Raw genomic sequence first — 72,089 nt, forward strand, 5'->3', positions numbered from 1 at the left:
ATGCTTACTTATGGTTGTTAATTTTTTCTTATCATATCTCCTAAGTGACTCAAGGATGTCTTACGACTAGAGAAGCAAGGAAGGAATGTGATGTTTTATTTGTCTTCTATCTGTGAGTGAAGTCTTTTACCATGCAAATTTGTCCTACGAAGCAATCAAGTGGCATATCGTTGAGGACATTTCGGATTTGTATGAGACAAAGGTTAACTCTTGTCTATTTATGCAAGCAACACTCAGGTCATCTTGGTTCAATTATACCTCGATGCTTATGTCATTTTGCAATATCAAAATCCATGTAAGCTATACTCAGGTCATTGTGGTTCAATTATACCATGATGTTTGTATCAACTTTCAACAAATCAAGGCTCGATGATGAAAACAAAGGAAGCACTGGCACTTTGATCACAATAGATGGCAACATTGAGAATGAAAATACAAATTAAGCTTTGCATTAGCTGCACATCATTATCATCTTAAACTTGCATTAAGTTGCATATCATTTTAATCTTTCATTTATTTTCACATCATTATCATTATCATACATCTCATTTTCAAGATACATCTCACATCTCATAAATCAAAGCAATGCATCATCACATTTTTCTTATCATCAATCATACATTCACAACATAATCAAAATCAAGAGCATTATTATCTAAACATCAAATCATCCTCATAAAATCTCAAATCAAAACATAATCCATATCATTCATCATTCATCATTCATCATTGCATCCCCCACATGCATATCTATCGCACCATCATGGAATCTTTCTTCACTTTCATATCTTCTATCATTCTTCTGAACTATCTTTTATCATTCTTCTAAACTATCTTCATCATTCTTCCAAACTATCTTCTATCATGTCTTATACAGGATATATCATTCCTGAAACCAGATGTTTTGATTAGCTCTTATACAGGATATATCGTTCTTGAAACCAGATGTTTTGATCAGCTCTTATACAGGATATATCGTTCCTGAAACTAGATGTTTTGATCAGCTCTTATACAGGATATATCATTCTTGAAACCAGATGTTTTGATCAGCTCTTATACAGGATATATCATTCCTGAAACCAGGTGTTTTGATCGGTCTTATATAGGATATATCGTTTCTGAAACCAAACACTCGATCATTCATGTCTTATATAGGCGGTATCATTCCTGAAACCAGACGCTCAATCATCCATATCTTATACAAGCGGTATCATTCCTGAAACCAGATGCTCGATCATCCATATCTTATACAGGTGATATCATTCCTAAAACCAGACGCTCGATCATTCATGTCTTATACAGGAGGTGTCATACCTGAAACCAGACTTGATCTTAATCTGATCAATCTTAATCTCAATCCAATCAATCTAATCAATCTTATCAAACCCATGCATGCCATCACTATCCACTCTTTTATCTTACAAACAACATTCTTCTTCTTTCGAGAGATCATTCATGCCTTGTGTGCACGAACGATCTCCCGAGGGGGCATTATCATATCAAATCTCAACATCAATTTCATATCAGTTTCATATCAAATCAATTCTTCATATCTAGAGCATCATCAATATCATTCATCAAATCTGGGGCATCATATCGACTTTTCATATCAAATCAATATTTTCATAACCACAACATCATATCGATCAAATTTTGACATCATATCCAATAGATTTTCTTTGAATCAACATGTGATCACACGTTAACTCAAAGAGGGGCAAAATGTAGACACCTAAAAGTTGCACAATAAATTAAGTGAATTTTATTCATTTAATTATTCTTAATTCTTCCTATTAATTAAATTAAGATTTAATTAATATACCCTTTTTCTATCTAAGCCATTTAACTAAATACCCTCCCTCTAGCCATTTTAATTAAATTTACATTTAATTAAAGATATCAATTTATCCCCTTTCCCATTTTAATTAAACCTACATTTAATTGAAATCTCATTTGCATTTAAATAAATCTAAATTTATTTATAAATCCCCCCACTTGCAAAATCCTACAAATGCAAGTTGCAACCAAATTAAATAAAACAATTTATTTTAATTAATTCTATTTTCCCTCACCCACTTGCATTTTCCTACATCTCCCACTTGCATCCTAAATCCTATTCCTAATTTCTTCTAGACCCTTCTAATCACTTCTAAATTAACCTAACCCATCTTCTAAACTTTGTCACATCCCTAAACAAAGGGAAGTCACTTCTCAAACCCTTAAAGTCTTTGATAACCATTAAAGGCTTCAAGTCTTCAACCACTTAATTTTCCAAAGTCTCCCAAACCATTAATGGTTAATTCAACCCTCTTACATGGTTAGAGACTTTTTTCCTAACTTAACCTTCATCCAACCCAAGGGTCTCATCAATCCTTTAATGCTTTGACCATGATTACCTCTTAATCATTTGCACAAGAGTTTATCCTTGGATTAACTCTTAATCCAATGGGTAATCTTAACTTAAGCTTGACCCTTACCCTCTAGATAACCATGAGGTCTTCTCAGGCATTTAATGTCTCCAACCCCTTTTCTCAACCAATCTTATGTTGACATTTGTCACTATTTCATTGGTGCCAAATGCAAACATGGATTCCCAACTTTCAATCTTGGCCCTTGTTAATATTATCCAATCTTGACCATCCATTGCCCTATTTTCCCTATAAATAGAGCCCATTCCTTCTTCAAAAGAATCAAGTCTTTGTGCATCAAACTTATAGTCTCATAATATTAAGCATATTATCTCTCTTTGATAGAATAGCATGTTAGTTCATTTTGATAGCATTCCAATCTTAGATATATCATGTTAGCTTCATCTTAGTATCATTTTCATAGTAGTTCAAGCTTCATATCAATATCTTGCATCCTATCATCATCTAGTTTCATATCTAAATCATCACTAGGATCTTGGTTGCATTCCATTTAGATCTTAGAATCATTTTAATCTCGTTCTTTAGGTTGTCATCTTAAAGAATCAAGTGCTCTTCCAAGCTGAGAGCCACCTTGAATCTTGAAGATCCTTGGAGATAGAGGAGCATGGAACGATATTAAAGAGTTTAGATTCTTTTAAACTTGCTTTGTTTGGATTTCTAACCTCTAATGCAATGTTTCATGTGTGTGTTTGAATTGTTTTCTCCTCTTGCAGGTTGATACCACATTTTTGACATACACTAACCAACTAAAATCACTTGAAGAGGCAACTCATGCCTCAACAACAAAAGATTATAGGAAGAAGAGGGGAGAGTAATTAATTTCAAAAATTGCTAAAGGCAAGATTGTTTTATCAGTAAATAAAGATCTATTGAGAACTGGTATTGAAACTAGAGGTAAACTTTTGGCTAATATATCTAAAGTTTCATTTTTCTATTCTGCTTTGAAGAAAAAGCAAGAAGATACAGAAAAGGAACTGGAGAGGATAAGTGATGCTTATATACCAATACATGATTGCGCTTTAGATTTTGGCAAATCGGTTGATGCTTTGTAACATATATTGGAAGTTTATGATTTTGAACAGGTTAAGCGAGTCAGATCCTTGAAATAAATGAAGAACTAGTTGATTCCAAAACTTGAAATTCTAGAGAAAGCATACAAGGATTCTGAAGCGGTTTTAGCAACCCCGAAAATGAGAACAGTGGATGCAATGGAAGAATTTGCTAGACAAATTTTGTAAAATGTTGAGATCACTGAAACATTGTTAGAAACATGGGATAATGATCTTGAACAGTTGAAGATTCATTTTAGTGACATTTTCTTAAGAATTGCATTGTACACACCTTAAAAACTCTTTCATATATATATATATATATATATATATATATATATATACATGCAGTTTTTTATGACAAATTTTAATGTAATATATATGTATTTTACTTTTCAATTTGGCATTGTTGTCAAAGGGGGAGTAGAAATATGTATGTGATTGTGAAAATTTTGTATGTACTATTAAGGGGGAGTCTGTACATTTTTGTAAGCACAATTAGTTCCCAAAGATACTGAGAGGGGGGGTGAATCAGTATCTGACCGGTATATGAATTTTCTTGAATTATAACATGAAAAGCATTTCAAAACTGTGTACCGGTAAATCAAAAATAATGCAGTAAATGAGAACAACAACCACAACATGAAAGACACACCATAACACAATATTTGTTAACAAGGAAACCCAGTGTAGGAAAAACCTCGGTGGCATTTGTGACCCACAATATTCGCTTACTGGCCAATAAAAGAATATTACTGATATAATAGGGGCTTGCACATGCAGGAAGGCCAAGTGCCTAGAGCTCACTGCTTAGTTACAACAGAAGTCACACTGACTTACAAAAATGGATTATACAAATCCAATATCATGTATTGCTTCATATCAGAATTTGCTATGTGAAGTTCAGTACCAGTTTAAGCTCTGCAATAATCATAAACCCTTATCCAAAATCTGCCTTACAATTCACACATTAGGTCTGCAATAATCCTTCCATACTTACTTCTCTAAATGATCTACAAGATCTCATACTTATATGAGTCTTATTACAATTCACTATGTCAGCTTACAAAAGGATTTTTCAATTAAATATAAAATATAATTAAACAAAATTCTTGTCGGCCATGGTGCCGATAATCTTTCTTTTCGGTGTCGGTGAACTGTATCTTGATGTAGAGTCTGTCGATGTCGGTGCCTGCCGGTACCATATGATTGTAAGGTTTCCATAAATGGCAATACCTTCAATCCCTACAATTTCTCATTAGAGTGTGCATTTGCCAACAATCTCCCCCTTTGGCATTGATGGCAACACTCATGAGAAAAATCCAAAAAGTGTTCAAAAAGAATTTGCCAAAAATTGTCTTACCAAAATTGTGTTATCAAAATGTGTGCTCCCCCTGAGCTGATGATGTATTTCTTCTGATCATTTTTCTCATCTCCACTACTCCCCCTTTGGCATCAATGACAAAGGTTGTCATTCACTGTCAGTGGAGTGTGGTTTCTGCCTAGATCCTTGTAACCGATGGGTTACAATCTAATAGATGTCTGCCAATGCAAAATTTTGAGTGTCGTTGAACCTCTTGCTGTCCTTTAATGCCGCTTCTGTTCTCTGAATTGTAGTGGTGAGTATGTGCATTTTCTCTTCCGATGTTTTAAGACCTGGAACCAGAGCCTCAGAAATTTCTTTTCTCCAAGAAATGAGGTAATCTAGTTTAGGGCCTAGTTTGCATTTTAAATCCTTTGCCTTATGCTTTATCTTTTTCTAACTTCTCAATTTTCTCCTCAAGGACTACAATGTTCTTTTCAATTTCCAAAAATGAATCTGATGTTCCTATTAAATTGTCAGCAATATTGTTGATTTCCTTTTGTGCTTTACTGATCTCTGAATCTATGTCCTCTATCAAAATATCAGTTTTGTAGGTATCTTTGTATAGTTTCTTGAAATCCAAAATTGTTTCTCCTAGTGCTAGTAATAAGGTGTCTATTTGTTCCTTATTCTTCTTCACTATTTCCTCAAAGAATTTTTCTTTCTCCTTATTCATTTTCTCTTTGAATATGTCTTCATTTATTTGGTCCAGTGTAATTAGATTGTCGGTTATATATTTAGACAATGTGTCTAATTGGCTTAAAGAATATTTATTATCTATGTTACACTTTGGAGCTATCATTTTCAAAATTGGTAATGTGTCATCTATAGCCTTGTAAGCTTGTGCATTACACTCTGTTATTTTCTTTATTAAGTCCAAGAGTACCTCTGTCATATTTGTTGGCCAGAATTCAGTCATAGATGTGCCAGATGACTATCCAACTGTCCACACAATTTGTAGTCCACCGGTTGTAGTGATAGCTTTGCTTTCCTCTTTCTCAAGAGGATCTGTTTGAGTTTGCATTTCCACTACCAAAGGTTTGGGCTTTTAGATGAAGGTGGCACTGTCTCTGTTTGAACTTGTGACTCTAACTGTTTCTCTACTTTTATCTTTGTATGTTTCATTGTGCTCTCATCTGCCAGTTTTTTTGATTGTTTCTCAATGTTATCTACCGGTGTTTCTGAGCTTTACCAATGGTATCCACTATTGGTTTCTCTTTGTTCACCTCTATGTTGTCTACTGCCAGTGACTCAGTTGGTTTTTCAGTTTATGTAGTTGTCGATGACTTAGTAGATGCAACAATATGCACATCTGTGGTCTCTGCCTTTCCAGTGTCAAGGGGATCATTCGATTCTTCAGTTTGTTGTTGTTCCCCAATTCCAATGTTATCAATTCCAACATTTTCTGTCGGTGGCTCTGTTGCAACATCTGTCTTCTTATCTTCAGTGGTCTCTTTATCAACAATAATATTTACCTCTTGGGTGTTTATGTTCATAGTGTACAAAATTTTAGACTCAGGATTTGTATCCTCATGAGGAGTCTCCACATTCTCTGTTGTTGGTTTTGTGTCAACAGTTTCTACTGGTGGAGTATCAAAAAGAGGTGGGGGCAAGTTATCAGTTATCTTTAGGCTTGGAGGTCCACCTACCTTACCTTTCCCCTTATCCTTGTCATTTTGGTAGACTCTGATAGTCTTGGGTCTTTTAATTTCTTCTCGTTTCTCCTTTTCAACAAAGAATATATCTCATTGATCTGCAGTTTCTTCAGTGTTTTCATTCACTCTGCCTACCATTAGTGCTACATGTTGGTGACTGGTTGAAAATACTATCCAGTTGGCCTCACTGTTTAATTCATCTATCTCTTTAGTGGAGTTCACTAGGTGAACTGCAAGTAATTTTTCTATCTTTATCTTTTTATCTAACTCAACAATAGCTACCCTTCTAGCTTCTAGTCTTCTATATTAATCATTGGGCATATCATCAACAATTTCCATCAAAAATTTCTTGTAAATGTCTAAGTGTAAAATTACGTTATTCTCTATGCTCTCTTTATCATCATTAGAAAGTGTGTTATACAACTTGCTAATATTTTTCAATTTTCCATCCTTAATTATTTCATTTAGAAGTTTGTCCAATGGAGAAATAGCCTGTTTTACCTTCTTTTTCTTTGGAGTTAACTTCTTAGCTGGAGGCCTAACTACTTGTTGCTTTTGTCTTGTTCTTCTGGATGTAGGTGAGGGTGTCGATGAGGGTTTTCTTTTCCTTACCACCCTTTTGAACTCAGTCAATATATCACTTTTAGAAGAAGTTGCAACCGGTGAAAGATGAGCTTCCAGTTGAAGTCCTTCCAATTTCCTTGATACCAGTTTTGTTAAGTACATCTTCTTTAATTGCTTTAGCTTGTCTTGTACCTTTCCTCACTATTTGTTCAGTTTTCTTGACTCTTTTCTAAGATTGGATGCCACTCTCAATTGTTTTTGCATTGCCGAAAACTTTCTCAGATGGTTCTTTTAGTGCTTCAAGGAGGGTTTTTGCATAGGTCTCAATTATGTTATCATCAGTCTCATATCCCATCTCGATTACCCAAAGAGTTCTAGGGACAACTGCCTCCATCCAAATTTCATCTTTCTTAATTACAAAGCATATCTCATTTTGATATTTGTCAACAATTGCTTGAGATAGCCTTATTCTTGTCTTCATTTGGGTCTTCAGTGCTTGAAATTGTTAGGATTCCCATGTTGTTCAATATGTCCAACAGTTGCTTTCCTACCAGTATATCAAAACCAAAGTCTCTCTTAGCAATACCGGATACTTCCTTAGTAATGTATAGCATTAAACATACAAGCAGATTTCCAAATCTGAAAGTTTCCTTCTTATCACCTTTGATTTTCTTCAGGTTGTCTATCAATTCATCTTTAAGCTATTCACACACATCTATTCTTTTATTGTTGTTCACCATGTCATATGCACTTTTAATACATAGGTTGGATACTGAGTTTAACCTATTTGCATGTGTAGCCTTATAGCCAAGAATCATACCTTGACAAATTTGACATTGATGTCCTTCACATCATTGACTCTTAGGGATCTTTTGTCAAATGTTGTGTTGGTTAAGGTTGTCACAGTGTCATTTGAAACTTTCTTAGTTCTGTCAGGTCTACTACCAGTGGAAGGTAAGCCTATTACTGCCCTAACTGCTTCTTTAGTGATCTTATGGATGGAATCCAACCAAAATAATTTGCCATGGACTTTGCTTAGGACTATTCTTATCACATCTTCAGGAAAATTAGGGATGCTAAGAATATCCACAAAACCTAGGGTTTCCACTACCTTGTATTCCAGTTTGACATTACCATTTTCATCACAGATTACAGTCCTATACATGTTCTTGATTTCATCATCTCCTAATTCCTCAATATGACAATGTATATACATTCTAGGATCCTCTGCATAAACTCCTCCCTTAGGTATTTTTGAAAATGCTCCTAGGGTATCATCCTTCTTCGCAATTTCGGGAATTAGTTTGAATATGGGTCTAGGATGCTTGATAACCTCAATCACAGTAGGGTTTGCAATAAATTCAGGTGTAGATGAAGAAGCCATAGTTATAAATACCTCAATCTGCCTTTAGGATGAGTGCTTGAATGAACTGCTTCACTTTTCGCTAAGGATGCCTTCGCTCGGAAATTTTCGCGCTCTCAAAGATTTGAATGCTCGGTGAATGGAAAAAGGAGCCAAAACACTTACTTTAAAATGTTATTTTCTTCAACTACCACATTTAATGCCTATCGATTAAGTCAAACTTAACTCATCTACTGGTAAAGAAGTAATTTTAACTTCTCACCATCAACCGAGGGTATATTAGCATGTTTTTCAATTAGTTGCCAAACCCCCAAAGGATTTTCCTTCAGTTGGATGAAGAGTCTCCCATCGGTGGAGTGATACTCTGATCTGTTGATGGAGGAGTATTCCCATCAACATTCTAATCTGACTTTCTGATCCATTGCTTTGAGAATTCTTGCTTTACCTCTTCAACCTTTTCCTTACCTTTCAAATTGGGTCCTTTGTTGTTTGTCGGTGATGTCTTACTTCTACAAAATTTTGCAATATGTCCAATTTTGTTACAAGCATAACATGTCACATTGTTTTTATAAATAGATTTCCCATATCCTATGTCGGTGTGTGTTCGGTATTGATTAGATAAGTGTCCAAATCTTCCACAAACATAACATCTTACATTCATTCTGCACTTTTCTAAATTGTGACCAAGTTTGTTGCATTTAGAACATTGACCGATGGGTGCATTAGTGTTATGATAATTTCTAGACCTACACTGATTTTCTCTATGACCATACTTGTTACAGTTAAAGCATTTCCCATTAAATTTGTAAGCATTAGGTTGTCTTACCAGTTTGTTGTGATCATGATTGTTTGCAGTACCAGAGCTTTCACCAACTTCAAAGCCAAGGCCATTTGTATCACCACTAGGTTTCTGATTCTTCAGCATGTCATCAAGTTCCTCTGAACTTTTCCTGAATTTCTCCTTTTGTTGTTTTGTAGTAGCCAACTCATTTTCCAAGAAATCTTTCTATCTCATGAGTTCAGTTTTGTCATGTTCTAAGTGAATTAGATCTGTCTTTAGCATATCATTCTCATGACCAAGTCTTAGATTTTCATTTGCAGCATCATTGATTCTTCTAGCCAAGTCATCTTCATTCTTCTTCTAATTTTCAGTTTGTTTGCAAAATCTCATAGTCATATCTTGCATCTCATTCTTCATTGTACTGTTTTCTTGTTTCGGTTTGTTCACCGGGTCATTAAGTGTTTCTTTTTCATCTTCATCATTCTGCATCTTTTTCACAAATTTCTCTTCTCTTATTCCTTGCAATAGTGAGATTTTTTTTAAGTCCTCGAATGATATCCTGTGCAGCCTTCAGATCATCATCAAGTTTGATATTCTTCACCTTTTCTGCATCAAAGTCGAAAAGAGCTATTCCAATTGCTTTCTCAAGTTTTCCATCTCTACCGGTGTTAGAATCTTCCTCAAGTTGTTAGGCTTTTGAAAATAGAGGACCAAGCTCTGATACCAATTGTTAGGATTCCCAAAGATACTGAGAGGGGGGGGGGGCGAATCAGTATCTGACCGGTATATGAATTTTATTGAATTATAACATGAAAAGAATTTCAAAACTATGTACCGGTAAACCAAAAATAATGCAGTAAATGAGAACAACAACCATAACATGAAAGACACGCCATAATACAATATTTTTTAACAAGGAAACCCGGTGTGGGAAAAACCTCGGTGGGATTTGTGACCCATAATATTCGCTTACTGGCCAATAAGAGAATATTACTGATACAATAGAGGCCTACACATGTAGGAAGGCCAAGTGCCTAAAGCTCACTACTCAATTACAAAAGAAGTCACACTAACTTACAAAAATGAATTATACAAATCCAATATCATGCACTGTTTCAGATCAGCATCTACTATGCTAGGTTCAGTATTGGTTTAAGCTCTACAATAATCATAACCCTTATTGCTCCTAACATAGCACTTTGTAGACCTTGACCGATGAGTTACCTATTTCTACAGATAGTTAACTTGCGAGTCCCATCTCACTGTGGTTTTTCCTAGTTGGGTTTTCCACGTATAAACACTTATGTTATGGTGAATGTTTAACTTGTTTTGAATACTTTTATAACACTTTGGATTGCATGAAAAGTCTGTAATAAACTAGATAATTGTTTTTACCGATTTGGGTTTAAAGTGTTATTGTTTTTGCTATCATTGATTCACGCCCCCCCCCCCCCTTAGTGCTTTATAAGTCTATCAATAGAGCAACAACAAGTTGGTCTGGATACCTACTCGATGGTGTAGGCAGGCCTGTAGTATAAAGTGGTGCAATATAGTGTGAAGGTGGGGATCATTGAGTGTCCTATTGGTGGGTAGCCTAAGGACAAAGATATCCCTTCAATGGTGAATGGTTTTGGGGGTCATTTGGACCTCAAGAAGTCAGTGAATATGGTGCAGCAATGGTCAATATATGACTGTCCAAAACAAGGAAACCGTGATTTATTTTTTAAATCTAATCATTTGACTGAGTTTGGTGCAGGTTCTAGGTGGAGGCCTCACTCATTTCATGAGTTGTTATTGTAACATATGCCCCATACAGAGATAAATTGTAGAAAGCCTTCCAACAAGATGCATGGTGTGAAGTCAAGACCTCTCTTCTCTTGGGACAAGCGATTTTTCATAGGGGGGGAGTATGGTGTAGGGGCACCCAATGAAGCATGGAGGTGCAAGAAGACATTGTGGCTTGATCAATGTGATCTAGGATCTCAAGGACCTAATTATGATGTATTAAATCCTATTATGACATTTGGATGTAATGAAAAGCATAAAATGAATATAAGTCCTAATGAGCCTGGTAAGGACCATACAACCAATCTATGTAATAGGGGTTTGGGTAGGACACCAAGGATTAGAATGGGTGTTTTTAATCATAAATGATGTAATAAGGCCAAATTAAGAGCCTTTGAGTTAGTTTTGGAGTCCTAGAATTCCATTTGTTAAAGGAAACAAATTTGAATTTAAAATCCTAATGGTTAGTTAGGAATAGACGGGTAAATGGTAGTTTGATGAGTTTGATGAGTTTTGTACCGGTTTTTGTCTTGGGAACAGTTTATTCACGCTTATTGAAGGCAAAGGAAATCAAGAGGAATGGGGGTTGAATGTATTGCTCCAGTTTTAATAAAGAATTTTCAAATTTCCTGCAAATTTGATACAATTTTTATGCTTTCTTGTTCATAAAACTTCAAATCCACATTCACATGAATTGGGGACTGTTCTATATTATTTGGGAAAGCTTTCTATTCATGTTTAAATCCATTTGAAGTCTTAAAACAATCCCGGTCAGAACCTTTTATTGACTGTCCTGTTGACAACATTAGGAAATACATAGTTTTGAGAATCTTTATGGCATAAAGGCCCATTCTACTCTATGTATTATTACTGTTCCTTGTTGAATGGGTCATATCTGATGTATTTTAGCTTCTACTAACATGAAATGATGCAGGAGAGAGAAGCTTGATGTTGGTGATCACCATTGAAGTGAGTTTATTTTGGAAAGGGACATGATATGAGAGGTGTATGTATTAGATTGGAAGATCTGATCTCATGAGGGCATATTTTTATGGTTTTTAATGATTTTTCACATTTAATACATGGTTAATCAACTTGGTTTGGGTTCCGGAAGTGTTGGGAGAGCGTAGCTTGAGAAAGCCCTAGTTTTTAGGACATAAGAGGGAGGGTTTTATAGAAGTCCTATCAAATGAGCATGGCTCTACAAAAAAATGTTAAAATCCTTAGATTTGAGACCTAAGCTAATAATTTTTCAAGTTTTTGGATTTAAGGGAGTTGATATGTTAGGGGTTGCTTTGGAATAGTGGGCTAATTGGGCCTAGTTGGAAAGTGGCAGGGTAATGATCCAGGGTGTTGATCCAAAAGAGTCATATCTAGTTTTGACATATGTTGAACAACTTCCAAAAGGGTATCTATAAGTTTAAATTATTTTGCAAGTGGTTTGGTAAAGTTATGAGTAAAATCCAAATTTCTCGTTGGGAAGGGTTACTAGGAATAGGCCTAGTTAGTTACTCGGTAAAGGTTTGTGAGTGAAACGACCAAAAGGGTGAGTGAATTCTATTTAGAAAAGTTGAATAGGGTATTTTGGGATCCTATAAGGTTTTAAGATAGGTGAATGGAGTTGGGAGTCAAGTTTGGGCTTTTTGGTGAAATTGAGTGAAGGAGAAAGACCAAGTTGGCCTAGGACATTGGAGACATAGTTGACTAGTTTCACTGGGTAATTGTGTTGGATCAGTTTTCTCTTGATAACTATACCTTAGGTATGAAACCCTCTCGTGAATTTTCAGATAAAGGTGATTATGCAATGCACTTTAGACAAGTTCTCCAAGTGTTTGTGCAATAACATGATCATAAAAAATAAATCATGAGCATGAAATCATACATGAATGTATAGTGTTGTATCTTGTTGCAAAATGTGCTAAGATCTTATATTGATGATGTAGAATACTCTTGGAATAGATTAGAAACTTTTAATATCTTCAATCTTATGAATGATAAAAGATTGCTTTATATAGGGTTCACAAGGTGTTTTTGAGTTCAGGCCAACATAAAATGGTTAAGTACAAAAATTGAGACCCAAATTCAAATTGTGAAGACCAACACTAGCAATGGTTGCAATTTCAAGGAATTGGACATGGATGGAGGGTGCCTTGGTCCCACCAAAATAGGACCTTCGAAGGGAATCAAGTGTGTCAAATTTTGTGATGCTAAATCAGGTCCTAATTTGAGTATTTGACAACAGTTAAATTGCAGGATTAATAATTAAATTATAGGGTTGAATAAGACCCAAATACGTTAAAATGATCTAGAAAAAGGCACAATGAAGTAGGGACCCATATAGAGTGTGAAATTGTAAAGGGATAGAATTTACTGCACTACACTTTTAAACATTTTGTTAAATTTACTCTTAACATTATATTGCCTAGTTTAACTTGTTTTGACTCTTAGATAAATGGGAATGTTTTATTTTATGCATCGAAACAATAAAAATTTAATGAGAGAAAGATATCACAAGTCCTTTCAGGCTCTAAAAATACTACTTCCATATAGTTGATACTCTATGTAATTATGGAAAGAATATGTTAATACTCGACAAATTAAAAAATTCTATAATATTTGGTATTAACAGTGTCTTTGGCTCATGTTTAGGGGTCAAGTCATCATGATTAACCTAGTGCATCTAATGCCTAACATAAATGCAATAATGATGTATGTGATGAATAATGATGACCAGTTAGTACCAAACCGGTACTGAGAGGGGGGGGCTGAATCAGTATAAACAAAACAAACTTTCCCTGAACCGGTTTGACTGCAAAGACTGCACTCAACTGGTAAATAGTAACACCGGCCTAAAACAAAGCACTACCAGTAAAACACAGTGAGAATGTGAAAGACATAAACCCGTAACTCTTAGCTCACTGCACAGTCTAATGTCTCATTTCCACTTCACCCTTAAGCTCAGGCAAGCAATACATTAGAAACACTTAAAATCATAGAATCAACTTGCATTACCACTTTGACATAAAACACTAAATCATCACATGAAAGGCATCACACATGACACAATAATTTTTCACATGGAAACCCAACTGGGAAGAACCACGATGGGGATGAATACCCACAAGATGTTTTTCGAACTCTTCTGAAGTCCACTCTGTTAGGAGCCTAGTCCGGTTAAAGACTTTTACAATAGGTTCTGCTAGGAATCGATCCTGCTAGGGATCACCCAATTAGGGGATGACTAAATACCCAGTTAAAGGTTAAAACCCTGTTAGAGGTTACCTTGCAAGAGGATTTTAAGAACTCGTTGAATTGAGTCACCCTGTTAAAGGATTTACACAAAAGCCTATTAAAGCTACCTAGTTAAGGGATTTTCCAACTACTGAAATGGTTAGAAGTCTACAGGTAATACACTGATCTAATAACAGCACACAATGCCAAGGCAGATCCACTTTAGCTCCTTTGCTTCTGCAATCACACTCTGTAGGTATCAACACACTTTTCTGGTCTGGCAAGAATCAAGTATCTCTTCACTTGGATACACACATAACATTTGCCAACAACTTCAAAATGAAAAAACATCAACGACCTTATAGGAAATAGATAGGTCGGTAGCATAAACCCTAAACATTTAGGTTTAACAATTCAATCGGTTCAATCCTAACCGTTAATCACACTGCATTGAATACAATAGTCTTGAACAAATCTCAAGACGTTTTCCAATGCTCATTCTTTGTCGCTTCAGGAAGCTGATAACCCATCACGTGCTCTCCACCGTTTACAGAGACTTCGCACATTCCTGAGGTAGATAGGATTTATATACTTCATGCAAGATCCTCAAGGAAATCCTTCATGCGCACAATGCTAACATGGCAACATGATTTGGTCTTCATTACAATACTAACTCATCACAAGATGTCATCAGTTGAATCACATAGGCAGTGCATCAACCGAAAACCCTGAAGCTGAGACTACCAACTAGTAGTCATGCCAAATGAAACCCCGAAACAAAACTTCCATATACCGGTTCTCAATCCAACATACTGGTCCACCTTGAACAAACATACCGCTTGACTTTTTCACATATATTGGTTTACATCATCATACCGGTTCTCTTGCCAGTTAGCTTACTACAATATACCCGTTCATACTTCAGCATATTGACATCAATGACAACATACAATATCATCATGTCATCGTGCTCTGCACATATGCCAACAATCTCCCTCTTTGGCATTGATCGCAATATACAAAGATATCTATCTACTTCACATCTTCTTCTCCCCAATACTGCATATATCTTCTCTACTTCACATCTTCTCCCCCTTTGACAACAATGCCAAAGTGGAGGCACAAACATCTATGTTCCATTATGTTGCTCCCCCTAAGGAGTAGCATCATTCAACACACCAATCCTGAAAAAGATTTATCAATGCAGAACCTGACTGATGTGGAGCACACACCTTTAGTTCACCTCTTGAAGGGGCAGCACCCCTAATTCACCTCTCAAATAGGTAAAGGTAGCCTTCGATAGAGGCTTGGTGAATATGTTTGCTAACTGCTCCTTACTGGAAACATGTTCCAATACAACCTCTTTGTTCTAAACCTTTTCCCTCAAGAAATGATACTTGAGCTTGAAGTGCTTCGTTCTAGCATGCAAAACCGGATTCTTGGAAATATTAATTACACTTGTGTTGTCATAGAATATACTCACCAGTTTAGATACAGGAACCTTGAAACCACTTAATACATGTGTCATCCAAATTGTCTGGGTGCAGTTCATAAATGTTGCAACATATTCCATTGTTGTTGCAGACTGAGAGATACAACTCTTCTTCTTACTCATCCATGAGACTAGTCTAACACCAAGAAAAAATGCACCACCCATTGTGCTCTTTTGGTCATCCAAATTACCAGCCCAATCAACATCTGTAAACACTATGAGGTTGAAATCATTACTGTATGGATACCACAATCCATAGTCAATAGTTCCCTTCAGATATCTAAGAATCCACTTGAGTGCTACCAAGTGGGATTCTCTTGGACTTTTCTGGAACCATGCAGTAATGCCTACTGCATGTGCAATGCCTGGTCTACTATGTACTACATAGTGCAACTTACCAATCATTGATCGGTATTCCTTCTCATTCACCAATGTTGAGTCATCCTCTTTTGATAATTTACAACCAGTCACCATCAGTGTACCAACCAGTTTGTTGTCTTCCATGCCAAAGGTCTTCAACACCTCTTTGACATACTTGGACTAAGTGATTAAAATTCCATCTTTCATTTGTTGAATCTATAGTCCAATAAAGAACTTAATCTCCCCTACAAGTGACATCTCAAATTCCTTCTTCATCTCATTTGCAAAATCATGACTCATCTTGTCATCTCCACCAAAAATTATGTCATCAACAAATACTTCACAGATCATAATCCGATCTCCTTCTGACTTCAGATACATATTGTTATCTTCACTTGTTCTTTCAAATCTAATCTTCACAAGATGGGAGTGTAAGCGTTCATACCATGCTCTAGGTGCTTGCTTCAATCCATACAAGGCTTTATGTAGCCTACACACCATGTCATTGTCTTTTGATAGGGTAAAGCCATCTGGTTGCTCTATATACACCTCCTCTTTGAGTATTCCATTCAGAAATGCAGATTTTACATCCATTTGATATACTTTGAATCCCTTGAAGGCTGCATATGCAAGAAGCATACAAACTCCTTCCAATCTAGCTACTAGAGAAAAGGTTTCTCCATAGTCTTCTCCTTCTTCTTGGGCATATCCTTTACACACCATTCTGGCTTTGTTTCTTACCATTGTACCATCTTCATTCAGCTCATTTCTGAAAACCCATTTGGTGCCTATGACATTTTTATGCTCAGGTCTGGGTACCAAAGACCATGTACCATTCTTTTCTATCTGGTCAAGTTCCTCTTCCATTGCCTTGATCCAGTCTTCATCTTTATGTGCCTCTTTAAATGTTTTAGGCTCAAATCTAGAGAATATGCAAAAAAATTCTCTGACCTTTCTTCTTGTAAGAATTATTGCATCCTTGTCTCTTATGATCTTCTTTGGATCATGATTCAACTTTACATACCTAGGAATGATCTTAGTTGTTTCCTCTTGCTTTTCTTCTCCATCCTCATCTTCATCAACATCAGCATCTTCCGGTGTAGAAGCATTGTTATTGGTACTAGGCTATTTTGCAATCGGTTCCTAGAAGGTTACTACCGGTTCATCTCCTACTTGCTCGTTGTCGATTTCCTCAGGTTTCTCAAAGGTTTCATCAACTCTAACATTGATACTTTCAACAATTCTCTGAGTCCTATTGTTGAAACATTTGATAGCTTTTCTCTTTGTGGAATACCCTAGAAATATTCCCTCATCACATTTTGCATCAAACTTTCTTTGATGTTCACTCCTCTTGATATAACATTTGCTACCAAACACTCTAAAGTAGCTTACCACTGGTGTCTTACTGGTCCAATACTCATAAGGAGTTTTATCCTTACCTTTCTTGATGAGTACCCGGTTCATTGTGTAGATTGCAGTGCTCATTGCTTCTGTCCAAAAGGTGTGAGCAACCTTCCCTTGGATCAACATAGTTCTAGCTACTTCAACTACAGTCTGGTTGTTCCTCTCTGCTAGGCCATTATATTGTGGATTCCGGGGGGCAAACAGTTGTCTCTTGATGTCGTTCTCTTCACAGTACTTGTTGAATTCATCAAAAGTGAATTCTCCTCCTTGATCAGTTCTAAGGCATTTGATTCTCTTACCACTTTCTTTTTCTACCAGTTCTCTGAAGGCTTTGAACTTTCCAAAAGCTTCAAACTTATCTTTCAAGAATGTAACCCAAATCATTCTTGAGTAGTCATCAGTGAGAATCATAAAGTACCTATCTCCCTGCACACTCCTAGTTTTCATAGGACCACACAAATCAATATGCACAAGATCAAGTAAATTGTCTGCAGTGAAAGATTTACCTTTGAAGGTTGAGGAAGACATTTTCCCCAGTTGACACTCTCTACACAAAGGATTCGCCGGTTTTCTCAGTACAGGCAATCCTCTAACTACCTTGAGCTTACTGGCCTTCACAATATTATCAAATTTTACATGGCAAAGTCTCCTATGCCATATCCAGCTATCATCAAACTTAGCCATTAGACATGTATTGATATTTGCATTCAGCTGAAATAAGTTACCTCTGGTCTGCATACGGTGGCCATCAGTTCACCACTCTTTCCTTTTATTTTGCACACTCCATCTCTGAATTCCAGAGTGAGTCCATTATCATTTAGCTAGGAAACACTCAAAAGGTTGTGTTTGAGACCTTCTACCCAATACACATTATCAACACTGTTTTTTCCATTCAAAGAGATGGACCCTTTGCCTTTTACCATACATGGTGCATCATTACCAAATCGGACCACACCACCATCATACTCTTCCAGAGACAGAAACTTACTCCGGTCACCAGTCATGTGGTGAGAACAACCACTGTCAATAATCCACTCATTGGAATTATCAAAGCGGGAGACAAGAGCCTTCTTGTCTGACACATCTTCCTTAACTGCTACAAACACAATGTCTTCACTTTCTTCATCTTCTGATTCCTCATCAGTGACACCTTCATGAATTGTTACAAAATAGTTTCTCCTATTTTCTCCTTTGAACTTCACTGGTTTGTCCTTATTATCACCATTAGGACAGTTTACAACAATGTGTCATATCCTATTGCAAGAGAATCATTTCAAATGAAGCTTACCTCTGTATTTACCAGTTCTCTTAGGAAGTCTCTTGGCAAGAAGAGCTTCAAATTCCATCAAGATCTCCTCATCATCCATTTCTCTGCTTTGTCTTGGTTCACAACTGGTACTTGCTTCTTTTCCCTTTCTAGATGGTGCAGCAGATGCTCTAAAGGTTGATTCAGTCTTCAGAATACTGTCATCATAATTATTTAGCTCATATGTGGTCAACTTTGCAATGATGGAGTCTAGGGATACCTTTGTCTTGTCTATAGACCTCAACTCCTGAATAGTAGCAACCCTTATTGCATAGACTGGTAACAAGGATCTCAAGACTTTGCTAACAATAGTGGAATCATCAATTTTAACTCCTGCACTCTTGATGTCTCCAACAACAGTTTTGATTCTTATTCCATATTGTTGAATGGTCTCTCCTTCAACCATCTGCATGTCTTCAAACTTTCCTCTAAGGCTCTCTCCCTTAGCTTGTTTCACATGCTCATCACCGCCATAGATATTCTCCAGAGCATCCCATACTTCTTTGGGATTGTCTTTATCCAAAACATCAATAAATTCAATGTCAGATAAACTGTTGATTAGGGCTTCCATGACTTGCCTATTCTCCCGAATCTCTCTTCTTTGATCATCGGTGAGAGTACCGGTAGGAATAACATAAGCATTCTCAACATAGCTCCAATGTTGAGCTCCCATGCTTCTAATGTAGATATTCATTTTGTCCTTCCATATCTTAAAGTTATCTCTGTTGAACTTTGGACCTTCCCTCTTCATCATTAGAATAGGATCTTTTCCTCAAGCGGTTAAGCTTACAACACAGAGGACCTGGAGGACGCTCTGATACCAATTGATGAATAATGATGACCAGTTAGTACCGAACTGGTACTGAGAGGAGGGGGTGAATTAGTACAGACAAAACAAACTTTCTCTGAACCGATTTGACTGCAAAGACTGCACTCAACTGGTAAATGGTAACACTGGCCTAAAACAAAGCCTTACGAGTAAAACACAGTGAGAATGTAAAAGACATAAACCAGTAACTCTTAGCTCACTACACAGTCTAATATCTCATTTCCACTTCACCCTTAAGCTCAGGCAAGCAATACATCATAAATACTTAAAATCATTGAATCAACTTGCATTACCACTTTGACATAAAACACTAAATCGTCACATGAAAGGCATCACACATGACACATTGATTTTTCATGTGGAAACCCAACTGGGAAAAACCACGGTGGGGATGAATACCCACAAGCTGTTTTCTGAACTCTTCTGAAGTCCACTCTGTTAGGAGCCTAGTCCGGTTAAAGACTTTTACAATAGGTTCTGCTAGGAACCGATCCTGCTAGAGCTCACCCGGTAAGGGGATGGCTAAATACCCGATTAAAGGTTAAAACTCTGTTAGAGGTTACCTCACAAGAGGATTTTAAGAACTCATTGAATTGAGTCACCTGTTAAAGGATTTACACAAAAGCCTATTAAAGCTACCCAGTTAAGGGATTTTCCAACTGTTGAAATGGTTAGAAGTCAACAGGTAATACACTGTTCTGATAACAACACATAATGCCAAGGCAAATCCACTTTAGCTCCTTTGCTTCTGCAATCACACTCTACAGGTATCAACACACTTTTCCGATCTGGCAAGAATCAAGTATCTCTTCACTTGGATACACACATAACATTTGCCAACAACTTCAAAATGAAAAACATCAACGACCTTATAGGAAACAAATAGGTCGGTAGCATAAACCCTAAACCCTAAACATTTAGGTTTAACAATTCAATCGGTTCAATCCTAATCGTTAATCACACTGCATTGAATACAACAGTCTTGAACAGATCTCAAGACGTTCTCCAACGTTCATTCTTTGCCGCTTCAAGAAGCTGATAACCCATCACCCACTCTCCACTGTTTACAGAGACTTCGCACATTCCCGAGGTAGATAGGATCTATCTTCTTCATGCAAGATCCTTAAGGAAATCCTTCACGCGCACAAGGTTGACATGGCAACATGATCTGGTCTTCATTACAATGCTAAATCATCACAAGATGTCATCGATTGAATCACACAGCCAATGCATCAACTGAAAACCTTGAAGTTGAGACTACCAAGTGGTAGTCATGCCAAATGAAACCCCGATACAAAACTTCCATATACCAGTTCTCATTCCAACATACCAGTTCACCTTGAACAAACATACTGCTTCACTTTTTCACATATACCGGTTTACATCATCATACTAGTTCTCTTGCCATTTAGCTTACTACAATATATCGGTTCATACTTTAGCATATTGACATCAATGACAACATACAATATCATCATGTCATTATGCTATGCACATATGCCAATAGTATGTAGCTTTGTCCCTATAAATCATTGGAGAGTAATAAAGAGACAATTATCTTAATTAAATATGAGTGAACAAAAAACCTACCTCTTTGACTAAAATTAACAATTTTTAGGAATCAAATGAATCATCACCATAAATTTCTAAGAAATTTTTTATTTTACTTTGTTAGGACCAAATGCTTAAGAGAGACAATTAACACAATTTTACATTGAAAACAATACTATGTTTTTTTGGTAACCAAGAGGAATCATTAGGTTAGTCTAGTGACTTGGAGGTTAGTTCTTTGATAGAGTGATCCCCCTATAACCTCTTTGGGTGGAGGATCGAGACTGAATTGGCCAACCACTAGGCCAATCCGAGTAGAGAGATTCGATCTTGAGACCAACATGGGACAAACCCAAAGCCTTTAACCAATTGCACCATTGGTTTGGGCTAAAAAAACAATAATACATTACTCCAATGCTTCTTTTAGTGGGTGGTAGTCAAGAAGAAGTGTTTGGGAAAAGGGGCCCTAGAAATGACTACATAACCATTTTTATAGTTCACATCAAAACTAAATATGTTATATTTTGATCTTATAAATACAAATATGTAGATAATTTGGATAAATATAATAGGTTTTCAATACTCAAATTTTCATGAGCAATATTGATAGTTTCCCTTAAATTAGATAGACCAACTTGTGATACCTTATATAAAGTAATTAAGAACCGAAAAGATAAACTTAAAATTTATTAATACTTAAAAAGAGTTTTGATTAAACATTTCACGCCTCAAAGATTTAATCCAAATTCTGAGGCAAGGTGCAAATATGATCTTATAAGTCTTGATAGACAATAACCTTGATGCTTTTCCAATAGGAAAAAGTAGTCTATCAAGAAGACTTAGGACATGAATTGTCTTGATAAGTCAAGTATTTGACCAAATAAAAAATTATTTCTTATCTCATAAGGACAAATAAATTGTTTGATCATCAACCCCTAAGCACATAGATGAAAAGAAAATGTAACAATTAGAAAAAACAAGTCGAACAAATTAAGAGTAAACCTATTAGGTTCCTATACCTAGTGATTCAAAAACTTCTAAAGGTATTTTTATATATTACGAGTCCAAATAACATAGAAAAATGTATCAAATTAAAACCATATCACATTTGATCCACAATCATGAAAATGTTCCATAAACACAAACTCAACCAAGATACAAATCCTACATAGAATCCAATGCAAAGAACTAGTAGAAAAGTGTCATTTTCAAAATCAAAATAGACATTCTAGAATCGTGAACAATTTTCATCCTCAAACCATGAAGAAAGTGCCATGGACTTTCTTTACTTTTACTCTTGTGTGACTCTCAGGGTGACCTTGTGTCCCCCTATTTTTTTTTAGAGATGTGTAATATATTTCTAATTCAATAGAAACTGACGCACATATTTATCTAAAACTATCTATACCAAAATTGTAATACAAATCGAATACTAAAATTTATAAATATCAGGGTAATAGCACTTCTAGAATCTCATAGAAAACTAAAATTCTGACCTATGCCATTGACAAAATATTCTTATAAATCAACGGACATAAGTGGTTCTCCACTGACATAAAACACCTCTAAAAATTATACAAGAAATTTGATATTTTGAGAGGATTTTAAAACTTATAGACAAGATATCTATTTCTTGACAGGACGTTTAAGAAACCGAAGCCCCGTGAAATGTACTCTAGACATAATTTACACTACCTGGGATATTCCTGATTTATATTTCATAAGTATAATCGGCCGGAGCCTGCACGCGATAAATTTTTTGACCAAGAACAAGAATTTGGCGATTTGGGTTGTCTGTTTCTGTCAATTGGGTTTTCGGGAATCGCAAATTTAGGTACATACAATGATATTAATATATATGTCCATGGGTCCCGATGCCTTGTCCTACGGACCACTGTCTGGTTTGTATTGTATGGCATTCAGAAGGTTTTGATCATATTTTAAATTCACTCAGTTATTGGCTGATAATTTTTACAATAGCTTGTTTTTTGGTTTGTTTTTTGCTTTTTAAGAATATCTAGCAATTGGTTATCCCAATGGAGCAATTTGTCTTGAGGTATTGGGAGTTCTATAAGTAGTTGTGCTCTTAGCCAGCAAAACAATGTTTCCCTTTTTCCAGCAAATCGGAGGGAATTTTCCTTATTTCTCAGCAATTTGCATGTAATTTTCCATATCTGGATGAATAAGTGGGCAGTAAATTAGGCAATAGTGGCCTTAAGTACCCGTCAGAAAGTTGTTTGTTTAGATATTCAATTTTAAACGACTTGTTTACAGGTATTCAATTTTGAAGTTAATTCTTTTTATTGGTAACAATTGTGAACTTACTTCTTATGAGGGGCATTCAAATTTAAATGAATTCTTGTAAGCCTGAAATAATTTTTTTTAGTTTGTTTCGATTCTCGTCTGCGAACGCATGTGTAATTATACCCACTGGATTATTCAAAAGAAAAGGCAGATTCACCTTCTATTTAATTTAAATTATATTCCTTACAAATTATGTGTTCTCTGTGTGTTTATGTGTGATTCCGCTTACACGTTTCATGTTTGGGTATGGAGTTTATGTGAATTGGTCACTAATCATTACTTTTCGTTTTTATGCTGGTGGTTTGTAATGAAAGTGCAGGGACTGTGAAATTAATACAGTGTCCTTTGTTTCAAGAACCTAATCATAGATTCTGAAAATTAATGAAGTGCAGAAATCGTTCTTTCTTTCTGTTTATTTGTTTACAAAGGCTGACACAATTTCATATTGGTTTCTTTTCTTATTGTCTGAGCAGATTTTGGGAATGTCTTAACCAGAGCAGAAATCTTCATTGTTTTGAAATTGGTTCTTTTAAAAATTTTGAGCAATTTTATAGATGGGTACACAGGCTCAATCCAATTCTGGCAATATGAATAATCGGCAAGGCAAAGATAGAATGGATTTCACAAGTTCGGATGATTTAACGACAATTCCGGATGTCACAAGTTCGGATGATTTAACGACAATTCCGGATGTGGGATATGATGGTGAAGATGTTGTTTCACCAGGGCGGACCAAGAGGCTGTGGAAGAAGGTCAAGTACCAGCTTGTAGATTATCATGCCTTGCCTGAATATTTGCGTGATAATGAATACATTCTACGATATTACAGGTCAGAGTGGCCTCTCAAGCAGATTCTCTTGAGCATCTTTTCTATCCACAACGAGACGCTCAATGTCTGGACGTAAGTAAATGGCCATTAGTTCTCTAATTTTGCAGTAATTTGGTATCATAAAATATGATTTTGTATAACTATATAAAAAAAGTATCGTAGAATGTTGATTTGAGCACGAAAGTCAGTCAATAAATCTGGACACTTGGATATAGTTTTCTGTCAGATCGGAAATCTTTTTCTAGGTCTCTAAAGCGTTTTCTCCTTTCCAAAAATCTTGTCCTTTCTATAAGTTTCTAGTCAATTCCTTGTTTTCTGCCTTTTGTTTAAGAAGCCTACTCCAAAGTTAGTGCCATTTTAAAATTGTTCCCCTGTTTCAGAAGAACTGTACACTGCAATTCGTTTTTATTGTTCTGCCGATTTGGCTTTTCCTGTCATTTCCTTCAGAAGACAACTCCAAAATTTCAGCTGTTTCCAATGTTTTTTCTCCACATTACCCGATTCCTGTTGTTTTAGCTTGTGTATTCCAAATTTTATGGCATTGCTGGCTAGGATCAAGAATTAGAGTTCTATAGATATCATATTTACAAGTTTCTATGTAGTGCATGCATATGCTACACATTACAATAGTATATTAGTTCAAGTTGGTTAGAAGTATATTTTTTTTCTTCTTGTTACAGATATTAAAGTTCCTTTGCTAAGCTTAAAATGTTCATTAATCCATGCTTGACTGGAATAAATTTGTGTTTTAGGCACTTGGTGGGTTTCTTTATTTTTCTCTGCTTGACAGTGTACACTGCAGTAAAGATTCCTGAAGTTGTTGATCTTTCATCTCTGCATACCTTGCCTCATATACCTAATAGAGATAATTTCCACAAATTCCAGTTGGAGCTTATGTCATGCTTTCCATCATTGCCCAATAAGGCAGACTTCCAAAGACTACAGGAAGAAGTAAAGTCAGCTTTGCCTTCCATAACATCACTTTCATCCATATCTCATTGGCACCTGCCAGAGGTGCTTGCAAATTGCTTACCAGAGAGCTTATCGCATGCTAATCGCACTGAGCAATGTGTTCTGGTATGTGAATCATCACTAGCAACTTCATTTTCCTTGTATAACAGTAGTTATGTTCTATTTCTTTTCCTGATTTCTTTTTGGTTACGCAAGGCTATAGCTCAATAATTGAACCATACCTTCCAAATGCGACTGCACTGCAGTTTTTACTTTTTGCCTATTTGATTTCTTAAGTTCAAAATTTTAGGCTGGGTTATTCTCTGTGTATATTGGGGAAACATTATTTGTCTTTAGAATGCATGTAATAATATTATAAGTATTCTAGAGGCGTTTCTTACCTTAATCTCATTGGGTGGATTGATTGAGGCTTTTTGGGCTTGGCAAGGACCCAAAGATGAGTTAGCCTTGGCGACTTTGTTGCCAAGATTTCAGAGTTGATTGAGTTTGACTGCCAAGACTTGCAGTGAGTCATGAATGTCAAATTCTCCAAGTCTTCCTAAAAAACCAGAAAATCAATTCAAACTTTCAAAAGGGCTATTCAAAACACAAACACACGCACACATGCATATGCACGCACAGGCACAGACACAGACATACACACACGGAAAAGAAGTGATGGTTTTGCTGTTGATGTAATGTCCCCACTTTGCAATAGAATTTAATAATAAATAGTAATAATAAAATTTAAATTAAAATATAAAAGAATATAATTAAATATAATTAATTAAAATTTAATTAAGTTAATAAATGGAAGGAAAAGTTGTGACTCCCTCAACAATGAGATATAAAAGGGAGAAGAGAACCTCATTTGAGAGGGGGATAATTTGGAAATCAGAAGTGCACATCTGATTTAAATAAGAAGTGCAGATCTGATTATGAAAGGTTATGTCCCTTTCAAAGGGCAGAAATAATGAAGAGTTGCACTCTTTCAAAAGGTGCTAATGGTGAAAGTGTGTGTCTCTTCCAAAGGGCATGCATGATGAAGAGGTGTGACCTCTCCCTCACTTTGAGAGATATAAAGGAAAGGAATCAAAGCATCCAGCAACATCACCATGGATTGGATCAGATCAGAACTGTTATTAAGTTACAGGCAGTAGCATCTTTGTTCTTGGTGGTATGTATGGGGATGTGTTGAATATGTATGCTTAATATATGAAGCCTGATAATGTTGTTATACAGAATTTAGTAGTAATATTAATATAGACTGCAATATATATGACAGTCATACTTAATTTCATATATATTCATAATACATGAGAAGTTAGTATACTTATAGTCTTAATCATGTTATTACTGTTAGTATTTAAGAAGATGGGATTGAGTTGTTTCCAAGAGGGGCAGTCTAAATCCAGCCAATAAGATGACTCCCACAATAGGGTAGGGATCAGCGTCCCGTAAACCTTGAGGGCATAGTCCCAGGATAGGGTAAGGGTTTGGATCTGTAAACTTTGAGGGAGCCTATTGAGTTTGGTATCTAAGTGCTTGGCAACATAGTCATCTCCTCCTTCCTTAAAACTGGAGTTGTAACAAGGATTGAACTTTGCATTAAGAATTATGGATGATACAATTAATTATCTAATAATAGAATTAATTGCCTAGTATGGTGGATTGACAATTTATTCATGAATAATTGATAAATTAATCTAAAGCTATGGAATATCACAGATTTGGTTTATGTCAAGGAAAGAGCTAAAAATAGGGTTGTCTCCTAATCAATTTAGTTTAAGTCATAAGTATTATTGAAATAAATTAATTACTGTTATAACAGACCTAAACTTAGTAGGGGACACTATAATTGATGCCATAGGTACAAGTGGTGGTCTGGCAGTTTTATGGAATAAATTTTCCTTCATTCAATTATTACAAGCCTCTTCTAAAGTGAATTCGTCTAATGTAAATCACTTTAAAATATATATACCTTTACACACATATATAAATGTATGTTATATGTATAATTTATGTTGGATTGTATTTATGCTTTATAGTGCTTAAGGCCTATAGGTTAACCAATAATTTAATAGTGGTTTAATGCCTATATTTAGGATGTGGATTTATCCTTTCATAGATCACTGTTTAGTGATAAAGAGGTTAGCTTTATCATGATCACTCCAAAAGCTACGCTACTGTGTAATTTGTTATTCAGACGGTGAGTATCTTTGGTTGTAACTACATAGTAAACTTTGCACTTCCATTTGATTGCTCAACTATAGGATCAACCTTGATCACATTGAAAATCATATTTTGACTATACGAGACTTTCATGGTCGTAAGATCCCAAACCTTGTACCTTTTCACAACATCATCATAGCTGATTAAGATACATTTCATAGCCTTATAATCCAATTTTGATAACTTTTTCTTCGGCATGTGAACATAGGGCCTCACACCCACAAACTCAAAGATGTTGAAGTGAGGACTTCTTGCCCATCCAAGTCTCCACAAGGGTTTTATCAATAAGCATTAATGTAGGAGACCTATTACTTAGGTAGCGCACATTGCTAACTATCTCTATCGAGATTTTTTCTTCCAGTTTGTCCCCAATAAGCAAACTCCTAGCCCTATCCATCAAGGTCCTGTTTATCCTTTTTAAAACTTTGTTTTGCTAAGGGGTGTATGGAGTTGTGTTATGTCATGCAATATCGTTCTCTCTATAGAATCTTTCAAACTTTTATGAACAAAATGCTCCACCTTTATCATTCTCAACATCTTGATCTTTCTGCTTGCTTGGTTCTCCACAAAACCAATTAAAGACCACACATCTGTGCGTACGAAAGTGGACCCAAGTCTTCCCTAGAGAAATCATCAATAAAAGTAACATAATATAGATATCTGGACAATGAAAGAACATCTAATTGACCAAAAATATCACTATGAATCCAAACAAAACTGCCAAGCAAGCATCAAAACACCGAAAAAAGGTTAACAGCTAAGCATGCAGAAACCCAGTAAACTCAAGCCAAACCAAGTGATTGGATTAACCTCAGATACAAGAAACATAAATTTAAAAACTTGCCGCAATACAGATTTTAAGCCATGATAGATCTAAAATACATGCATATCCAAAATTTCATAACCATAGAATGTCGCACTAAACACACCCACAAGGTTCAAATCATGCCTATCTCATGCAAAGATCTACACAAACTTCACACTCACATGTATACTCAAAATCTGGTACCTTAGGAAAAACACTTCACATGGTAAATTCCCAACAAAACAACCAAGGTGGGTACAACCCTAATAAACCAAATCAAGGGATAGAAGAACCTTTTCAAGGTCAATGATTATACCTACCAAGAATGAGCATGCATAAATTTGATGGTAGAAATGTGATTTGTAAGCCTCATAGAACAACAATTTAAACTTCACAATATACTAAATAATTCCATGGTTGAGATAGTCTTACCATATATAGAATTAGGACCTTACCAAAGGTAGCGATGGAATATGAGTGACACACAAGGACAATTGTTCAGTTGGCAAGAGTTTAGTAAATAATTAGCAACCATGCATTGGAAGCTATTTTTCCCAACTAAAAAATTTAAAGCAATTAAGGTTTGTAACTAAATATAATGCTGAGCATTTGATATTGGCAGTTCAAGCTCGTGATATGACACCTTACCAAAGGGTACAATTGTGCATCAATGGACTTAAGGACCAAATTCAACATGATGTTTTTTTGTTGGAACCTCACATAGTTAGGAAAACCATGCAACAAGCATTGCATATTGAAAAACGAAACACCACCAAAAGTGAAACCATGAGAGTAACTAGCGAAAATGTGACTAATCTACTAGCTAAAACATGGACAAATTCTTCAACCTAAGAGAAATTAGTAAGCTTTCTCCTCAAGAAGAGAGAGAAAGGAGAAAAAGGCCTATGTTGGAATTGTGAGAGTGAAGGATCAAGGAGTCATAAGTGTTCTATTAGTGAGAAAACAAATGAAGTTGAAGAAGAGGGAGAACTACTTTTGAAAGAACCAAATATAAAACTTAAGAATGAGGATTCCAAGGAAAAAGAAAGCATTACCATCTCCCTACATACATTGAATGGAACAAATGCACCACAAACAGTCAAAGTAATTGGTAATATAAAAAATAAAAAATGTGTGAGTGATAGTTGATACTGGTAGCACACATAACTTTATTGATAGCTAAGAGCTCAATTGTTTTGTTATCCAATCTCCAATTTTCAAGTCATGATAGCTGATGGGAAACAACTACCTTGTGGTAGTAAATGCCATCATATAAAACTCTCAATGGGAAATTATCAACTTGATTGAGATTTGTTTGCTATCCCTATTAGGGGAGTGGATGTAGTTTTGGGTATGCAAAGGCTTAAACAATTAGGAATGATATCTTTTAACTTTCAAGACTTATCCATGGCTTCTAGGACACATGGGAAAAAGTATTAACTTTGAGGGAAAAAATCATCACCAGGTGAAATCATTAGCTTCCATAGAAAGGAAAAATTACTCAAGAAAGGCTCTTATAATATAGGGGCATAATCACATTTAATAGAAGCACAAGATATGATAACACAAGATGAACCAAAAGTTCAAGAGATTATTCAACACTAGCAACAAGTATTTCAAGAATCCAAAGTTGTGCCTATAATTGGAGACCATAGTCATGACATTGAATTAATACCAAAAAGCATTGTTAATCCGAACAAAAGTTCCTATTTATCCCCTATGCTTATGCTTTACAAAAGGGATGTTCCATGAAGAATGTGCTCAAAGAAGCTAAACAAGTTCACTCATAAACACAAGTTTCATATTCTTATTGTTAATGCATTGGAAGATAATAAAATCTATGCAAAACAATCCACGTGTCTTTAGGGTGAAAGAAGTAGAATACTCAAGACATCTAGTGTCACTTAAAGGTGTTAAGATGGATCCTAAATAGAGAGGATTTTTGGTTCTAACAAGACACTATGGAAGTTTTGTGTATACTTTTATGTTACCCCAAGTTTTTGGAACAAGGACGATAGAGGATGGGGGGACACATTTTGTAGATGGAGGATGGGGGGACACATTTTGTAGATGAGATGGGACGGAGCCATTTTTTAGGGATGGAAAGGGGTCAGCTATTAGAAATGAGGAAAATTTCAAAAATTCGTATGACAGCATTGATAAGGCAATCTCCGTATACATTATAGAGTTCTTAAAACATAATACTAGAGTTCAATTGAGATTTTCATTTCGTTACTGGAAGACCAAAATTGTTGTGATGGATTTAGGCAATGGAGTAATGCAGTTGCCTTCAGCTGACCCAGCCATGGTCATGCTTGAAATTAAGTCAAAGTAAATTTGAAATTTTATTGAGGAAATTTTTTTATCAGACACTGAGAAGTGATTATAGAGGAGGGTGAAAGATCCCAAATGGATCCTTTTGCTGTTGCTGCTGTAAATTCTTAATTAAACATACTATATTTTGATAATTTTTCGGTGATCTTATAGAATAGAAAGAAGTTGCAGAAAGGTATTGTTTCTTTTTGGGTTTTGATGTTATAAGTAAAGTAATTGATAAATAGCAACAACTGTGAAATAAAACAGTAAACAATGTTCATATGTAAGAACTCTTAAGCAATCTGAAAATACTGCAAATCATACCAGGCAAATAACCTAGTTTTGTATTCAGCAAGAATCCATACATTTATTTGGAGTTGTTCTCAATCTAGATTGATGCCAGATGGAGGAATATTACTGGCAACGAACAAGGAAGACCAAATAAGCTAAATACAACCCTTCAAGCCAACATACAAACAAGGCGTGGTTGCAAAGGAGGCGTGGAAGCTGCTGCAAATCACATGCCAGCTGAAATAGACCAGCCGCCCAGTTGAAACCCCCAATATGCACGCTGAATCTTCAGGACAAGAAGATGTATCTTCTACCTCTGACAATCTTTGTGCAATCCTGGATAAATCCACTGTCAACTCCTGCTGAGGGCTACGTCCCAGCAAGCTCAGACCTGGGGTTTGCATCCCAGACCAAAATCACTCTTCCAGAGCAATTCCCAAATTTTCAAGTTTCAAAATGATCAAAGATGCTATCAATTAGGTTTTCATTTCCTTATAACTCCTTTCCCTTTGCAAGTCGAACCCTAAAGAATAATAAAGCTTGCGCTTTATAATTAAAGTGACACTTTCCCAATTATGGCGTCAAACTATAGAAAAATATCACTTTATTGCAAATAAATAGCTTCAAGCATCCAAAAAGACTCCGGGAGGTGAGAATCATGTAGCAAAGTTCAAGACCTTTCCAACGAGCTATAACACATAGGCATATCAAACTAGATGAAGCCAAAAACCCCTTATTACTCCGAAATGTCTATATACATAGCCTTATTTTAATTTATTTAATCGCTAACTTAGGAAATATTTAAATATATTAAAATATTTCCATAGATCCAATAATAGCCCAAAATAACCAACCAAACATGAATCTGACTTTGCCACCTGTCTGTGACTGATGCCGGACAAGATTGGCCAACTGGCAATCCCATCCCTAAAATCTAGGGATGCTCCTAGAAACTAGTAAACACACCCAATCTTCCTGAAACTGAAACCATGGTATGGTCCCGTGGAACTTCCAATATGGAAACTACCACAACCTCCTAAAAAGTGGGGAATCACCCTAAAAAGTAGGAACCTCTCTCCAAATACCTGTAACTGCTCAAAAGGATCTTGCTCTACTCCTTGGCCCCCCAAGTGGTCATTCAGTCAACTGTCAGTTCTCCCTAAAAAATAGGAGACCTCCCTAAAATGTAGGAATTGTCGTCTGAAAGTCCAAAACGGCTCACAGAGCCCCTACAAAGCTCCATGACCCTTGGAATGAGTCCCCTAACCATGTCATTGACCTACGGGAACTCGAATGGTAGGTCAACCCCTACTCATCTCTTGTCACCTAGAAAAGGGGACATTACAGAGGGAAACCTTACTCTATTGGACCTAGTGCCCACCCTATTTTTAAGAAGATTCCACTCAAAATGCCAATTGATGTAAGAGGTGGCAACCATGGAGGAAGAAGCAGAGGACCACAAAGATATTCCTAGGAAAGATAAGACCTTTGTGAGTTAATTTGCTGCTACTACTACCTAACCTTGATTTTGATCTCACTAAATTTTATATAAGGCCTGTCATGTTTGAGGAATCACTTACAGATCTTTACCTCCTATTTGATGGAAAGGTCAAGAAGATTGTTGAGATTTTCAATATTAGAAAGATTTTTCCAGATTTTTGTAGCTTTTTGAATTGAGCTAGCAATCAAATGGAAATGGTTCCTTGACATTTCTTTGAATGTTAATTGGCAGATTTCTTACCGATTCCAAATGGTTTATAATTCAGGGATGGAGGTACTGCTGACAACTTTTGTTTCACCAACAAAAATATATGAAGTTATGAACACACTTTACCTAATTTAGCAATGTTAGCATATGGAACAAACATGTTGACACCCTTAAATTTGGATGCTTGTGAACATTATATAAATCCTAAATACATAATTTTCAAACTTTTGTGTTTTTTTTTCAAAAATGAAACATATTGTTGGTAGGCCATAGGGGACGGCTACTTGTCCCTTGGCGTTTCCTGTGTTTCCTCAGACATCTCCAAGATGTTTCAATTTTTTGCAAATTTTTGGGGATGGTGGTGAGAAATTTCCAAGCAAGGATGGCCACAATTTGGTTGGGGATACGTCCCCTAGTTACATCGGTTCGTACCTATCATCTTATAATGAAACATTTCTTTTGGGAAATGTCCAAAATTAATGGTGGAATGTTTGACATGCAAACAAAATAAAAGTGAAATAATAAAGGCTCCAGGCCTCTTAAAAATATTACGCATTTCAATACAACAATTGAGTAGAAATATTAATGGACTTCATTATGGGGTTGCCAAAGTCAAATAATCTTCATCTAATCTTGCTTGTTGTGGATAGACTCATTAAGAATGCATATTTTTGTGGACTCTCTCATCTATTTCCTACTAATACTATGGAAAAAAGTATTCATACTAAAAATACAAAATCTTCATGGAATTTCCAAAATTAGATTACAAAATAGAGCCACCTTAAAATTCCTAATCAAGTGGAAGAATTTTCTAATTGAATATGCAACAGGGAATGACAAATGATTCATACGAAAGATTTTAGAGTTGCTAAGCATTGAAGGCAATGCTTTTTTGAAGGGGGAGGGAATGTTATGATCCTAATAATCTAATACACTAATCCCTCATGATTAGGATGAAGGGGTATGTCTACATAGTTAAGCCTATGAATAAGGAAGGCAACTCTCTTTCATATCATCATATCATCTATTATTGAATTCATATATTATTAGCTGATTATTGGAGGCTACCCCCTCGAAGTGGTCCGCTATATTTCTAATTTTTACATTTATTTTCAAGATATATCATAACATTTTGAGGTTGATAACTTCATGCCATTTGCACATTTTGTGCTCTATTGGGAGTTGCAGCTTTGTTTCAGTCATGATGGTGCACAAGAGTCTAAGTGGGAAGTCTACATAATATATAAGCTGAAATCTCATCATTATTAACATTTTATAGGCACTTGGATGAAATAATGTGTTTAACAAGCACAATGGAGTATGGGAAATATAAAAAGTTTATTTAGAATCATATATCCAAGAAAGGCCAAGCTTCGTGAAATTTCCATTTTTACATCATACACGAACAATATAAATGCAAGTCTAATTCTTTTAGAACACTTCTGCAGTATAGTATTCGGTCTTCATTAGTTTTAGTCGGCATATTAATTTTGAACTTAACTTTATACTAATGCAGATTACGACCAATGATATTCATCTTGTTGAATTGGTTGAAGGGACCGGAATACTGAGAGGGGGTGTGAATCAATATTCCAATAGATTCTAAAATTTTCTCACAAATTTTAAACCTTTTACTGATATACCAATTTCATTAATTAAGCTCATCAACATGAAATACCAAAATGCAGAATAATCAAAAAACACAACCACAAACGGAACACCAGATTTTATACATGGAAAACCCAAATGGGAAAAACCACAGATAGTGTTAGCTCTCAAGATGATATAACTAAGTATACGGTGTTACAAAAGGGGTGGCTCACTACCGGATGGCTCATTGCCAGATTACAAAAGCGACTCACTTCCGAAATGCTCACTGCAATAGAAAATAGTGAACTGAGGAAAATAGCATCTCCAAATGCATGGAATCAGTTCCAAGATAAGTTCAGTTCACTACTCACAAAAGACTCACAGCCAATCCGGTAAGGGATCACTGTACCACTGCTTGCAGCGAATCTGGTAAAGGATTACTGCACCATTGACCACAACTTTCCACACTCCTTACTCTGTCACACAACACATACTCCGCTGATTCACACTCTGCACTTCTTTTATCTCGCTTCCACACTCTCACTCTGCTTACATACATCTTCTATATATATATATATATATACCCAAAAGCTTATACACCAAGATAATATGTTGACTAAGCACAAATAATGTGTTGTTCGGATCAACATGTTATTCAATAAAGCCTTAACCAAAAACATGAGTACAAAGTCGACCTCCACATGATCTTCGACACACTTCTTTTACTCATTTCATTTACCAATGCATACTCCTTATTTACCGAGACAAAACAGGGGTCAATCATACCCATAGATACAAACCCATAAGCACAAAACTCCAAGCACAGCAACTCCTAACTCCAAGATACAAATGCCACAAATTTCCATGAATGTACAACAACACAACAGATAAAACTAACCGATACCACGAATACCGGAACACACACAACTGAAATCGAGACTGGATACAAACCAAAATAAGAACAACTCAAGATTCCTAAGATGAGGATCTTCTGAAAATAACTCCAGTAGATCAATTATGCCTCATATCACATACATACTTATCTTCCACTAATACTCAACCAACAATACCAAAACTATCTTCCAACAGCATACACGATCCGGTCCAAACCGGATAACCAGATTTGACATCAATGACAACAATGACAAGTCTAACAATCTACCCCTTTGTCATTGATGGCAAAACATCTCAAAAAAAAAAATGCATTAAACTCAAAACTCCTCCTTACTCATATGACTGATATCTCCGACACTCTACCTATCTCTACATTTTCATTTCTTTCCATTCTTGTTTCTTTCCCCCTTTGACAACAATGACAAAGGGTGCCTTCAATTCTAGACGATAAAAAAGGAAAATGTCAAAGTTGTATACCAACTAAAAACAATTCTCAGTTGCTCTTCTTCTGAAATATTTGCTTGTACTTTTCCTTTAGTTCTGGAAGAAGAACCTCCCAAGAATGAACAACTAGTTTGATTCTAACTGATAAACTTCTACATTCCACCAACAAATCAACAACATGAGGAAAGTTGTCTGGAGCAAACAGATTCTGCTCATATTCAACTGCACTACTAAGCAATACTGAGAAATGTTCCAATTTCGCTTCAATGTCCTTAACCTTCCAAAAAACACTCACATAATCTTCTCTCTGTCTTTGCAACAATAACAATTCTGCTTGAAGAGAATTCACCTTTTTCCTCTGCTCTCCATCCTTTTCACTCAGAAAATCAAATGATTTGCCCAAGGAACACAATTCTTCTTCAACAACATCAATTTTAGCTTTATGCTTCACTACAGCAGCTGGCCATGAAAGACAATACCTGTAAACTCTACTAGCACTGCTGGTGCAATCTCTCATTTCATTTATGCATACGGATAGAGCTCTTTGTTCATCATTGCACTTCTCCAGCATACTCTTCCTATCATCATATCCTTCTTTTGAATCCTCTACATTAACAAGTTGTACAATTAATTTCTCTTTAACAATCTCAGACAGGGATTCTGGAAGCATATCACAAACATCTTCAAGCTTGATATTGTTCTGGACCAAATGATCCATCGGGACGCTTTCAATCCTATCTGCCTCAACAGAAGTCAACCACATCTTTCCAATTTTCCTTATTCCATTTGCATTGCCAATGATCTCCAGCAAGTTAGATTCATCATCAAATTCAGATGCTTTTTCTCTTAGCTCTGCAATAACCAATTCTCCCTTGGCCACAGGAGATTCTGGATCCTCAATTATAACAATGTCTTTCTCCTTCTGATCCTTCTTTTGCTTCTTAGATTTCGGGGCACTGGTAGACACAGATTCTCTCCTTTTCCTCTTTCCGGAGGAAGAACCTTCTCTAGCAAAACTAGTAGCAGGCGATAGTGGACCAAAACTCCACATATCCAGAAAAGATTTGAAATAAACATTGCATTCATCCTCTCTCTTATCCAATCTATTCAAATATCAAAAGTTTTGCCTCGCAACTGAGACTCTAGATTCCCATATCACATTTTCTTTAGCCGAAAGGGATCCCAAACAATATATAGCTAAACATACAAGCATAGATGAACTACTCACCACTCGGCCAAAACTCGGCAACTTAAAAACACGCTTAAATTTAATTAAAAATGCATTTTTTTTGCAAAATTTAATGAGAAGATGCATCGAACGAGTCAATAAATGAGAACACAAGAAACGAGTTGATTCTAGATATATTTAAATGCACAGTGTCTACAAAATCGCATCTTCATGAGGAATGCTGATGGTTGGAAGACTGGAAGCAAAATAGTAAATAATTTTTGTAAAACCAAAAGTAAATACATCATTACAATTGCAACTTCCTCTTCCCAACTCTAGGAAAAACTAGGGGAGAGGTAGAACTAGAGGGTCTAGTCCTAGAAGTCTGCAGTGGGCGTGACTGTGCCTCCTTGCTTGGTATGGTTGGCTCGTCCTCCATCTTGGATGAAGCTATGTCTCCACCTACTTCTAGCATTGACAATGACTCCTCATCCTCATCCTCTTCATCCTCAATGTCATCCAGCGTGAAACCAAATCCACCCCCCTCCTCCTCCATAGTTTGCCTCTCCAAATCAGTGATGTCATCCTTGGAAAACAATGAAGGTTGCTCCTGTGATGTCCAATCACTGTAAGGATCTATATCATCCAAGTCAATTAGACCACCTTCTACTTCCTCTACCTTCCTTACACGCAATCGAAGATTATATTACACGAAGACAAGGTCATTGAGGTGTTTCTGCGCTAACTTGCTCCTCTTCTTCGTGTGGATTGCTTCAAACAAGCTCCAATTGTGCTCACAATTGGATGAACTACAAGGCTGACATAAGATTTTGAGGGCAAAGTTTTTGAGATGTGGGGTATTTCCACCCCAACTTTGCACCAAGCATCTGCAATTTAAAATTAGGTTGAGAGTAGCACCCCTTGCCGGGGTCTGAGGGTGAGAAAGAGAGGAGTAGAGAGATAGGGGTCTAGATCTTGGGGGAGAGAGGAGAGAGTGAGATGGAGTGTGGTAGAGAGTGGGATAGAGGAAGAGTGATAGGGAGATAGATAGGTCTAAAATTTGGGGCAGATAAAGTGAGTGAGATAGAGAGGGCAAGAGAATGTTGATAGGAGCATACTGATTACTGAAATTTGACTTAGTCTGAAAAATTAAAAGATCTTCTAAAACCTAGAATTTGCATTATAACTCCTAGAGATCTTAAACCACTCTCAAATATCCTACCAATATATACATGAAATATAACTTAAAGTATAAGAAAGAAAAAAGACATATTGAAATGCCACTTATACTTAAATGTTATATTTCATGTATATATTCTGATGAAGAGAATGAAATTGTTAGAAATTAGGATCTTAGGATACTAATCATTATAAACAAGATCATAAAGTAAATGAAATGAGAAACATACATGCATAAATATACACATTACACAAGATATACATGGGGAAAACCCTTTCGGGTAAAAAACCCCATAAAGCATCATTTTATTAAACACTTACAAATATAGTCTATCATAAAATAGACTTGAACCTGGGGATACTCCTCCAATACTTCTACATGGCCAATAATACCTCTTTTGCATAGTGATATAACTCACCATAAAGCTGCAAATTCACACAACTCTCAAATGAGAGAGAACCTCCTTAAATATAGGAGAAAGGGTGGCTTCACTAGTCACACCTTTTCAATAACCCCCACTCATAAATAATCAATAATCTAATAATTATTAGATTATAATTATTTCAAATGGGATATGCTTATAAAGCATATAATATATAAGGTTTTATAACCTTATATTACAACATTATATATAAATGTTATAAGGATGTGATCCCTAATAACATTATGTTCTAACACTCCCCCTTAATGTTAATAGGGGATCACATTTCAATTTCCATAAAAGAAAAAATGAAGTAGCCCAATTACGTAGGTCTTCTTTGACAATGATAAACAGGGACACAAATATATTCCAACATGAAGATCATGCATTCCGAACTACATGAAGGTCATCTTGTCATAATTTATTATCCCAGTGTTTTAAAAATGATGCTATGAGGTCTTAAAAAATTATATTGGAGCCGCGGTCTCCTCAAATTAGCCTCTCCCCAGGTTCATTACATAGTGCTCGTAGGACTTAATACAATTCTTTTACAAGTGGAAGATCAAGGAGAAGAATTTACAAATGCCCATAGGACTTAAGCACAAATGTGCCTATAGGACTTACTAATGCCTACCTGCAGTAATTAAAACAAAAAAGGACTTACATATGCCTATCTGCAGGCTTAAAGGACCTACTAATGCCTATTTAGGTCTTGTTTCATACCTATTAGGACATATGCCTACCCGTAGGATTCAAAACTAGGATTTAGCCACTAGGTGGTGTCATTGCATGCACACTCCCCCTCAATGGCATCACCTAAGGCCAAGCATTATTTGAGTTTGGAGCATACAATGCCTAAAGGTCTTATGCCTATTAGGTCTCACATCTAGGATTTAGCCACTAGGTGGTGTCATGTACACTCCCCCTTAATGGCATCACCTAAAAGCCAATCACTGCATAGAGGATTTCAAAGTGATGGCCAAAATTACAATATATAGCATGTGCCCATGATCTTCAAGGTGTCTTATTATGGAATGATTTCACTTGAGTGAGGTGCCCATGATCTTCAAAGTGTCTTTATTTCGAAATAATTTCACTTTAGTGATGTGCCCATAATCTTCAAAGTTCAATTTGAACTTTAGAAATGATATTATTTGGAAAGAGTAAAATAACTTCAAGTAATATGGTACTTTAAATGTATCCAAATGGAACTCTTCCATAAATCTTCAAGGTCATATTGATTCTTCAGGAGCTACACTCATATTTTGCCCATTTGATTCAAAGACGGATAGAAGACCGACTTCTTATTACAGTATTGCATCATCCATGTAATAACACTTGCACCATATATTTTGAAGGCATAACCTTGCCATAAAAGAAACAATATAGTTAGTAACATAGTAATCAATTAAACTTGATTTTTGGTGCAAAGAAAGAACATAATATCATGCATTTGTCATTTGCCAAAGATCATATAATATTCCTCATAAATGTAAAATATAGTCCAATAATTTGTAGCAAGGAGATCAAAATATAATTTTATGAGAATAAACATGAATAATTAGTTTTTTGTTTAAAATACAAAATAGTCATGCTACTGCATATAGTAATGATCCAAAAAAAATTAGGCAACGAGTGAGCTATCCTTTCTAGGTTTGCTCCCCAGACAATTTATAAGGGCGATAGCCACCCATTATAACGATCAATATAGTGTGTTTTATTTATTATAGTATGATTAAAAAATGAATCAAATACAAAATAGAATAACAAATCTCTTTGATCTCCAAAAAAGGATGCTAGTGAGAAATTTATCAATTTGAATTTACTTATGCATATTAACTAGCTTGTACATTTCATAAAAAAATATTATATGACGTCTTTAATAAGGAAATTGTGATATATTAACACTTATAATGGATGGTCTAGCAAAGTACAAGTCTACACCACCTCTTATAACATTCTTAAGGAATGTATTACACATCACCCCTTTGAATAATATTGTAAACATTTATTCCAAAGAATGTGTTTGATGACAAAAAATAATCTTACATTAATCATAGACAATGTGATTTTCTTACATTGACAACTTTTAATGATAAGATTATTTACATATATGTGAAGTGTACAACTAAAATATATTTGACATTTAAGGTATTATGTGACACATAAAATATTAACATTGTAGTATAACATGGTGGAGAGTAAGAGAAGCAAGGACTCCTACCCAAAATTTAATAATTTGCTATACAACAATCCAATATTTTGTTTTATCTATTTCAAACTATGTAAAATTTAATTATTCAAGTCTTCATAATATATCGAAAGTGATTTTAAAATCATCTGTAAAAATATGATTAAGAATTCTTGAGTTTGATGATTTCCCTTGGGAGCACATCAAACATATAAGAAAATGAGTAGGAATTCCTTATTTCTTATACTTTTTTATATATCCATTTGCTTAAATATTGTATTTAAAACATTTAATAGTTATAATACATCATGGATTGGTAAAGGATTATTTGCCTCTCCAAATCAGTGATGTCATCCTCGGAAAACAATGAAGGCTGCTCTTGTGATGTCCAGTCACTATAAGGATCTATATCATCCAAGTCAATTGGACCACCTTCTACTTCCTCTACCTTCCTTACGTGCAATCAAAGATTATATTGCACGAAGACAAGGTCATTGAGGTGTTTCTACACTAACTTGCTCCTCTTCTTCGTGTGGATTGCTTCAAACAAGCTCCAATTGTGCTCACAATTGGATGAACTACAAGGATGACATAAGATTTTGAGGGCAACTTTTTTGAGATGTGGGGTATTTCCATCCCAACTTTGCACCAAGCATCTGCAATTTAAAATTAGGTTGAGAGTAGCACCCCTCGTCGGGGTCTGAGGATGAGAAAGAGAGGGGTAGAGAGGAGAGAGTGAGATGGAGTGTGGTAGAGAGGGGGATAGAGGAAGAGTGATAGGGAGATAGATAGGTCTAAAATTCGGGGCAGATAAAGTGTGTGAGATAGAGAGAGCAAGAGAATGTTGATAGAAGCATACTGATTACTGAAATTTGACTGTCTGAAAAATTAAAAGATCTTCTAAAACCTAGAATTTGCATTATAACTCCTAGAGATCTGAAACCACTCTCAAACATCCTGCCAATATATACATGAAATATAACTTAAAGTATAAGAAAGAAAAAAGACATTGAAATGCCACTTATACTTAAATGTTATATTTCAGGTATAACAGGTATATATTCTGATGAAGAGAATGAAACTGACCTGAAAAAAAAAAAAAAGATAATTCTTTGATGTGTTTGGGCCTCTTTTTTTAGTGTACCCGAGTTTTTATAGAAATTCGGGCAAGTTTTTCGGCGAGTAAAAGTCAAAAAATTTCACAAAGCAGAAAAACTCAGCGAGTTTTCAAAACTTGCCGAGTACTCTACGAGTTTGCCAACTATGCATACAAGTAATGATCCAAACCGGAAGGGGTAACCTTGCTCTTTTGACATGATGTTTTCTAGCAATAAATCCCTTAGCAACTCACACAAGTCAAACACTCTATCTTCCATAACAAACATATGTGCCATGTATGCAGCAATAGCCAAAGTGGAACCTTCCCTATTTCTGAAATAAATCTTGTATGAAATGCCATACACAACATGCCTCACAACGTGGTTGATAATATTGTTGATAATCAACGCTCTCTGATCACCCGTTACACCAGTTAGGGTTTCAACTTCTTTATTCTTTATAGACTTCTTGGCCGGTATGGATCCACTATTGCACAAACCAGTAACAACGGAAATAACCTCTTTCGTGATTGGATAGGGTTTATCCAACACAATGCAATCATTCTGCATACGACTAAGAATTACTTTGATCACCTTCTCATCATCAAACCAGGGAAACTCAGTCGATAGATTCAATCCTTTATGCTCGAATTCCTTAATCTTCTACAAGTCTAAATCACACAAGCTCTTTTCCACTTTTATGAATTTTTCAAGGTTAAATTCATCTAGAGATACCTTCTCCACAATCTGAAAGTCTCTGCTACTCGATTGTTCAACGATCATCTTGGCTTTCATGATTATTCGCTCTACTCTTCTGCTCTACTACTCTTCTAATTTCTGCTCCTGCTCTTCAAACAACTCTTATTCGCATTATGACGGAAATGATCTCGAATTCCCAAATTTAACTCACCAAATTCTTCTAGGGTTTTGCAGCCAAAAAATGTCTTGTTGATGATGTCAATAAAACACATTGAATTATCGAATATCCTCTCCAACACGGTCATGCCGGACCGACGACATGAACCAACACAAAAGGGGGGGGGGATCAAAAGATTTTCTTTGAGAACTCCCCCTGAGCCGAAGCAATATGCTCAGTTACTGGAGGAAGAGGTGTTGCACCGGATTCCAGTATACCAGGCTCACTTCCATTACTTACCTCCTTTCTCCAAACCAAAATTTGTTTTTTCTTTGATCCATTAGCCTTCATTACACTCTTCTCAGTAGATTTCTCCATATTTCCATTTCTGCACTGATTAGCATAATGTCCGGATTGCTTGCACTTGTAACAACTGATGTTCCTCTGCATTGAATTTGTTTCTAGATCTTCACTGATTAGTTTTGTGACCATAACCATTGCATGCTAAGTCACCAGGTTCGGCCGAATTTCATCCTTGAAGTTCGAAATTCGTCGAACTTCAAATTTTTTTATTTTTTTTTCTTTATAAGTTTTGGCCTTCTTCTGTTAATATTTTTTAAACACATCTTTAGTCTGTTGTGAGTCGCAGCCTGCAAGAGAAGTTCGCTTGCAATTTTTGCCTGTCGTTCGTGCCCTAGCATATGTTTCCTATGGTTTATATTTAATAAATATGTCATCTTTTTGTAACGATTTCAAATCTGTTTATCAATGTTAAACTGTTTAGGCAATTTTATAGATATATTACATATATTTATTAAAACAATTTAAAAATTACATATGGCGAATTTAATTCGAATTTTATACATTTCGAATTTTTCCCTCATCGAACTTCATTCGAATTTCAAAGTTGTCGAACTTCGAATTCGAATTCAAACCTAGTGACTTAGATTGCATGTATGACAATATCCATAAAAGTTATTATTCACTTTACCTGTTCCAACCAGATTATGATTCTGACAATAATTTGCTTTATGACCAAACCTCTTGCAATTGTAACACTAAATGCTTCTACAGTTTGCAGCCTTATGACCAAATTTATTGCATTGAAAACAATAGCCATTAAATGATGGGTACCTTTGTGCATTCAGTTGACGAACCGGTGGTCTCTTTACATTAGATCTCTGATCCTGGATCTTGCCTGCATCTTCTACTTTCTTCTTTGCCTCTGCCTTAACCTCTTTGCTTTTGTCTTTGTCATTCTAATTTGAACATTCACTAGGTTGAAATCCAAGTCCAGTCTTATCTAAATGAGCTTTCTGCATGTTAATCAAATCTTCCAAGAGCTTACTGCTATCAAGAACTTCACTCTCTGCCTTCAACTTCTTCACTTCTTGTTCTAGCTTCTCACATTCTTCAGTCTTCAGCTTGATTGATTCTTTTAGGGTTTCTTCTATCTTGTTCTTCTCCTCAATTTTCTGCATCAAATTTTTAACGGTTTCATTAGCCTACGTCAATTGATTGTTAACTTCCTTATGTCTCAATTTGAACTTCAGATCTGTTCTCTTAGCTTCTGCACACATTCATTCGCTACCTTCACATTTTCTTTCAATTCCTCATTTTCAGATTCAACACTTTCCAGATCTTCAAGAGCTATCTGCAATTCTTCATCCAATTGATATTCTCCGGTTAAACTCATCAGTGCCATGATTCAACCAACAAGGATCTCCCTCAAGTGGTTAAGTTTTCAAGCAAGGGACCAAAGCTCTGATACCAATTGTTGAATTGGTTGAAGGGATCAGAATACTGAGAGGGAGGTGAATCAATATTCCCACATATTTTAAAAATTTCTCACAAATTTTAAACCTTTTACTGATATACCAATTTCATTAATTAAGCTCATCAACATGAAATACCAAAATGCAGAATAAACAAAAAACACAGCCGCAAATGGAACGCCGGATTTTATACGTGGAAAATCCAAATGGGAAAAACCATAGAGAGTGTTAGCTCTTAAGATAATATAACTAGTTATATGGTGTTTACAAAAGGAGTGGCTCACTGCCAAATGGCTGATTGCTAGATTGCAAAAGCAGCTCATTGAAATGCTCACTGCAATAGAAAAAAGTGAATTGAGGAAAATAGCATCTCCAAATGCATGAAATCAGTTCCAAGATAAGTTTAGATAACTACTCACAAAAGACTCACAACCGATCCGGTAAGGGATCGCTGTACTTATACACCGGGATAATATGTTGGCCAAGCACAAATAATGTGTTGTTCAGATCAACATGTTATCCAATAAAGCTTTAACCAAAAACATGACAACAAAGTCAACCTCCACATGATCTTCTACATGCTTCCTTTAGTCATTTCATTTACCAATGCATACTCCTTAATTGCCGAGACAAAACAGGGGTCAACCGAACCCATAGATAGAAACCCATAAGCACAACAACTCCCAACTCCAAGATATAGATGCCACAGATTTCCATGAACATACAACAACACAACAGATACAAATGACTGATACCACTGATACCGGAACACACACAGCTGAAACCGGGACTGGATACAAACCAAAATAAGCACAACTCAGGATTCCGGAGATGAGGATCTTCCGTAAATAATTCCAGCAGATCAACTATGCCTCATATCACATACATACCTATCTTCCACTACTTGACCAGCAATACCAAAACTATTTCCAACACCATACACCATCCGATTCAAACCAGATAACCAGATTTGACATCAATGACAACAATGACAAGTCTAACACGTCTTAATTATGAACTTCAACTTTTCATCTCCTATATCATGCATATGTGGTATTTTGAATTTAAATTTGTAATTTTCATGTCTTTCTACAAACATAATCAGAATGGACCCAGCTCCAAAATATAGATTTTGTCATACCAGCGTATTGTACCCATGTACCCATACCTATCCCCAATTCTGATTCAGTAACTTAAATGGGATAGAATTTATGTACGTCAAAACTTTTATTTATAAATAAGTTTGATGTATAATGCCTAAAGATTCCCTCAACAGCGTTAGAGCTTATGATTCACATATCAGCAAGGTAGGTAGATAATGATTTCTTGGAAAACTTGTTTCCCTGAGAAATCCAATTCCCTACCAATACTCAGCTTCTAAATGTTGTAGAATGTAAACTTCTTGTGATTTTGATTCTGTAAAAATAGTGATTTCTTGACAAATTCCTGATCTTGCAAGGAGTCCATTCTTGCAAACGGTTAACTGAACAATATGCATTCTTGTGCAAATGCCAACCTATCAACGCACTTTTCATAGTCCATATGTATGATGCATGTGGACACTGAATCTTGTTTTTCAGATGACCACTGGCATATTTTACCATGTAATATCATTATTTGGGAATGATCTCTCTGTTGATATTGATTATTGAGTCAATCTTTATGACCCATATTTCATGGGTAGTGGTTCAAATTCAAAAGAATCTATCGCTTAAGGGCTTGAATGGTCCACTTGACACTAATTGTAGGTCAGCAATCTTAGTATTACAGCTCTAGTGCACTTAACCACAGGGTTTACCTCACAATCAGGACTGCTTCACTTGCTACTCCATTTGCAACGCCTCTATAAGAACTGTGCCTTAAAACCACTCATTGTGGAGCTCTTTGGCTCTTTCATTTTCACCAATGTGGGGTTTCTGTAGTGCAGCAACGTGAAGTATTTGTTTTTACAGAAACGAGCTGTGATTAATATTGTATTATTGAGTCAATCTTAATTACATGTCTTTAATGAGCGCAAATGATCCAGTTGGCTTATTGAATTTTTTGATGCTCTAGGGTTGAATCATCTAGATTAGTCTGTGGCTGAAGTGAGCTTAACCATGGAGTTTCCTCCAAAATCAGACAAGCTTAACTTTGTTATCCCTATTGATTGCAGCAAGTAAATATGAACCATTCATTTGGAGCTCCCTAGTGCTTCTATTTTAACCATTCAGTGCAAATACAGTGCATTGTTAATAAATTTGATTGCAATATTTATATGCTGCCGTTACCTTTTCCAGCTTGAAGGAGAAAGCAATGAAATGCAGTTTGGTTGGCAGGAGTCTTTTCTCTTTTCTTTTTATTTATCTCACATTTGTTTTTTTTACAAGCACACACTGGAGGTCCTTGTGATAGGGTTATGGTATCCCTTTGATTTAAATGGTGAATGCTTTAAAACACTGGACCCATGTCATAACTGCACCTGAATTTTGTTTTGTCCTAGATTTTTTTGTGAATAATTAAATGGGTTGCAAATGGTGCTTCATGCATACTAGATTTATTTTTCAGCAGAACTAAATGAGTCTATTATATAAACTCTATTTGTTACATTTAGCTCATCATTATACAGATTATGCCAAACAAAATTATTTTAAAGTATTTACAAATTTCCAATGTTTCTTTATTCATTGGTATCTATTTCTTTTTGTTTCTTCTACAGCAAAAGATGAAACAGGACTTCGCAAGCATGATTGCTTCATATCTGCAACAACCAATAACTCGATGGCCCTTTTTTGTGTTCCTTGGAGGTGCAATGTTTTGTCTTCTTGCAAGCAGCACATGCCACCTGCTTTCATGCCATTCAGAAATACTTTCCTATATCATGTTACGAGTTGATTATGCTGGAATTGCTGTATTGATAACTACTTCATTTTATCCTCCAGTGTATTATTCATTTATGTGCAATCCTTTCTTCAGGAATATGTATTTATCTGTCATTACTTTGATGGGAATAGCTACTACCCTTGTGTCTTTGTTGCCAGTTTTTCAGAATCCAGAATTTCGCACTTTTAGGGCATCATTATTTTTTGGCATGGGAGTATCTGGCATTGCACCTATTCTTCATAAGCTGATACTTTATAAGGATGAGCCTGCAGCTCTCTACACAACTGCATATGAAGTTGCCATGGGTGTTTTCTATGGCCTTGGAGCATTGGTGTATGCATTGAGAATTCCTGAAAAATGGAAACCTGGAAAATTTGATATTGCTGGTAACAGCCACCAGCTTTTTCATGTACTTGTAGTTATAGCTGCCTACACACACTACAGAGCTGGCCTTATATATCTTCAGTGGAGGGATGCAAAGGGGTGTTAAATTTTTGCTTAGGCATTGTTGTGAAAACTTGTATTATACTTCCCAATAACAGACTCTGTATGTAGCCTGCATGCCTTTCCGATAACTATAGGCTTTAGATTATTGAATAAATACCATATCATCATCGGATCATTCCTAAACGAGGAGATTGTTTCCATGCTGACCTCTGGCTGTCAATTGTATATCATTTGTGCTATGTGCATTTTATTTGAATGCTTTTGCCATGGCCTTTCTTACCATTGAATTATCTGCTATTCTATTTTATCTGTTTTACTTGTGCAGTCTTGAGATTTTATCATTATGCTTGTAACATGACTTTAATAACCTCTATTCAAACTTTTATTTATGTAAATATTTGGCTTGATATTATAACTCTTAACAGGAGTAAAACTTGTTTATTAAGAAAATGTTCCATGCTTTCATTTTTTTTAAGTGGATGTCAACGAGATTGATGCATGTTTGAGGCCTTTAGTCTACAGTTGAACATTTTATCAGTAATCATTGAAATTAAGTAAAATTAAAAACTTTAATGGATTTTGATGATGTGTTATGTCTCGGAGGTTATGAATCTATGATTGTATGGCTTTATCCTTGGGAGGGTCCACTATTGGTTAACTTTTTGGTGTATTTGTTCTTTATTGTAAATTTATTCTTAGTCACCTTGCAAAGTAACAGAAAAACTACAAGTTTGCTAGAGTTCAGTGATTGTGAAGAGCTATTCAATGGAAGAGACGACTATTCTCTCATATTTAGTGACATTTTTTGAGATGGCACTCTTCTTTGTTTATTACTTCCACAACATCTCAGCCTCCTCAGTCTTTCTCTAGGTGGAGTTGGTTTGCTTTGGTTTAGCATCAGGAGCCTTCTTTTCTTCAGCCTATGTCATGGAGACAGGTGCAAGTTAGTGTGTTAGTCTTTTTCTGTGTCACCAGAGGTTTGTCGACTTTGGATGCTAAAGACCTAGAGTTGTTCAGTCTGGCCCTCTCAGCCCTGTACATTTACCAAAGAGCATTCTCAGATCTTGCGTGGCCCTTCCATGGTTATAGACCATGAAGCTGTTTGTTCTTTGGAATACCATGAGAGTGCTGGTCTGCATCATGTTCTTCTACTTTTAACTTCTTGAGCAACCTGTTTTATTGAGTCACGGGTATTTGTGCATCTGCCTTTTTCATTTGGCTTGGGGCTTTACCGTTCTAGTATATCCTCATTGTTTTGCTTACTTCACATTACTGCATAGAGCTTAATGGATGTTTGTAACCTGGGACCTTTTTGTTCACGTTCTCCTACATTGTAAGTGAATATACTATGAGTGTAACTGACATATTTCCGTCATATATAGAGATCAACATGGATTCCCTATTTCTTTCTTCTGTGTGGTTCCTTTATTTTGCTTCCGTCTTGCATTTTTTAGGGTTTTAATTCAATCCAATGAAGTTTTTCATAGAAAATATTATTTTGAATTTGTGAATAAGGTAGAGGACTAAACCATTAAACCATAGAATCATAGACAATAAAGTTTAAACATGGCTGCACAGATTTTCTTGTGCAAGATAGATGACCATGATCATCCATACGCAACATCTCGTAGGATGAATTGCCCTAGCTTTACGAACAATATGTGCCCAGAAAACAAACTAGACTTAATGTCTTTCATGTTTGATTCTTACATTGTTATTTTTGTGTATAAAATCAATTGTTACATTTGAGTGGAACTCTGTTGTTTACATAATTTAAAATCCTGATACAAAATAATACAAAACTAATGTTAATGGCCCCCCTATAGTACTCTAGAGACGTTGAATTCTCTCTCTGCATACCTAGTTGGCTTCCTACTGCTACAATATCTTTATCATTGTAACTTGATAAAGTTTTTGAGGAATGAAATTGGATTTAATTGACTTGAATCAGTGGCCTGCTGAAAACTAAATCTTAGAAAACAATGTCATATGATAGAAATAATGTCATGTGATAGAGGAAAATATCACGGCTTAAATTTAATTTGCTTATATGCTCTCCATATTCAAGTCAGAACATTAAACTTTGTTTTGATCCAAAGGATGTAATGTGAATTTCCCATTATAGTGAGGTTTACCTGTTCCTTGCCACCTTTAATTACAAGGTTGAAATGTTTAATGTGACACTTGGTGTGTAGATCATTTCCGGCAATGGCTTCTAGCAGTTGGAAACAAGGATTGTAGATGACCTTTCATAAACCAATAGTAAATCAGACCATTAAACCATTTGAATGCCATTTTCACGAAAAGGATTTTCTTGAGCACAACTATTTTTGACAGGTTGCCATCTCTATCAATATCAATCCAACCATCTCTATTAATGGGATTAAATTACTCGAAAGTGAAACATCTACAAGCTAGGTAAATTCTTCTTCCTCAGTCACAAGGGTTTTGAAATTTCATTCCATGTTCAAAACAAGAGAAGTAAATGTTAACATTTTTTTTATTGTATTCAATAAAAAAATAAATTGATGAGATGCAAACTGCAAAGGGGTGAAACTAGTTCAGGGCATGGTGAAAATCTGTGTGCGGCAAATAGTAACTGACGTTCTTGTAAATAAGCATCTTCCTCAATTAACTTTGTAAAATTAGACTACCCTTTTCTCCTGTGAAAAAGTTTGCATGTGTGGAGGAAAATCGAATAATTTGCATGTTAGATTATATCTGGTGTCAATCCAATGTGCATAAAGCCACAAACAATTTCGCATGTTAGGTTATAAGTTGGTAAGGGACAAACAAATTTAGATCAAAGGTAATACGAAGCGACAAAATCTTTATTTAAATGCTTCAAAGAAAATACATGATTACAGAGCACACTAGAAATCAAAACGAACTGATTAAAGGTTCAATTTATCTTTCTTTTAGCCTTATGAATATACAAAAAAAGGACAAATGAACACTAAAAATATACCTTACAACCCCCATAATAGAAAATTATTCGAAGTAGAGCCCCCCCAAAAAATTACAAGGTGCATTAAGTACAAATTTTACATCATCGAATCCTTAATCAATCATTTATGTAACATAATGATTTTATTTTTTATTTACTTTTAAATGGTTTGCCAAAATAAATTTTTGAATATGATAATTAGAACCTTGTAATTTTTTATTTTTTATTTTAAAATTACTTGATTTTGATGTAGTGGGCAAAATATATGCCCTATCAAAAAATACAAATAAAGAGGAGCTTCAAACTAAAATTATATTCACAAACACCAAAATTATAAAAAATTCAACACCATGGGAAATTTATCAAAAAATAAATAAATAAACCTACAAGCTAAAACTTGACATCGTGTGCCCAAGTTATGTAAAAAAAATTACCTCCTTTAGGAGCATTGTATAGGCCTTGGTGGCTCTATGGTGGCCATTGTAATAACTATTGATGCTATCTTAAATTAGATTTGAATATTTATATACCTTCTACTTCATATTTGCAAATATAAACAACTGAGAAATCTAGTATACTGAAAAGTTAAGAAAAAAACAACTTAATGGACTTGAAACTTAATGCAACACAAGTAGAATGTCTATTATGGATATTGACACCAATTTTTTCTACTAAATATATCAAACAATAGCCATTAACATTATTTGCTAATTACATCAAATAGAACCCCAAATCTAAAGGTCAAACACACAAGGAAACAACTAAAACTTCCAGTAAACTCTCTAAACTCCATATAAGTGTTATAGCAGCAACATGAAATGACACTTCCAACAATAGCACAAGAACAACAATATATGCTACTAACAACAACATTACAAATTGAAACCACAATCCTACTTCAAACTCACATAAACACCTACAAACTACCCAAAACAAATCTGCAACTAGAAAGCATTTAACACCAATACAACCTCTAGATGAGATTTCTCTTGGAGATCCTCTAGACCACTGCATTTGAGCCTCAATCTCCTTGGTTTATCAACCTTAGAGATCCTTCTTCATCGTTTTATTAGCCTTTGAAAAAATAACAACATCAACTGGCTAGAATTGACAAGATAGAATGAATCAACGTTGATAGAAAATTTGTCCAAATTCATTCTTGGGTCCCCAAAACCAATGCCTAGGAGGGAAAGATGTATGTACTCCAAGTTAGAAACTTTCACTTTCCATTTGTAAATCGCCTCCTAAGATTCTATTCCTAAACTACCAATTGTCCCTCCTTATTTAACAACTTCCATTTCCATTTCACATGCCAAGTTTCTATTTCAAAAACCCACGCCATCTTTTGGTTTTAATATTATTTCAAATAACATTGATTAATTTTGCCATTAAGTCCGATTTGACTTAATTCACTTTGAAATTTAGACTTCCCCAATTTATCTACACATCTTGACTTACTATTTTTGGACAACTAAACTTATTATAAATAGTAAGTGCTAATTTTAGAAAGGGGAAATGACGGCTATAAGGTGGCATCACTTAATTGGGCAACAATTTAGGTTGTGCCAAGGGAGTGCAACTTGTGTTGGGTGAAGTTTAGGCCATAGTAGTGGTAGAGAGAAGTGTCATGCCCAATAGTGGTGCCAAGCAATGATGGAGTTTAATCCCTCAAGAGGATGACATTAACCAAGGGCTTGTGCCCCCACAAGACCAATTCCTTTGTTGTACCTTAGAGTAAGCATTGGTATAAAATACTTTATACCATACAATATTTAATTGAAGACTATAGCCACCCAAGATCTAGGATCATTTATGAAAGTACAAGAGAGATCAAACATGAGAGAATAATGATATTCTATCAAAGGATGCAAATGACTATTCTCTTATGTGTACCCCACATAAAACAATGACTATCCTATGTGTACCCTATGTAAACTTAAGTAACTGGTGTGAATAGGACCTGGGTAATGAACTAGCTAAGTAAAAACATGTTCCACACCAACACCCCCCTTAAGTGCAACTTAGGGAGAATTTACTAGATGTACTAATGCAAAGATACAAAGATGGGTCCTAACTAGATCACGTTAGGCACCGATTTACAAATGTAACCCCCCATAAATAAATAAAAGGAAAAACACAGTGGAAAAAACTCCTTGAAAGGGAGAAAATGTAAGAAAAATACTTTAAAACATAAGATGTAAAAAATCCCATGTGAAGAAAAACTCCCCCCAAAAGAGAGAAGAAGAAGAGGGACTATGCAACCCTCCTCATAGTACAACCTCTTGCAATGATGGTAGATGCTAGTTAGTGAATGTTGAAGATGAACCAATCTTGTTGAACAACATGCCTCCTCTTAAGAAGAAACAAAACCAAGATTGTATGTAGGATGTCTTCTCATTTCTAAAAGAAAGATGAGGGAAGAAAGATGATGTATAATGTCTCTAAATTCTTCTCAAGTGTCCTCATGTTGGTGTTAGAAGTGTTCACAATCAAGCTAGGTGTTCTACGCCTAACTAATGAAGATGACAATCTAGAATCTTGTGAACATGGATGAATAAGATAATCCAAAGATGTCTCCTTTAAAGATAAAGATACCTCCTCCAAATGTTGCTCAAAAGGATCCACACTACTGTCAAATTGTGATCGATGATCATTGTGCAGAATGAACAAGTGGTTTTGAATATTCCCTCACCAAGAACTGATGAAGAATCATCTCCATCAAAGAGAAGATGAATGCAATCAATGGTTTCTCCCAAATATGAAATGTGTGATGAACACTTGATAGACATAGCCACCCAAGATCTTAGAACTTCTATGAAAGCACAAGAGAGATCAAATATGAGAGAATTGTGAGAATTTGGCAAGATCTAGAGGCAATGGAAAGAACAAATAAGAGAGAACAAAATGTGACAAGAATAAACTATATTCCTATCAATGATGCAAATTACTGATCAACCGGATCATCAAGATTGTTGTTACATACAATGTAGGATAAGAATGCTTATAAAGACAAGAGAGCACACAATGATGACATGTGGCTCAATGAGATGCAAGGGTAGGTAGGGTTAGGTAGAGAAATGGTAAAATATTCCACATGAGGTGGATCACCCACCGAAGGTGGAATTATCACTCCACAATAAGTGGATATGATAGAGTAATAACAAGATCACACCATAAAAGGTGGAAATTCTCCTACATACACACTCCCAATGTATGCACATCTCCCTAAGTGTCTCATATGCAAACTGCAATGTGGTGCATGTACCTAAGTAAACTTTAAGTAAAGTGTAATTATATCCAACATGAATAATAATTACACCAACACCCCCCCTTAAGTGCAACTCAGGGGAATGCACTTAAATCTACAATGCAACTAAGAAATGGAAGATGGGTCCTGCCTACAAGGCCATGTTAGGTACCCATGTACAAATGCAAATGCACACAAACCAATGCAATCTCTCACAAATGGAGAAAGAGAGAAAAACCACATGGGAAAAAACTCCCCCCCAAAAGAGAGATGATGAAAGCACACAATGCTCTCAATGATGAGAAGAAGAGACCATGAAACCCCCCCTCAATGTAAAATCTCCTGCAAAGATGGTCCAATGATGTTGACCAAAATGCCTTCCCATTAGGAAGAAAGAGAGTCAATTCTACACCAATAATGTCAAAGTGTGACAAAACCAGGTACCAAGTCAATGACGATGAATCACTCGCTACAACAAAATGAAGATCAGGCATGGAGACAACCTACTTTGAGCATCAACTAGATACTCGTAAATGACAGAAATCTTGGTACAATCAAAGTCTCATGGGAGCCATGCACAAATGTGTACAATCTAAGTCTCAACTAGAACCATGCACCAAGTCTCACAAGATATTCCTAATCTACGTGTATGAGAGGATTACATCAAATATGTCATCAAAGACAAGATACAAAGAGGTGTGGCACTTTATGATAGTGCGAGTACAACATTGCTCAAGCAAGATCATACAACATGATATAATGCAAATCTGGAAACATGAAGATGATGCCACCAAAGAAGCCATGTAGAATATTGTAGATGAAGATGCCTCTGATTGGGATGTGGCCAAGAGATATAAAGGAGCAAACCGACCCCCCCTCCCTTGACTGTCGGTTGGAAGCACTGCAAAACAGGTATGAAGTGACAAGAAAATTTTGTTCCCAATTTTGCTTATTCCATGATATTTTTGTTTTCAAAAGATTTAAAAAACCCCTTAAAAACATTTATTAATGAACCTATTAAAAAAAACTTTATTAAAAAGGAAAAATCAAACATGATTATTTTTTTTTTGAATTTTTCAACTTGAAAAAAAATTATTAAAGAAAAAAACTTTATTTTTTATTATTAAAAAACTTTATTAAAAATTAATAAAGAAAAATCTTTTTTTTAAGGATTTTTTGATTAAAAAGTGTATTAAAAAAAGCAATTTAAAAAATTTTAATTAAAAAAAAGCCCCCTGCGAGGACATTGTAGGTGGCTTGCGTACTCGCAGGTACACCTGCCATCGCAAGTGGCCTGCGGGCTGCAGGTTTACCTGCATCCACAAGGGCTGCAGTATGCAGGGACACCTGCATACTGTAGGCCTCTGCGGACGCAGGGTATCTGTGACTATAGATTTACCTGCGTCTGCAAGGGCCTGCAGTACGCAGGTGTCCTTGCATGTGCAGGTACCTGCGGCTGCAGGCCTGCAGGCCTAAATCAACCCTCGCAAAAAAATTTAATAAAAGAAAAACTTTTAAAATAAATGCCCCCCCCCCCCCCCCCGTAAAATTAAAAATTCGATTTTAATTAAATCTTTTTTGAAAAATAATAGAAAAATAGAATTTTTTTATATAAAAAAAACAGACCTGCAAATCCGTATTGCGATCAGGGAGGGGAAACTTTTTCAACTTGGGGTAACAGAGGTCGATTTTGATGAATTGAAAGTCAATCTTGGGGTTTTTGGGCCTTCTAAGTGCAATGGCGATAACAGATTTGGCCAAAAATGCTCCAAAATTGCAGATCGCTCTTGGGACAAGTCACCACCCTCCACCTTCAAATGACTCTAGATTTGGCCTCGGATGTTAGATTTGGACAAAATAAAAGACGATTATGACTTCCTCGAACTTCCTCAATCTAATGGTGACCTTAGATTTGACCCAAAAAGCTCCAATAATAACCTACAATAGAAAGCTCCAAAATGCAAAACCCCAAATTTCTCTCAATTAGCAAACCAATGGCACTCCAGTGGCTCTAATACCATGTGAGAATTTGCCAAGATCTAGAGGCAATGGAAAGAACAAATAAGACAGAACAAAATGTGACAAGAATAAATTGTATTCCTATCAATGATGCAAAATACTGATCAACTGGATCATCAAGATTGTTGTTACATACAATGTAGGATAAGCCTGCTTATAAAGACAAGGCTAAGAGACAAGAGAGAACACAATGATGACATGTGGTTCAATGAGATGCAAGGGTAGGTAGAAGTAGGTAGGGGAAATGGTAAAATATTCCACATGAGGTGGATCACCCACCGAAGGTGGAATTATCACTCCATAATAAGTGGATATGATAGAGTAATAACAAGATCACACCATAAAAGGTGGAAATTATCCTACATACACACTCCCAATGTATGCACATCTCCCTAAGTGTCTCATATGCAATCTACAATGTGGTGCATGTACCCAAGTGTTAGTGAACATGTTTTTTCCTTTCTTTAAATTAAATTATTTCATGCATCAAAGGCAAAACAATTCCCGTATAAGTCCTTTCTAATTTCAGATTTCAAAAATAAACTGATGACTTCTTTTCCAACAAACACAGAAATTTTAAAAATCAAAATCTAAGATACCTATTCTAACCTTTTCTCCATCTATCTTCATCTAATTTATAGTCTTAAAGAACAGAGGAGGTCTCCCTTAAAACTCGACCTCCTCCAAAATAGTTAGGGGAAATGGTAAAATATTTCACATGAGGTGGATCACCCACCGAAGGTGGAATTATCACTCCACAATAAGTGGATATGATAGAGTAATAACAAGATCACACCATAAAAGGTGGAAATTATCCTACATACACACTCCCAATGTATGCACATCTCCCTAAGTGTCTCATATGCAAACTACAATGTGGTGCATGTACCTAAGTGTTAGTGAACATGTTTTTGCCTTTCTTTAAATTAAATTATTTCAAACCCTATCACCTTCTTTGAAAGACAAAAGTTCAACTAAACAGTTGGGTAAGTGTGACATACACCACTTCCCTCTGAATTTTTGATAGGTATAGCTCCCTCCATTAGTTATTCAGGGAATAATCTAATTAAATTAAATTGGTATGCTTTTAACCTGAAAGCACATAAGGCTGCCTACTTCATTCTTGGATGAGAGGCTAATGGTTTACAAATATTTCAGAGAAAACTATTCCTCAAAATGCTTCAACATGAAAAATAGAGGTGATCGAAACAAAGTTCAGAAACACCGATTCAACATTTCTTAAAAATAGGTAAGAGAAATAAAAACTCTTTTCAAACACATATCTCTTACAATCACATAGAAAGGAGTCCCAGATTAATAAAAACATCTATCATTAGAAAGGAAATCACAGTCATTTAATTGGATTAATATTTGCAAAGAAATACCACTCCACAGATTCAAAACTCAAAGATTTTTCCTCCTCAAAAATGCATATGATCTTTATATATATATATGTATTTCATGCATCAAAGGCACAACAATTCCCGTATAAATCCTTTCTAATTTCAGATTTCAAAAATAAACTGATGGCTTCTTTTTCAACAAACATAGAAATCTTAAAAATCAAAATCTAAGATACCTATTCTAACCTTTTCTCCATCTATCTTCATCTAATTTATAGTCTTAAAGAACAAAGGAGGTCTCCCTTAAAACTCGACCTCCTTCGAAACAGTTATAAAAATGAACAGAGTATTTTAGGGATAGATGTCCCGAAGTCATTTGCAAGATCATGAAAACACATAAAATAAAAACAAGCATTATCAACATGTCATGCTTCTTTGCCATCATCATCCTCTCCTCCACTTTTCTAGACATCGTGGGCAGTTGCAAGTTCTTGGATTATAGATTGGCTTGGATTTTTCATGGCATTGATTTTTTCTTTTGCGGCTTCTTTGTCCCATATGTGCTTCACCATTTTCTCAGCATGCTTCAGTAACTGATCGTTACCGACAAATGTCATGGACTCGATCCGAGCGACTTGTGTTATATCTTCGGGAGTGAAATCACCTTTGGCCTTAACTTTCTCCATGTATAGCCTAAAAGCCTTTATCGCATCCTGCGTGTTCAAACCACAAATTCCTAGCTGCCAATCATGGTCTAGATTAACCACTTTGTTGTCATTAACCAAGCTACATTGGAGGTCCTGAAGTTCATAAACAGAGGTTCTGGCATCAGAAATCACAGACTTGAATGTGAGTACCCGCCACATTATAGTCTTCTTCAGTACGAAGAGTTGGCACTCATCGGTTACTAGCTTGATTGAGTTCTTTGCTAAGAATTTGGCAGCTCCATACTCCTCTATCTTGGTGAACATAGGCAAGACATTTTCCCACTTATGCTCTTCTTTCTCCCATGGCACGATTTGATTCTGAATTTCTACAATGAGGCTTTGCATTTTGTCGCATAACTTCCTGGAGCTTGTGATATATTTTTCACCATCTTTAAACACTCCCTCGATCCATTTATCCACAGCACCCACAATGCTTTTGGCCCGCTGAACTTGACCCATCAACTTCTTGTTCTCTGACGTAGTGGGGTCAAAAATCTCTGAAGTATGTGATATCGGAAGTGCTCCAAAGTAGCCAATACTATCAATGAATTGAGTGAGAACTTTGATATGCCACTTCAACTCTCTTTTCTCCTACCCATCTTTTTCTGACCTAGTGAGCATCTTCTTAGCCGATACCTGGAAAAGGTGATTATCCGAATCTCTACTCATATTTCTGAGCTCCACCTTGGTGATCTCAAAGTCCTCTGCATTTACCTCCTTGTTCTCATCTTTAGGCTTATAAGAAGCAATCTCAGCAACCCACTTCCCAGTCTCTTCATCAGTATCCAATTTGGTAGTTCTCTTGAACTTCTTTGGTTTGGGACCCTTCTCTGTGTACTTAACCACCATGTCTTGAATTGGGATGGTTACAGGAATGAAACTCTAGTTCTTGCTCACTAAAATGGTTACCCATTTAGGGGTGGCACTCGAACTGGTTGTTCCTCCGATCACCTTAGGTGGCGGCGTCATGGCTATAGTGACCGCATGAGAACCCATGGTATTGACAATGTCACTGTCAAGGTCCTCTACTTCGAAAATCTGAGCATCAAGAATTTTGTCCTTTGCCTCTATATCTTTGGTCTGGTCCATTCTCTTATGCGCAGCACTTCATGACCTGGTATATCAAGGAGCAACAAAATCCAAAGCCGGATTGGGCTTGTGCTTGGTGTAAGATGGCTTCTTATCTTTACCTGCATGAATAGGTATAGAAGTGGGGTTAGAAAAATGTTTTGGGGAACACAGAGCAACCTCACTACCTCTTGCAAGACCAATCTTGTCGCCTAGTTTCATTGTTCTTCTCTTGTTAATCCATTCCGCAATTCTTTCCAAAACCCTTTTTGTTTTAAGCTATATGTCATCCTCTTCTTCTCCGTCCCAATTAATGCAGGACGTTCCGGGTTCAGCTTGGTTTAAGTATCTGGGTTCAAAAAGATTTAGATAATCTTCTTCAAGCCCACTTATGTCAATTTTCACTTGCAATGAAACTACCTATTCCAAAACCATTCTCATGTTTTCCCTTTTGAAAACCTCAAGCTCATCATTGCAATCTTCCCAGAAGTCCTCCAGGTGTGAGATTGGAAGGTGCGACATCAAACCAAAACTCCATGAGAAACCCTTATTGTCAAAGCCCTTTCTTTCATGATATAGTGAAAAATTGAAGTTTTTCAAGTTGGCTCCAATGCTTAAAGCATTTGACATTTAACTACAAGATAAAATACCCAATTGAATAGGAAAATGATCTTCCCATTTATCCTTGGGTTGAGACTTCTTAATCATGGTAGCTAGTTACCTACAGATCTCAGCCAAAACAAAGCAATCTGAACAAAAACAGGGAAGCCTGAAAGGCTCTTCCTTGAAGCCGCCTACTCTTATGTAGCAAAAGTGGGGAAACTAAACAAAGAAACTACCGTATTTCTTCACTAATGTCTGTGCATCCTCAGACATCCTCTTGGTTTTCATGTTCATTAACTCATAACATAAATCTCCCAAGAAGGCACTATGTACTCTCCTAAAGTCTTGCAAAGCATTATCCCTCTGTAACATAGGGTAAAAATCATACACATAAACCTCTCCCTCAACAAGCTGGCAAGGAATACCCACTATATCTTTAACACATGCCAAGCATTATATTAGATATGAGGACATGAAGAAATTTTGCTTGAACTGTTTGGCCATGCTCAACTGCTCCCTCATGGAATCAGCAATCAGCTCTGCCCAATCAAGATACTGCTTCCCTTCGAGTACCAGTTGTACATAGCAATAAATCCAATCATTGAAACTGTAGGCCTCTATCGAACCTCTAACTCGGTGTAGTAATAGCATGACATTGTGAATGTGGGGGAGCATATGGTTCTTGTTGGGATACTTGGGTAATATGGAGCCACCCCTCTGAGGAATCTTCAACCAATACTTTGCTATATTATTCTGATGCCCAGTTTTGTCTACGTTGAACTCAGTAACTGATTGGGTGAGAGAAAAGTTTGAGAACTGATAATTAAGTAATTTGAAAATAAAGGAGATAACTTCCCGGTTAATTGCAAGGAGGGTTTCACCATTATCTATTTTGATGGTTTCAGAGATGGGATCATACCTCACAATACATTCTCTAACTAGTTTTGGGCAAGGGATAGTGGGAGGAAAGGCTGCTGCTTCTATGAGACCACTACTCGGAATTTCTACACCAAATGAACCATCAATTCCTTTGAACACCCTTTCCTTTAAAACTTCCAGATTTTCTCCTTTCAAGTCTGTATCACTGACTATGGGCTCTGTACATGCAAGACTAAAAATATTCCCAAAAAGGTGCAATGTGGACTTCATACTTCATAAACAACAACCCTTATTTTTCCAGCAAATCTTATTATGAGAGAGGAAAAGCAGGTAAAAATCATTGGAGAGGATAGGAAACAAACTCACCTTCACAGTTGAGACGAAATGGATGACTACAAGCAAATAAAACTTCTATCCAAAACTCCGCAGCAATGAAGAACAAGTTCTCAGAAATTAATCACTTCATACCTTATAGTGAAAGAAGTGATATGAACTCATTTAGTGCATTAATTCCAATTGTCAACTCAAATGTGTTGAGTGTTGGGATTGGACATCACATGTGTGCATTGAATGCATGGCGGCATTTTTGGAGTAACTGCCAATTCTCAAAAATGATTACTTGCCTTGAAAACTCAACCAGTTGACGTCACTCGAGATATGGTTCGATCTCCATCATACGTAGCAATAAATGCTCCATCATGTCTTTTAGCACATGGGACCCACCTGATTTGAACACGCATGAACAATCTGAACTGAGTTCACGAGAGTTCAAGTAGTTCAAAGTGTACACCACGCCAAGAAAATTCTCCTTGAAAAGATTAGCTTTGTTAAGTACCACCGGTCTTTTGAACTTCTTTGAACATGTCGAACACCACTGAACAGTTTGAACTAGGTTCAAAAGGTTCACGGCCTGGAGAAAGAGGATAGAACACATCATCGGCAACCATGAAAAAGAACCACTGCAAAACACTTTGAGTGAATGTTAGCGTGAAAACCTTTCTGACACCTTAGAACCTGCGGAACCTAAATGAACATTATGAACTCCCTTCAAAATGGTTCAATGAGTTCATGGGGTTCAAACAGACCATTAAAACTTGGCGCTACAAAATAAGAGACAATTTACAAACGAATTATGGATTGAAACAAAGGATTTCCAGAAAAAGGACTCAAATAAAAATTTGTAGGGTGACTTACTCTTGCTATGGAGGATAAATGATGAGATAACACTTAGTAAACTTAAGTAAAGTGTAATTATATCCAACATGAATAAATAATTACACCAACAATAATAATTCTATTACATCCAAGGATGCAAATATAAAATGATAATGGATTGACTAGATTACAATAGATTTGAGATTACAAAGAAAATCCCTTCATTATATATGTCAAGCTAAGATATAGGATTACATAATATCATGAATTGAGACATAAAGTGATAAGTATCCCATGTGTACCCTAAGTAAACTTAAGTAACTAAGTGTACCCTTAGTAAACTTAAGTAAAGTGTGAATAAGACCCAGGTGATGAACTAGCTAGGTAAACACCCTTCACACTGACATATAGGAATCAACCCTATTCAAGGTGAAAATTGACATCAATCCTACACAAGGACTATACTCTACACCAAAAATAAATAAATAAATAAATAATTACCTCCCCTTCATATGTTGATACATAACCTAAGCAAAGTTGATATAATGCATGAATCAAGATAACCTAGGCATATTATAGAAATATGATAGTCATATAATTTTACGCTTGTATATATCCCTATAGGTAGCCTCAAATGAATGCCCTCCAAAAACCTTAGTGCTACACTATCTCAAAATTCTATCATGCCTTATATGAAAATATAGGATTTTGGAACTTATGAGCATAACCATGAGGTTTGCTCTAAGATGTGTCATATGAATGTGTGTTCCTAAATCATATAAATTCAATACTGTTTAGGAAGGTATTTAAAAGTGTACTCTGATACTATGTTGGAGTAGCCAAGGTCAACTTACAAGATCCAAGAACTTATGTAAAATAATTTTCACAATAATAATATTATCATATGTTATGTGAAAAATACAAAGAATCCTTGCATATAAAAGCAAGGATGATGAGGTAAAAAGGTAGGACTAAAAGTATGACTACCCCTCCAAATTTGAAATATGTTTGAGCACACTTAGGACAAATGTGAGGTCATGTATTGAATACACATAAGGTGAGACAAAATAAAATAAATCTCTCCAAGTGCGCTTAAGTGTAGTGTAAACAGTACCTACTCAAACTAGATAGTAAAACAACATTTTTTTCACTCTAAAAGTAATATCCTAAACTTGATAATAAATTTTCTTGTCCTCTTTACTTTATATTAGATTCAAAGAGATTTTGGTGAGATAAATAATAATAATATGATGAAACTATAAAGATCTGGTCAACCACTGAGAGGGGGGAGGGGGTGAATCAGTAGTTAGAAAATAAACTAAATTTTCACCAAACTTATTTTCATCTAAGAATCAACTCACAAAGTTTACCAGTTTAGTTACTTTAACGAATCTATAGCAGCATTGTTAAACCTTACCAGTTGACCTAATACTTCAGTGATATAATGCAACAAATCTGAAACTTAAATATCCTTTGACCAAAACCTTAAACCACTTTACTAATACCAATAATAACACATTTCAGATCATTTCCAATCATTTAAATATATCTATCCAGCTTTACCAATCATTCATATCAACCATACCAAAAACACATCCACAAAATCATTCACCACTTGACACAATGATTTTTCACGTGGAAACCCAAATGGGAAAAACCGTGGTGGGGATGAATACCCACAATTATTTTGAACTCTTCTGAAGTTCGCCCTGTTAGGAGCCAAGCCTAGTTAGAAGCTTATACAAGAATGTTCTGTTAGGAACAGATCTAGTTAAGGATCACCTAGTTAAGGGATTGACTACAAATACCCTGTTAAAGGTAACCTCAGTGGAGGATTTCAAATCCAAGCTAATGGATCACCTAGATAGAGGATTTTAACAACAAGCCTATTAGAGCTTACCCTATGAGGGGATTTCAAAGTGTTGTAATGGACAACACATTCATTCAATCCATCAACCTTATGAACAAATACATTAGGTCTGTAACACAACACAAACACTAAAATTCTCATAGAGGTTACAAACACATCGGTTCAATCTTGACCATTAGATTTCATGCAATCAACTTTACATTCTTCTAGGCATTTACAACCGCTCCTAGATCATCGCATTTTGAATCTTGTAACACATCACGCGTTTGTCACTTCATACTATAAATTTGGTCATTCCCAAGATAAATAGTTATCTTTATGTGCCAAAACCTTCTCGAAACTCATCACATGCAACATGCTTTCATGGCATCTTCATCATTGATCATCATTCGGTCATAAATCATCACAACCGATCTCCAAGCTTCATTGGTTAGAGTTTTGCTTCTTAGCTGGATAGGGTTACCGATTGATCTCCACAACTTCATTACCGGTTGCATTACTGCTTCATTACCGGTTGCTATTGACATCAATGACAACACTATACTTCTTCAATGCAATCTTCATGCAATGCCAACATTCTCCCCCTTCGGCATTGATGGCAATACAAATATCAATACCAATTGATTGTCATGATTGAGAGTAAAATATATACACAGGTATAGGAATCTTGTTTTACATTTTACAACATAAACTATCCTTCAATTGTATCTTCATATCTTCAGCCAGTAACTGGTCTACAATCTGTCTTCTCTCCTTAACATATTCAATCATATACTTTTATCCCCCTTTGACAGCAATGCCAAAGTGAAGGTAAACCATTATGTGTCTTATACATGCATCGCCGATCTCCAATTAGTTACTCCCCCTATGCAGTAGCTCCCCCTGTATAGTAGCTCCATTCTTCACCAATCCTTCTTCAAGATTTCCAATAGGCTCCAGGATTGATTTCTTCCATATCTCCTTAATTGGCTTCATGTAGGGGTAAAACCCCTAACTCACCTCTAAGATATTCAAATGTAGCCTTAGGTAGAGGCTTAGTAAAAATATTTGCTAGTTTTTCTTTAGTGGAAACATGCTCCAGTGATACATCTTTGCTTTGAACCTTCTCTCTTAGGAAATGATACTTCAACTCTATATGCTTTGTCCTAGCATGCAACAACGGGTTTTTAGAAATATTTATAACACTAGTGTTATCACAGAAGATTCTTACTGGTTCTGATATCTTTAGCTTGAAACCTTCCAATATGTGTTTCATCCAAATTGCTTGGGTACAATTTATGTAAGCTGCAACATACTCAGCTTCTGTTGTTGATTGAAAGATACAACTTTGTTTCTCACTTCTCCAAAACACTAATCTACCTCCAAGAAAAAATGCTCCTCCTGTTGTACTTTTCCTGTCATCAACATTGCCTACCCAATCTGCATTAGTATAGACTTTTAAGTCAAAGTCTCATGCATATGGATACCATAATCCATAATCTATTGTGCCTTTCAAGTATCTGAAAAATTCTCTTGGTTGCAATCATGTGTGATTCCTTCGGATTTTTCTGAAATCTAGCAACCAATCCTACTGCATGAGCAATGCCCGGTCTATTGTGGACAACATAATGTAGCTTACCTATCATGGATCTGTATTCTTTTTCATCAACTGGTGTAGAATCATCTTCCTTTGACAATTTACATCCTGTAACCATTGGTGTTCCAACTAGTTTACAGTCTCTCATTCCAAAAAAATTCAACACTTTCTTCACATACTTGGATTGTGTAATAAAAATTCCTTCCTTCATTTGATGGATTTGCAAACCTATGAATTTTTTATCTCACCTACCAATGACATCTCAAATTCATTTTTCATTTCATTAGCAAAATCATGACACATATCATCATTACTTCCAAAAATGATATCATCAACAAATACCTCACTTACCAGTATTTAATCTCCTTTTGTCTTGAGATATATGTTACTATCTTCACTGGTTCTTTGAAAACCTATCTTTACTAAGTGAGAGTGATCTTTCATACCATGCTCTTGGTGATTGTTTCAGTCCGTATAGTGCCTTATGAAGCTTGCACACCATATCCTTTTCTTTAGTTAATGCATAACCATCTGGTTGTTCTATGTAGACTCCTTCTTCAAATATTCTATTTAAGAATGTTGATTTAACATCCATCTGATATACCTTAAATCCTTTGTATGATGCAAAAGCAAGTAGAGTCATTACTTCTTCCAATCTTGCTACGGGTGCAAATGTCTCACCATAATCTTCACCTTCCTCTTGTGCATATCCTTTGCATACTAGTCTGGCTTTATTCCTGACCACTACTCCATCTTAATTCAATTTGTTTTTGAATACCCACTTTGTGCCTATTACATTCTTGTTTTCCAATCTAGGTACCAATGACCATGTATTATTCTTCTCTACTTGATCAAGTTCTTCTTCCATTGCCTTGATCCGGTATTCATCTGCAAAGGCTTCTTTTGTAGTTCTACGCTCAAAGTTGCAGATCATACAAGAGTTTTCTCTTAGCCTTCTTCTAGTTAATACACCTACATTCTTGTCTCCAATAATCTTATCATGGTTGTGATTGAGTTTGACATATCTTGGAATAACATGATCTTGGTTTTTGGGTTCTTCTTCTTCTTCACTTTCTTCATCTTCTACTAGACCTTCCCATTTTGGTTGAAGTGGGGCTTCTATGTTTAGTTCTCCAATTTATGGCTTTACCGGTTCTGGTTCCAAAAATAGTATGTTTGGTTCTTCTTCTTCCTTCTTCTTGCTGGTTTCTTCAGATTTTTCAGGAAATTCATCTACGCTGACATTGACACTTTCAATGATCTTCTTAGTCTGGTTGTTGTAGCACTTATAAGCTTTTCTCTTGGTGGAGTAACCAAGAAATATGCCTTCATCACTTTTGGCATCAAACTTTCCAATATAATCACTTCTTTTAATAAAACATCTACTACCAAAAAATTTGAAGTAACTGACATTCGGTGATCTACCATACCAGTATTCAGAGGGTGTTTTGTATTTACCTCTTTTGACCAGTATCTGGTTCATTGTATAAACAGTTATGCTGACAGCTTCTCTCCAAAATGTCTTAGCTACACCTCCTTGAATTAACATAGTCCTAGTAGCTTCAACCACTGACCGGTTGTTCTTTTCTACAATACAGTTCTGCTATGGTGTCCTTGGTGCAGATAGCTGCCTCTTGATCCCATTGTTTTCACATTATCTAGTGAATTCCTCTTAATTAAATTCACCACCTTGATCAGTCCTAAACATTTCAGCTTCCTTCCACTTTCATTCTCAACCAAGGCTCTGAATATTTTAAATTTGTTGAATGCTTTTGTCTTGTCTTTCAAGAATGTGACCCACATCATTCTTGAGAAGTCATCGGTAAATATCATGAAGTACCAATCACCTTGAATACTCTTAGTCTTCATTGGTCCACATAGGTCGGTATGAACCAAATCTAGCAAATTTTTAGCTGAGAAAGATTTGTTCTTGAAGGTTGAGGTTGTCATTTTCCCTAACTGACATTCCTTGCACAAAGCATTCACCAGTTTGTCCAATTGTGGCAATCCTCTTACTGATTTTGACTTGCTGACTCTTACAATGTTATCAAAATTCACATGGCAAAACCTCTGATGCCAAAGCCAACTATCTTCTACTTTTGCAATCAAACAACTATTGATTTTAGAGTTTAAGTGAAAAAGATTACCTCTGGTTTGTTTGCATATTGCAATCAGTTCACCTTTTCTTTCAAAGATCTTGCAAAATCCATTCTTGAATTCTTACGGGTAACCTTTGTCATTGAGTTGAGCAACACTCAAAAGATTGTGTTTTAGACCTTCAACCTAGTAGACATCATCTGCACTACTCTTACCATTCAGGGAAATGGATCATTTGTCCTTCACCATGTAGGGAGAGTTATTCCCAAATCTGACAACACCTCCATCAAATTCGTCCAGTGTTAGGAACTTGCTTCGGTCACCAGTCATATGGTGTGAACAACCACTATCAATAATCCAGTCAGCTGAATTACCCAAGTGAGAGACCAATGCCTTCTGGTCTGATATGTCTTCTTTGATAGCAACAAAGATAATGTCCTCATTTGTATCTTCCTTAGATTGTTCATTTGTAATACCTTTATCTACTGCAATGAAACAATTTCTTTTTCCTTTTCCTTTAAACTTCCTATATTTCTCTTGTTTTTCCTTGTTATCTTCATTAGGACAATTAGCAGCAATATGTCATATCCGGTTACATGCAAAACATTCCAGTGTTAATTTACCTCTATACTTACCGGTACCTCTGGGTAACCGCTTGGCCAACAATGCTTCGAGTTCCATCAGGCTTTCTTCGTCATCTACCTCTCTACTAGATCTAGATTCATGACTATAACTTAATTCTTTGCTTTTCCTTATTGGTGGGGTTGAGACTAAGGCTTTAAATGTAGATTCTAACCTCTGAACACTTCCATCAAAATCATTTAATTAGAATGCAGTCAATTTACCAATGATAGAGTCAAGAGTTACCTTTGTCTTGTCGATAGATTTGAGTTCTTGAATGGCTGCAACTCTGATAGCGTAGACCGGTAGAAGGGTTCTCAATACCTTGCTAACCATAGTAGCATCCTCCACTGTACCTCCAACACTTTTGATTTCTCAAACTATCTCCTTGATTCTCTGACCATACTGTTGAATGTTTTCACCTTCAGCCATTCTCATATCATCACATTTTCCTCCGAGACTATCTTCCTTAGCTATCTTTACATGCTCATCACTGCCATAGATTTCTTCCAGTTTCTTCCAAACTTCATATACAGTCTCCAATCCATGAACAACAACATATTCTGAATCTGATAAGATACTGATGATGGCCTCCAATGCTTGGTTGTTCTCTTGTTGCTCCTTCTTCTGATCATCTGTCAGAATTCAACTAGGCAAGTTATACTTAGTCACACCTTGATCCCAATACTGACTTCCTCACCTCTTGATGTAAATCTTCATCCTATCACTCCAAGTTCTGTAGTTATCTCTATTGAACTTTAGACCTGTTGGTAAACAGATTTATCACTGTGAATTCACCTTCAAAATTGACCCTGTTCGCCTGAAAGGCAGCGACAAACGTTCCAACAATTGAAGAATCACAAAGAAATGGTAATTCTTCTCTGCGTTTGAGAGGGGCAGCTCCCTCGTATAATGGGGGTATTTGGATTTTTTGAAAATTTAAAGAACGAACAATAAAGAAAGATTGAATGTCTTACAAGGTATGAATCTAGATTAAAATAAATTCCATATAATCAAGTTTGAGATACCACAACTTGAAATAAAACTTCTTCACATTCAATGTTAAAGGGAAAGCATTAGGTAATCATCAATTACACATAAGAACATCGATAATAACCCATAAGAATAAGTTGAACACACATCCAAATTGATCTCTATTGCTTCATTGCTTGAATAACACTATCCAAGTCTCTTATACAAAGCTTGTGAAAAAGTGGAATCCCCTACATTGAATAATAATGAGGTATATATAGGTGAAGTCGTAACCACCTGAGGTAACTACCCTAACCACCTTTATAACTACTTTATAACGTCCTCAACTACTTGAAATAACTTCCTCAACTTTGGAAGAAATAACTACTTAGAAAAACTACCCAAAATGAGAACCTAGGATAACTACCTCATCCAATGCTTAGAAAAACTACCCCTTACAAATAAGTTAGGATTGACCTAACTTTCACAAAAGAAAAGCCCAAATTCTAACTTTAATTACAATAAGTGACTTAGGTCACTTTTACAAAGATCAACTTGAAACATCAAAACATTAAACTTAGGACCAATGTAAGGTACTTATCCATCTTCATCTTCTTTATTGATCTTTGTGACCGTCTCATCATCTATTCATCTTTATTGACATCAAGAAGTAGTTTTTGCCAACACATCTTCTTCAATTACATATGTGCTTCAACTATCCCATTAAGCATCTTTTGCTTCCATGAATACACCTCCCAAAAAACCAAGGAGTCTTGCATCAATGTGACTAACTTATTTCAAAATATTGCATATTTTGTTCACATTTCCCCATAACCATCTTGACATGACATTAAAGTGAGAAGAGTTGAATGTATTCACTAAATGATAAATTTATATACATCTATACATTCTTTGTCACATTCTGTCAATACTTCATGCACTTCTCTTTATCTCCACATCAGCAAGATTCCAGAAATTGACTTTGGGATTTTTTGACATATCTTCTCATAAGCTTTTAAATTCATTCTAATATGTCTTTTGTGTGCAACCTGTTATTATTTCATTTTCCTCCATGAGATGACATGTTTTGGAGGCATTTGTCAAATGGATCTTTTTCTATGCAAATTCTTTCACGGCTTGTCCGGTGTACTTCAGTGGGTGTCCATACCATGAGCATGAAATAATGTTTCTCTCAAGCATCCTTTTGAATAATTCATGATGCCATGTCTATGTTTGTCATGCTACACACATGTCAACCAATGCCTCTCCTTTACTTTGTATTCTTGGGTGACAATGTTGATTGCTAGGACATAGTTAAAACTAACATCTTTCATAGGCAATTTAAGGAGTATCGGCAATGTTTAACTCTTTGTTCTCCCTCTTCATCGACATTATGGCATGTGTGAGAATCTTTACTTTGGCAACCTAGGAAGAGTTACCAACTTGTTGACAAAACCAATATGCCATCTTGAAACCTTTTCTTCACCTTGTCTATACTTACATTCTTTCCTTGTGCTATTACAAAACTCCAGTTTTAACAAAGGCAAAAGGATGCTAGCAGAGGTTACAGAATTTGTCTTTACACCCGCCAATTGCATCGACTTGAAAATTTTTAAAGATTTTCTTTTAACAGACCGATTTGTGCATATCTTGCAATCTTTGGTTGTCATGAGACCACATTTCTTTGATGTTTTTCCTTTGAAGATGCTTTAGTGCATGACCATACATTGCTATGAAGACGTGAAGAGCCCTACGAAATGGTTGGGAAATGCGACATTACTTCTGCAAATTGCATTTGCCTGAAAGTTGCTAAAGCTTTTTCTCCAAGTTCATTTTGTGCATATCATGTCATCCTTGACACATGAGATGACATCCTCTTTTGAGGCAGCTATCAAACAATTCTGGTGCACTGTCACTGGGTAACCTGGAAAAACTCGTTCATGATCAACATTAGATGATACGGTAGCAACAATGTCATAAGCTTTAGTTGCCTCTTACTCTATGTCAAATCTTCCAAGATACAAACTCTTATTCCCTGCGATCATTTCGCCTCACACCCTAAGATGGCATCTCTTTGAAACACTATGTCGAGCAGTTGCATATCACATTGACTGTTAGTTATCAAAAGGTAGTTATAATAACTAACTACTTCCTTGGCTTCTTTTGGAAACTGAAACAACTAGCCGATGATGTTAGAATTGCAGATAAAGATATAAAATACAACAAAATGTTCCCCTTTTGATGACTTATGTTTCTTAGACACAACACCGACCTTTCATTTGAGACCTTCAAATCCATTTTATTGCATATTTTTAATGTTCCTAAGTTAGTTATAATAAATAACTTGTGTTTTGGCTACTTTATTGCTAACACAAACTTGTCGAAGGTAATTTTGACTGTTGACGACAATTGCAACTGACACTAAAAACTATAATGGTTTCACCATGAAAGCAATTTTTAAAAACTTGACCAAGGCGTCTAATTTGTTATTTAGATAATTTTGACAACAAGGCTGAAAGGGTCAACACTAACTTGATCAAGGTGGTGCACGATTGATTTGGGAGCTCTCGTTCTGACCCTCATTAACACAAAAAATTAAAATCTGACGAGTTTGAAATTAGGTGTAATAGTTGGCTCTGATTGGGGACAAGGACCACAAGGGACGCAAGATGAACCCAGAATCTTTTTGAAGGATCAGTGTGTTATTCATTGGGCAACAGAGTCACAAAAAGAGGAGAGAACAAGAGAGACTTATTGGAGAGGCCAGACACAAACCAAAAATGGGACGAACACAACAAAACTTCTAATCCTAAATTATGTACATGGTAGGAAAAACCTACCTCAAATTACTCCAGGATGATCATACAAAGCCATTCACGGGCTGAGAGAAATATGCACCTTTGTGGAAAAGTAACATGCATCCATGTAACACTTGCAAGCTCAGTAGATTGGCTATATTGGCAAATGCGGGATGTGGAAGAATTTTAAACAACAAGCCGAACAGCCATATCTCATCATAAAATTGTGACTCTTCTTGAATGACATTGGTACGTCTTTCTACAGTGTTGATAACATGTTTTGGCATTACACTGAGCATATCAATTTTCTCTATTTGGAAATCATTTTGATGATTTAGATTGACAAATATCGACCCACGAATTGGACAACCTTTATATAGTTTGTGATGTGAAGAAACTCGAGTTGGTATGATTATGGAATCTTTTTCTTCAATGTCAGCTTCTGTTGAAAAGCATTCATTTGAAAACAAAGGATTGATGTAGACACTTTCACCAAGGAAGGAATCATCATTTGGAGATTTCAAGCACCAATCCGGGGTACAAACATCATTAGATATAACTTGATTGAACTCCTTCATTAGATCATCCATTTCTTCATTCTTCTTTGCATCACTGGTACAGTCCCCAAAACTAACCTCTTGTATGGGGGTGTCTTCTTGATTTA

At 35.9% G+C, this 72,089-nt stretch overlaps 1 protein-coding gene across 4 annotated transcripts; it reads left to right on the forward strand.

Annotated features, from left to right (window-relative positions):
- Positions 1 to 22,732: 22,732 nt before the first annotated feature.
- Positions 22,733 to 47,810, forward strand: LOC131066254 (heptahelical transmembrane protein ADIPOR3). 4 transcript variants are annotated; one of them, XM_058000976.2, is made up of 4 exons: positions 22,733 to 22,996; positions 23,940 to 24,367; positions 25,048 to 25,372; positions 46,913 to 47,810. In XM_058000976.2, the coding sequence occupies exons 2-4, from the start codon at positions 24,021 to 24,023 to the stop codon at positions 47,564 to 47,566; spliced, it is 1,326 nt and encodes a 441-aa protein (XP_057856959.2). In that variant the 5' UTR covers positions 22,733 to 22,996; positions 23,940 to 24,020; the 3' UTR covers positions 47,567 to 47,810. The 4 variants fall into 4 exon arrangements, with proteins under 4 accessions (XP_057856959.2, XP_057856960.2, XP_057856961.2 ...); XM_058000977.2 differs by lacking the exon at positions 22,733 to 22,996 and adding an exon at positions 23,109 to 23,436; XM_058000978.2 differs by lacking the exon at positions 22,733 to 22,996 and adding an exon at positions 23,109 to 23,322.
- The last annotated feature ends 24,279 nt before the right edge of the window (positions 47,811 to 72,089 follow it).

Source organism: Cryptomeria japonica, chromosome 5 (assembly GCF_030272615.1).
Source record: "Cryptomeria japonica chromosome 5, Sugi_1.0, whole genome shotgun sequence".
Lineage (NCBI taxonomy): Eukaryota > Viridiplantae > Streptophyta > Pinopsida > Cupressales > Cupressaceae > Cryptomeria > Cryptomeria japonica.

Bases quoted from the DNA above. Each gene is read 5' to 3' on its own strand.
- LOC131066254 (XM_058000976.2), top strand. From the start codon at position 24,021: ATGGGTACACAGGCTCAATCCAATTCTGGCAATATGAATAATCGGCAA. The intron at 24,368-25,047 runs GTAAGTAAATGG...TTTGTGTTTTAG, and splicing joins GAGACGCTCAATGTCTGGAC to GCACTTGGTGGGTTTCTTTA. The intron at 25,373-46,912 runs GTATGTGAATCA...TTTCTTCTACAG, and splicing joins GCACTGAGCAATGTGTTCTG to CAAAAGATGAAACAGGACTT.